The 72089-nt window shown below is 38.6% G+C and overlaps 1 pseudogene; it reads left to right on the top strand.

The window, feature by feature from the left end:
* The first annotated feature begins 10385 nt into the window (after positions 1-10385).
* On the top strand, positions 10386-50017 carry LOC144235310 (5'-nucleotidase domain-containing protein 2-like; annotated as a pseudogene).
* The last annotated feature ends 22072 nt before the right edge of the window (positions 50018-72089 follow it).

The raw sequence follows: 72089 nt of genomic DNA on the forward strand, positions 1-72089 counted from the left end.
GTTTCTACAAACATAAGGCACTCAAATGTAAACATTTTAACATTTCTAATGCCAGGAGGCCTTCTATAACAATAGCTATGTTTGTTTAATGTGGTATGGGTTCTTTATTTTTAAGTAGAATCTGGGTTTTTTAAAATGTATTTATTTATTTGAGAGAGGCAGACAGAATTACGAGCAGGGGAGGAGCAGAAGTAGTGGGAGAGAGAGATTCCCAGCAGGCTCCATGCTGTCAGCACAAAGCCCGACATGGGGCTGCAACCAAAAATCTGCAAGATCATGACATCAGCTGAATCCAAGAGTCTGACACTCAATGGACTGAGCCACCCAGGTGCCTTGTTCTTAAATTTGGTGTTACATCTTAAAATCAAGAACGTGTGTTACTCTTTATTTACTGCACAAAGCACACTGAGTACCCGAGCATTTTAATTTTTGGAAAACTTTGCAGTACTTTTCTTCCCTTCTGCTTCTTCCTGTCAGCGTACTTGACAATTTTTGAGGTTCAGTAGATCCAGTAGGATAGACAGTTTTTCTTATTCTCTCTTGAGACTGACACCCATCTGGTTCTCCTCTTGCAGATACTGCCCTTGAGTCCTTGGAGATTGCTCTTTTCTGTTAGAAAAGTCTCTTCTTCCATGAGGAGGAGTGAGCTTATCTATAAACCCCAGGTCTGAAAGAGAAGCCGCAAGGGGTGGGGAATAATGGACAGCGCAGTTTGGTTTCTGATCTAAAGTGTGGGGCTGGACGGAGTGGGTTCTCTCACCTGGTCTAGCTCCACCTCTATATGTCTCTCCAGGTTGTTCATTTTCATTCTCAGCAAGTTTGTAGAGAAATATTAGGGAACCTGGGGTTCTTTCACTACCTCTTTCCTCATTATGAGGATCAAGGAGAAGCTGGACAGGACAGGAGGCTGACATTAAGGATAGATACTTGGAGACAAAGAGGCCCACTTAACCTGTTCCCTAAGGTGTTGGTTTCCCCCGGGAAAGCCCTTACAACAGGAGGTGGCAGGGGAGACTGGGTAGTTTTGATGACTTTTCATCTCCTCTAGGGAAATAAAGTATCATGAGAGATCATAGTCCTTGGAGGGTAACAATTCACTTCATGCCTTCATAAATGCTCTAATTTTATTCAGATCTCATGAGATCTTCTGTGAAGTATCTGCTTGGACTCACCTATGGAACCCTTATACACTATCCCATATTTTCATCTTCACTAATTTCTCTTACCTATACAGCCTAAAAAAGCAATAGCTTTGCAAGGATCTCCTGACTGAGGGACTCAAGGCTTCAGGTTTACCCTATTATTGGAATAATCCCATTGCACCCACGGAAAATATAAAATAACCTACCTAATCTGAGTCACAGGTGAGTTCACTTCAACACAGTTGACTTGGATTTTAAAAATAAAGGAGGCAGGGCATTTCAGCTCTGACATTTAAAGAGCTTGGGAGTACATACCCCTATCATTTTTTTTCGAGAGAGAGAGCGAGCATGGGAGCAGGGAAGAGGGGCAGAGGGAGAAAGAGAAAGAATCTTAAATAGGCTCCACGTTCAGTGTGGAGCCTGATTCGGGGCTCAACTCCACGACCCTGAGATCATGCCCTGAGCCTAAATCAAGAGTCAGATGCTCAACCCACTGACACACCCAGGTGCCCCACCCTATCTTAAAATAAAACAAGTGCTGTGCAAATTGAAAAGCAATGGCTCTCCTTAGATCCATCAGAAAACTGGGATCATAGGGAAAGCTGTCACTGTGAAATCTGGAGAGACAAGGTGAATACAGAAAATCACAGTCATGTTCAGGCCACCTGGAGCAGAAGCCCTTGGAGCCATAAACTAGCAAGAACACTTCTGTGGCAATTCATCTTGATCTAATTGATATTTATAGAATATATCATCCAACAACACCATAGTACACATTTTCCTCAAAATTACATGGAACATTTTGATAAATTGGTGGACAATGATTGTGAACTAGCTTGAGACAAACTTATGAGGACCCAGTCATCGGTGGGGGTGGGTGGGCTAACTTTGTGGTTTTTACATCCAGGAATCCCATCATGTTCTCAAGATGCAGATCCCCCATGGTACCCCCAAAATCCTGTCATGTTCCCAACAAGAGGAGAGAAAAACAGCCATTCTGAAATATGTGCATAGTGTGCCCTGTAGCAAAGGCCCACTGTCCATGGGAAAGAACTTTATCAGACCCTTACCTGACCTGGGGAAGGGCAATTAGGCAACCCAACTTCCCTTAGCCCTCCTGTCTTATCTCACAGGAGGAAAAACAAACAAACAAACAAACAAACAAACAAGAAACATTTCTGAGCATCTAGCCTAAGGACTTAGGTCTGTTCAAAGAACGTTAATCATAAGATTATAGGACACTTCCCTTTGGACATTTCCATTTCCTATCTTTTCCATTTTACCATCACATTAGCAGGGCAAAAATGGATAGTACTGCAAGGAAATAGAGACAAGTCCACATTACAGTTGGAGGTTTCTGCACTCCCTTCATTTCTAGCAACCAGGAAATCAGTAAGGATATGGTTGAACTGAAGAGCACCATCAAGTCACTGGATCTAACTGACAGTTATAGAATACATCACTCAACAATACCACAATATACACTTTTCTCAAACTTACATGGAACATTCACCCAAACAGACCATATTATGGACCATAAAATATACCTTAACAAATTTAAAGAATAGAAATCACTCCAAGTTTGTTCTCTGACTACAGTAGAATTAGAAATTAATAACAAAAAGTTAGTTGATAAATCTCAAAATGTTTGGAGATTAGGCATGTTTCTATATAACACGAGTTGAAGGACTTTCAAGAGAAATTGTAAGACTTTTAACTAAATAAAAAAACATAATTTATCAAAATTTGTGGAATACAGTAAAAGCAGTCCATAGAGAGAAATTCACAGCAGTGAATACACACAATAGGAACAAAGGATCATGTAAGATCAATAATTATGCTTCCACTTTAGGAAACTAGAGAAAAAAAGAGCAACTTAAACATAAAACAAGAAGAAGAAAAAAATGATAGATTAGAGAATAGAAATCAATGAAATAAAAAATAGAAAATCAATAGAGAAAAATCAATGAAACCAAAAGCTGGTTCTTTGAAAGATCAATAAAATTAATGAAACTCTACCTATGCTAACTGAGAAAAAAAGAGAGAAGACAAGCTTAGCAATATCATAAATGCTAGGGGTCAACTCATCTGATTCTATGGACAGTAGAAAGATAATGAAAGTATATCATGAATAATTCGATGCCACAAATTTGAAAACTTAGATAAAATAGACTAATTCCTTAAAAGACACTAACTACAAGAACTCATACAAGGAGATATAGATATTGTGCATAGGCTTACACCAATTAGAGAAATTGAATCAATAATTAATAACCTTCCAAAACAGAAAGAAAAGTCCAGATGGGTTCACTGGTGAGTTCGAACAAATCTGTAATAAATAAATGATACCAGTTGTGTACAATCTCTTCAAGAAAGTTGGAGCACAGATAATACTTCCAAATTCATTTTATGAGGTCATTATTACCTTAATATCAAAACCAAAAACATTGTAAGAAAGGAAAATCATAGACCAATATGTCCCATGAACATAGATGGAAAAATGTTCAAAAACACATTGCCAAATTGGATCAAACTATGTATAAAAATTATACATTATAACCAAGTGAGATTCATTCCAGGTGTGTTAAGGGTGGTTCAACATTTTTTTTAAAATAATATTATTTATTTCTACGAAGAGAGAGAGAGAGAGAGCGTGAGCAGGGGAGGGTCAGAGAGAGAGGGAGATACAGACTCTGAAACAGGCTCCAGGCTCTGAGCTGGCAGTCAGCACAGAGCCTGACGCGGGGCTCGAACCCACGAACTGCGAGATCACGACCTAAGCGAAAGTCGGACGCTTAACCGACTAAGCCACCCAGACGCCCCAAGGGTGGTTCAACATTTAAAAGTCAATTTACACAATCCATCATATTAACAGGCTAAAGAAGAAATATCATATGATCACATCAATTGATCAAGAAAGCCCATTTGACAAAATCCAATACTCACTCATCATAACAACTTCAGCAAACTAGGAGTGCAGGAAACACTTCTCAACTTGATAAAGAAGACCTAAAAAACAAACAAACAAAAAACCCTATAGTTAATATCATGATTAAATAGTGAGAAACTTGATGCTTTCCCCTTCTGAGTGAGAAGAAAACAGGATGTCCCCTCTCACCACTCCAGTTCAACAATGTACTGAAATAAGAAGATAAAACAAAAGCCATGCATATTATAAAGGAAGATTTAAAACTGTCTTTGTTCACAGATGACAGAATTATCTATCTGGAAAATTCCAAAGAATCAACAAAAATCCTAAAACTAATAAGCAATTATAGTAGGGTTGCAGAATGCAAGGTCAATATAAAAAAGTGATTGTTTTCTTACAGTAACAAAGAACAATTGGAGTTTGATATGAATTCCACAATATCATTTCATTACTACTAAGAAGGAGGTAAGGGAGGGAGGGAGGAAAGAAAGAAAGAAAGAAAGAAAGAAAGAAAGAAAGAAAGAAAGAAAGAAAGAAAGAAGAAATAAAATATCCAAGTATAAATCCATCTAAGAAATATGTACAGAAGTCTCTGTATTAACCTATAAAATTTTGATGGGGAAAAAAAAACAAAGGAAATGGAGAGATATGTGTTCATGGATTGGAAGACTATTGTCAAGATATTCATTTTTCCCAACGTCATCTATAGATTTAATAATATACTGTCAAAACACCAGCAAGTTATTTCATGAATACTGACGTAATGATTCTAAGATTTATATAGAAATGCAAAAGATCCAGAATATTTTACAGGATTCTAAAAGTGAATAAAGTTTGACGACTCTCACTAAACTTCAGGACCTACCACAAAATTACAGTAATCAAAACAGTGCAAGTAGTACTGGAGAAAGAAATGAAAAATATGTAAATAGAATAGAAAGCCCACTGATGGATTCATAGAAATGTATTCAACTGATCTTTGACAAAGGAGTTAAGACAGTCTTTAAACCATGGTGTAGAACACTTGACCATCCATATAAAAAATATCTACACATAGATCTTACACTTTTCACATATGTCAACTCAAAATGGATCACAGACTTACAGGTAAGCTTAAAAAGTAGAAGACAGTATAGAAGAAAATCTAGGTGACTTTGTGTTTGGTGATGAGTTTTGTAAAAAGCACAACCCAAGAAATAATGTGGGCTTCATTAAAGTGAAAACATTCTGCTCTGATGGAAAGAAACACTGTTAAGAGAATGAAAGCTATAGACTGAAAACACTTGCAAAATACATATTTAATAATCAAGCTTTAGCCAAAATATACAAGGAATTCTCAAAACTTAATAATAAAACATGTAGGCACCTCTTATCCAAAGGGAGATGACCTAAAGTTAAATGATGTGTGTTCCTCTCAATCAATTCTTACTATAGTTGTCATATTCTTGCAGACTAGGATTAAAAAGGACAAACATGGCTATTGTATAACACATGGGGGAAAATACAAAATAACTCCTATTTCCATAAGTGGAACATGAGAAACAGTATGCAGTGTTCCCTGGCCCATAGTTCATAGAGGGCAAGATGGGTTCAAATAATCACCTTTGCTTCAAGGTAGTACTCTGGTCCTGAACTCCTATCAACACAAAGTTATTTAACACATTTGTGTGACTTCCAAAAGGGAAATCTTAACACAAGATCTTACCACTTTATGTGGGACATGAGTTCTCCCATTGAAGACAGTCTGCTAAGACTATTTATCAATATGTCTCACTTTTGAAATACTACATGTCAAGCAATTCTAGCATGATACCATTTTATGCCACATTTGGTTTCTTTACGTATTTTCGCTTTTGAAGAAATAATCAACTCCTACATCCCTAAATTAAAATCAAACATTTAGAAATTCTTATAAATAAATTTAACATGAAATATAACTTCTATTAAGATATTTTATTGGGGCCCCTGAGTGATTGACTCGTTTGAGCATCCGACTCTTGATATCAGCTCAGTTCATGATCCCAGGGTCATGGGATCGAGCCCCATGTCAGGCACCACACTGAGTGTGGAGGCTGTTTGGGATTGTCTCTCTCCTTTTGCCCCTCTCCCCCACTCATGCTCTCTCACTCTCTAAAAAACAAAAAAAAGTAATAATAAAATAATATTTTCTTTATGAGAATACATAGAGTAGGAGTGCCTGTGTGGCTCAGTTGGTTAAGTGTCCGACTTTGACCCAGGTCCTGATCTCACGGTTCGTGAATTCGAGCCTTGCACCAGGCTCTGTACTGACAGCTCAGAGCCTCGATACTGCTTTGAATTCTGTGCCCCCTCTCTTTCTGCCCCTCCCCCACTTGCACTCTGTCTCTGTCTCTGTCTCTCTCTCAAAAATAAACATTAAAATATTTATAGTACATATAGTAAATAATAGAAGCTATATGATTAGTGCCACTTTAACATAGAGATGTACATTCTATAGATACAAGGGTAGAAGGAAATAGATTGGCTCTGTGCACAATTCCTTCCTTTCTTTTGGTTTTGTTCAATATTTTTTTAAGGAAATAAAAAGACTAAAACATTGAAATCCTTTTTTTCCACTTCATAATCTTATATTCTTGTCTTTTCACAGGTAATTTTTATCATGATTTGGTCTGTGGCCTTTCCATTCAAATTTTTAAACTTTTACCACGTATACACAGGTGCATGCATATGTATGATACCACTACTTTGTATCTTTAAACCTTACATAAATTACATTATTCATATATTTACTTTATTTTTAAACACTATGTTTCTAAGATTTATCCACATGGATATGTGCAAAGTACCAAGTACACTTGAACTGCAGTGGTTAATTCCAGGGGTTTATTACAGAACACTTTATCTATTGTCTTGGTGGTAGAATTTACAACACACTGGGTTTTTCTTTTGTTGTTGGAACTGTTCAAAGATAAACTGAGATGTATTAGCATTTTTAAGAGTTTATTTGAGCAAAAATCACTTCAAATTGGGCAGCATCCCAAATCAGACTTTTACAGGCAAAAGGCAACACGAACAAGGAAGATATATGAGGTCAAAAGCAGGGTGGTTATTCCATGCTTACTTTCCTTCAGAGGACCACAGAAGGCTATCATGCAGATTACCTAAGTAGTGCCGATCAGGTGATTCCTGACTGACTGGTTTAAGATTCCATTCCTGGAAGAGCCAAAGCGATAATTAAGTTAAAAGTCAGTTTGGTGACAGGGGACTTAGCACGAGTGACTTCATTTTGGGATTGTTGTTTTGTTTTTTAAGAATTCCATCTTTTGATCACACTGTCAACCTGAGAGACATGATTTTAAAAAAATTAAGAGAAAAGTCCTACTCTCAGCTACTGCTGTAGAGTTCTTGTGGTTTTTTGATGAATCTCTGTGCAGCATTCACAGGTCACAGCGTCAGGCTCACATTCTTTAAGTTCTTTCCTGCTTTTCTGAAATTCTATTCTTAGGGAGATCATTTGCTTCACAGTGCAGCTGCGAACATGCATTTAAAGCTTTTGAGAGAACAGTGCGCCAGGGAGACTGCTATGATTATGACAAGCAGGATACTTCCCTATGTGCAGGGTGCACTTTGGAGACATGGTCCCCCAAATGCAAACTAATCAGAATCAAATATGTCAAAGAAAGGGCCCATTGAAGGAGTCACTTTCTCAAGGCAAGTGGCTTGTTCAGTGATCCTATGTCGTCGAGTCTCAACTTCCCCAGATGTGTACATCCAAGTGCTGCACATGGTGTTGACCAAAGCACAAACACTTCCTTGCTCAGCTGAAATATAATCAAGGATGATCCTATTATCAAGAACAACTGAGGCCAGAGAGGTAAGGGACTTTCATCAGGCAGCTGTTGCTTTGGCAGCAGAGTCTGCAATATCTTCCAGAGTTAAGGAGATGTTCCTGATCATAGCCTCATTTGTGCTTACTTTTATCCAGGGGACTAGAGATCTGCCAAAGGAAGAAAATTTTGAATTATGAATGTCTCCTGGTAAGTCAGGTTTGAGTAAGTGGATTGGGACTGGAAATATGAAAGCTATGGAAGCCAGTAAAATATAAAGAAGGGTCTGCAAACCATACAGGAAGTTTTACTCTGGTTTCCGTTGCCTTGTGTCCTTTCTTTGCACAGAGCCTAGGTGCAAGTTCCTAAGGTTGAAGCTATTCCCAAGAAATGGAAACAGACCCGCAATGTTAGCGAGCCTGACACAAGAGCAAGCTGAGTTTGGTCCAGAGAAACTAAGGCATTGGAAATCCAGGAAAAGTGTGTGATGGGCAGAACTATAGGATCACCAGCACTGAGGCATGTACAATAGTCCCTCGGAGGGTTGACTGCCCCCACTGCCTGAGATGTATGTGAACAACAGCATTCCTTCCAGGCCAGAGCAAGGAAAAAAGTTCGACAAAAGAAATCTCAGTTAGTTTGTGGGGAAAAAAGCCATTTAGAATATAATTTTGAGAAAATGTCAAAGGGCTTGAATACTTGATTAAATAGGACCACAGATCATTATGGAATAATCCTTAATTACCTATTTAACCAATGTGACAATAGAAGATATTAAAGGCAAATAGAGAAGGTTATACAGGTGTAAACAAAACTTAGCTCTTTGAATATTGGAAGTCTATATTTTCTTCAGTAATAAAATACTTGGTAACAACAACATGAAGCATAGAAAATTATTTTGGTGAGACACAAAATATTTGCTGTCCTAGGCTAATAACTTAAAAGGTAAAAAAACAACAAAACAAAAACTGTAATTTCTTAAGAGCAGACTGATAACTAACAAAACTTGGTGCTTTTAACAGAATGAAAATCGAATGATAACTTTGCACCATACACTTTTGATGTTTAAACTCATCTTTTAGGAGCTCCTGGGTGGCTCAGTTGGTTAAGCATCCAACTCTTGATTTTTGCTCAAGTACCGATCTCACGGTTCCTGGGGTTGAGCCCCATGTTAGGCTCTGCACTGACAGTGCACAGAGCCTGCGTGGGATTCTCTCTCTCTCTGCCCCTCCCCCACGTGTGGGGTTTGTGGAAAACCTCTCTCAAAATAAACATTGAATAAAATCCTAATTTTTAAAAAAGTGTATATAAATCCATTCCAATCTTAGCCACACATAAAATTATTTGCCCAAGCTTACTGTTCCACAAACATGCAACATTTTTATATCCATTATATATATATATACACACACATACATACATATACACACATATACACATATTATTCTTTACATCAACATACAGAGAAGATCTTCGATTAAGATAGAAATAAAAAGATTTGTATGCTGTACATTTAGCATTTGTGTCTTTGGAATGTTTGAGTAAATCCTCCCACAAGGGCTTCCTAATATTTTTCCTTCCCTTTAGGTCCATAGTTTCATTTTGGCTTAGAAGAGAAGGCCTTTTAAAAAGTCCCTATCAGACAGTTGGGGCGCCTGTGTGACTCAGTCGGTTAGCCAAGCGACTTTCAGCACAGGCTCTGCTAGGGAAGAAGGACCTTGCTTTTGGTTGGGATCCTTTGTCTCCTTCTCCGTCTGCCCCTCCCCCACTCACACACACACAGTCACTTTCTCTCACACAAAAATAAACATTTAAAAATGAATTTTAAAAAGTCCCTATTAGACTCTGAACATCAGCTTCCAATTTGGCCAACTACTAACCTCAGATATATTTATTCATTTAAATTTTAAAGGGTTGTTTTTTTAAATGTTTATTTCTGAGAGAGAGAGAGAGACAGAGTGCGAGTGGGGGAAGGGCAGAGAGATAGCGAGACACAGAATCCGAAGCAGGCTTCAGGATCCGAGCTGTCAGCGCAGAGCCTGACAGGGGCCTCAAACGCGCGAACCATGACTTGAACCCAAGTCCTATGCTTAACCTGAGCCACCCGGGAATCCCTGACCTTAGAGCTACTTAAAAAAAATTTTTTTTTAAATTTTTTTAAAGTATTTTGTTAGGTTTCACCTAATACAAAAGTAAAAATTCATGGCTCTATTGAATAATCCCACGGACACAAGAGGCATCCCCAAAGAGGTGCAAAACATACTACCTTCCCCAGACCCGAGTCACTCCCAAAGAGAACCAAATAAAAACAGACAACTGCCCTGAGATCTGGCAACCGCTGGTAGGACCCTATTCACGAACGCAGCGCGACGCCCATTTCCGTCAGGCCACATCTAACTGCAAATAGGGAGCAAGGTCCATTTCCGTCCCTCTACGTTTGGCCGCGCCCGCCCCTCGCCCGCCCCGCGAAGCGCGAGAAGGTGAGCGCCTTCACACACAAAAACCTGCATGATCCAGGCAGGCGGAAGGCCAAGTCACGTTCTCGCGACAGGTGGTGAGACCGACAAGAAGGCCACAGCCGTCCCTGGGAGGCAGAGAATCAACCACCACCGGACGCTAAGGCATATCCACGCGTCACAGCTCAGAGACCCCATCCCTCCAGGTGGTGTTGCCTGCCACTCTGAGGAGAAGGGACCACGTGAGAGTCGGCCATCCTTCTGCACCAGGCCTCACAGCGGATAAGGCTCCTCATCCTGTGCCGGTGTCTGCTAGTCTTCCCAGGAGCCTGGCAAGCAGGCTTTGCGGTCAGCAGAGTGTCCCGGGGATCTCATCCTGGTGCTCAGAAACCGCAGAGGGACAATAAACCTTCCTCTGCCTCTTAGAGTTAGTGGCTGGCCGAGACCTGTTTTCCCAGGGCGTCTCGGAAGGGAAGCGGGCGAGCTCCTCTCTGGGAAGAGCTCTCCACGGTGGCAACAACCTACTTCTTCAGCCTGAAACTCAAATTGTATTCACCCCATGCGTCACACTGGTCCCGCTTAAGGAGGACCCAGCGCCTCCCCAGATTCCATCAGGCTTCCGGACGCGACCCAGGGCCGCCCCGGATCCAGGCCGGTATGTGCACCGGACCCAGTGCCTCCCAGATCTGGTCCATTTTCTGGACAGCACCCAGTGCCTCCCCGGATCCGGTCCGGCTTCCAAGATGAACCCAGCGCTCGCTTTCCCAGATTCGGTCAGTTTTTCAAGTCAGACCCAGTTGGACTCCTGTGAGTTTTCAGACCCAATACAGAAAAAAGAAATGTTCAAATAAACTCTGAAATCTCCTAAGGCGGAGTCTGCAAAGCCAGAATCTGAGAGGGACTCTCCCAGGGAGTCCAAAGGTACTGAGAAAACAGCTAGCTCCAAGGCACAGCAGGTACGTTCATCTGGTTGCTCTTTGCTGCCAGAGGTCATTGGGGGTGTCCTTCAGCTCCCCGTTCTGATGTGCGCGCTGTTAAAAGAAAGACTGAGATGCATTAAAATTTGTAAGGGTTTATTTGAGGAAAAATCAATTTGAATCTGGCGGCATCCAATCTAACAGGTGGAAAGGAGCTCTGAGGAGATGTTCAGGATCCAAAACTTAACAGGCAGAAAGGAAGGGGAACAAGGAGACTGTAGGAGGCAGAAAAACCAGGTTGGTTTTTGCATGGTTTCTTTCCTTTAGGAGATGGCTCGGGTCTCTCAGGCAGATGACCTAACTAGTGCTGATCAGGTGATTTCTGATTAACTGATTTAAGATGATCATTTCTGGAAGAACCAAAACTGTAATTAAGTCAGTGTGGTGACATGGAGTTTAGCATAAACTGTTCAGTTTTGGCCCTGGTGGCTTTTTTTTTTTTTTAACAGAATTACAGCTGCTATGATAATGACAATGGCTAAAATATGTGCCAGGCTTTATGCTAAGAGTTATGCAAATGGTTAACACATTTTTATCCTCACAACAATCCTGAAGACATGGGTATACTTATTGGTTCCATTTTTTGAGACAAGGAAACCCAGGCAAAGAGAGGTGAAGTAATTGTCCGTAACTGAAGGTAACAAAGCCAGGATTTGAGCCCAAAAGTCTTGCTACAACAGGTCTCAGGGCAAGGTTTTGTAGCATATATGCACAGAAATGAAATAGTTTGGTCACAAGGTGTGAGCATTTTGGTTTTTTTTTTTTTTTTAGTGTCATTGTTCTGGTTTATATTCTTAGCAGCACTAAACGAATGTTTTAGGCTCTGGTCTTTCTCCTCCCGCAGAGAGTTTACTAGTCACAATATTAGGCATGATCTAAACAAGGCATCTGTTCTTGCTAACCATCTGAAGCCTAGGAGACGTGTGCCTTCAGCGCCACTTAGCACATCGAGTTTTCTTTTGTGTTGTTCTGTTATCTTTTCTGAACCTGGCTATCTTTTCAATTTTTCTCTTTTGTACTTAACCTTAATAATGACATGTTTGGGTAGAGAGCATTCCGAAAACCTGAACTTTAGCACCACCTGGACTTTCCATTCTATTCATCTGCTATAACCACCAAATATTTCTTAAAACTCTTCTTCTTTGTTCCAGTACCAAAAATTCAACATGTTTGTGTTGATCATCTTCTTGATGAGCTAGATACAGGGCGTACAAAAACAAATAAGGCAGAATTCTCCTCTCTAAAGACCTTACAAAGGAATTAGCCATATAAACAACTAATTATAATGAAATGTGATAAGCACTAGAATGGAAGTATAATCAAACTCTATGAGAATATACATGACAGAGTATTTATTTTTACTTTAGGTGGGGCTTAGGGATGGTGACATATATGCTGGGAATGGAAAATGAGTAGGATTTTCTTAAACTCTGAGGAAAAAAGTGAAGGTATTTTGCAAAAGGGAGGAATGTAAACAATAGCTTGAAGGCCTGAAAGTTCATAGCATTTTTAAGAATCAAAAAGTTGGGCAATTCATATGGTGAATGGTGGAAATTGGGAAAAGAAATTCCAGCATATAGAGCTGAGAAGCTGAACTGGCTGAAATGTTGGAAGTGGTAATCTTGGGTGGTAACTGAGAGGAGGGAAACCAGGTCACATCTTACCACCACCTCCCTGGTTTGACTCTTACTGATTTTGTATACAGTCTAATCTTACTTGTCACTTTTCCCTTAAAGATTTTTTTTCTTTTACCACAGCGACTCTTAATGATTTATACCACTTTTTAGACAATGACTCCTTTTTTCCCCTTAAAGTCCACTAAATAAGCATGCTAAACAAAGTTGTATTTTTAACATTCCTGTTTCAGGCAAAGGCACACTTACAAATTTATTTTATACAATAGTTTCTAGTCAAAGAATATTCCACGGAACAAATTTGAAATGCATGCTGAGTTTGGATGAACCCAGATGTGTCGCTTTGCCTGTGCGTGCCAAACAAGAGGAATAAAACTGTATTCTCTTTACTCCCCTTCCCTCTTGTACACGTCTACTATTTTCTAATGTTTTAAAACACATAGTTTTCTGGGCAAAGACTCCAGTCTTTTCTATTTATGTCAAAGCTTTCCCTATCAGGTAGTTATTTCAGAGTTTAAGTCTCAAGGGAAAGAGCATTGTCAAGCCCATATGATTTTGATATTGAATGCCTGCCTAGTATTCAAACACCTGACTTTCTACCACCCTTCAAAGACTAATACTTCACTCCTCCTGCAGCCATCATAAATCTTTCTCCTTTGAGGATATAATAAAACTTCGTTATATTACTGTATATATCCAAACAGTGTTCACTTTCAAATTGATTATTTGTTATTAACATGTTTTTCTTATTGACCTGATGTATTATCTAAGAAAACTATTGGGTTATTAAATTAGTATGGATATATCCATATTTAACGACTTTTCACTTAGGAGCATTATTTTTTAGAAATGCATTAAGGTCATTACAGAAGGAATAAATATATTTGGGTTCCATAAAAGGCCTTATTTGTAAGAGCACAATTGGAAAATTTCCAATCTACTTTTGTAGATTGACAAGATTATGTCTGTTGAATCTAATTCCAAGAAAATAATTCAATTCTGACCACTAAGCAAAAGCAGATAATTTATTGGGAAAAAATTATTGTATTAGTCATTTCACCAAAGAATGTGCCAGACATCTAATCAGGAAGGGTGAGAGTGAGGGCTGCTGGGGGTTGCAGTAGCCAGAGATCCAGGGCTATCTTTTGAAACATAATTTTTTTATTTTATTTTAGAAGGAGAGAGAGTGAGTAGGGAAGAGAGGTAGATGGAAAGAGGGAGGGAATCTTAAGCAGGCTTCATGCTCAGCAAAGAGCTCATTACAGTACTTGATTCCACGACCCTAGGATTATGACCTGAGCTGAAGTCAAGAGTTGGATATGTAAGCAACTGAGCCACCCACATGCCCCAGGACTATCTTTTATTGTGCTGCCACCCTTGTGTGCCTCATTCTTATCTATCTCTGCCTCACATTCCAATTCCAGGCAGAGACATCTGATTGGCATGGACTGGGTTATTCCTATGTTTTAGTGACTATTTTGGAAAACAGTTTCTCGAAGTGTTTTGTTTTTTTTTAACTGTAAAAGTTAGGAAAGTATTCTTGGTATAGGAGAAACAACAGAAACCTACCAGATTTTATCAATAGTCTATCTCACTCTCACACACACATACACACACACACACACACACACACACACACACCTATTTTTCTCCATATATGAAAAATTTCAAATACCCTCAGGTGACATAATGAATCTACCTCAAATAGAATGTCCTGTCAGCCCTGTGGAGTAGATTAACCAAATGACAATCATTTAGGGCATTCAGCTTCAAGCCTGGAATCTTTGGATTATATATCATCCTTATTTCTGCAGCTACTTTCCAGCTGTTTTTATCTTCCCTTCACAACTCTTTATATGTGTTGCTGTTGTTGTTTTTCTAAACATATGTTAACTGGTGGTGCCCTTCCGGTAACTTTCACATGGAACATAACTGTCATTAGCCTTGGGCATTACTGAGAGCTTCATTTGGGCAAACCATTGCCAGCGCCTATGAGCCAGTATGGAAACTCTTCTCAGGTTATCTTTTTTAAAGAGGACATAAGGAAAGGTGTAACTCAAAATACCATCCACTGGAGAGACAGTCTTTTTCCACTATTTTTAGGGCCACAAATAAGTAGGACTGAATTATAGTTGGAGAAGAGCATGGAGCACCTTCTGAAAGCCAAACCAGTTTTTCATTATCAATCATCTAGTCAAAAGGAATTGCTTGTGATTCTATAGATAGGGATAGAGTGTATCTTTGAAGTATTAGATATGATGTAAATTTCTCAGATTCTTCCATGTGGCAAACTGGCTATTCACCAAACTCGTCATTCTTTTATTCTTTCTAGAATTATTTCTAGCTATACGTAGCACATTCATTCCTAGTGAAGTGTGAGCATATGACTGTGTTCTACCTCATGGAATTGTAAGCTACCATTTCAGGCTAAGACATTTAAAAAGTTTTGAACTTCTTTTGTAGTTTTTTGAAACTTCTCTGCTCCCCTGTAGATGCAGAGGATAGCAGTGCTCTAAGGGGTGGCAGTAATTTAAGAAGCAAAGATTCTGGATCTCCGAACCACCGTGTGGATGAGTGCTGCCAACAAGGAACACCCATATTGGGACTGTCACATGAATGAGAAATCTGTCTGTGTTGGGTTAAATACTTGAAGTTCTGTACATATTTTATACATTAGTATTAATCCCTGGGTTGAGAAACACAAATATCTTGCATTTGGTTCTTCCTACTATAATGGCCTTTATATCAGCGGTCAGTGAACTAGCATAGGGATTCTGCCATTGGCCAAAGATGCCCACCCAACTATACACCAATAAGCTGGAAAATAGTCACTGGATAGGTTTGTTGTTCCATAGGCCTTGGCAAGTACTCCATTTTGGCACTTGATCCCACAGGCCTCATTCTGACTATTAGACCACAGTGACTTAATGGCTTCCTCAAACTATGGCTAACTAGAACTCTTTATCCAATTCTACCTAAAATGTTTAGGTAATTCTCTGTCTTGTTTTTCACCATGCACATTACCTTGTGTTGGTTTGGAAGGCTGCAAGAAATGACTGGAGAACATAATATGGTGTTGCAGTATATCCTTCCTTAACATGTATGATTTTGACTTTATTCCAGGGTCCTAAGTATGGGAAATGGACTTAGAAGCCATAACTGTAGTATGGGTAGCTCAGTTTGGCCTTTAGAATATTTTTGGTCATACAGGGGCGCCTGGGTGGCTTAGTTGGTCAAGCGTCCGACTTTTGCTTAGGTCATGATCTCACTGTTCGTGGGTTCGAGCCCTGCGTCGGGCTCTGTGCTGACTGCCAGCTCAGAGCTTGGAGCCTGTTTCAGAGTCTGTGTCTCCCTCTCTCTCTGACCCTCCCCTGCTCACGCTGTCTCTCTCTCTCCTAGAAATAAATAAAAATTAAAAAAAAAAAAGAATATTTTTGGTCATACAGATCTAGTGAAATTATACTACCTATTACTCATATTTCTGTGGTTCCATGATTAATAAGTCTCAGCTGGAGGTCTGTGTGTGTCTGGCATTCTTGGGACTTGCATGATCATGCTGACTCTCTTGTTTGGTAGGAAAACCAGTGATAATATTCTGCTTGTACACTTTGGTGCCTTTTAGTGGCCAGCATCCCTTTTGAGTCTTGGTGCCTGCATCCTATTGGTCATTAATTATTTTGAATGTATCCCCTGATAATAAAGATGAATGCTGTACTTCTGCCACTATCCAGACTTGGCAGGTCAGAGTTTTTCCCAATCGTGCTGATATAAGCAAGATTAGGGTTGAAGCTAGATGGGATGATATTCACTTCAGAGGATATGGGTATATCTCAGAAGATATATATCTTAGAGAAAAATAAACTTATACCTCATTCATATGGTTTTTTAAATATGAGAAATTTATATCTTCTATAATAATTTAAAATTAAAGTCTGATATAAAATACTTTAAACCAAAATTTTCAATTAAATACAACTAATGAAAACTTTTGACTCCTGAGGCTACCAGAAATAGAAGACTGGCCATCATGGAAAAGCCATGTGTTGCTGGTATTACTTGCACAAATTTTTGCAACTTTTAAAAGTTCAGTAATTCAAATCTTTCCAGATATTTGAGTAAAAACTAATATTCCAGGAAGATGTGAACCCATTACTCTGCTGCTTACCTCTGTGTACACATGTACTCTATTATAAGATGCATGGGGAAGTTATAGATGCAATCGGAGGTTCAGTAAAAAGGGTTTTTATTTTTTAATTTCTTTTTTTTTAATGTTTTATTTATTTCTAGGAGAGAGAGAGAGAGACAGCATGAGCAGGGGAGGGTCAGAGAGAGAGGGAGTCACAGACTGAAACAGGCTCCAGGCTCTGAGCTGGCAGTCAGCACAGAGCCCGACGCGGGGCCCAAACCCACGAACCGTGAGATCATGACCTAAGCAAAAGTCGGACGCTTAACCGACTAAGCCACCCAGGCGCCCCTGTTTTTTAATTTCTTAAATGTTTATTCATTTTTGAGAGTGAGATTGTTTGTGTGTGTGTGTGCGTGCGTGTGCATGTGCGCGCTCATGCACACCCCAGGGAGGGGCAGAGAGAGAGGGCCAGGGGATCTGAAGAGGGCTCTGGGCTGACAGCAGCAAGCCTGATGCAGGGCTCAAACTCATGAGCCATGAGATCATGATCTGAGCCTAAGCTGGAAGTTTAACCAAGTAAGCCACCCAGGTACCCCCAGTGAAAAGATTTTAAAGTCATTCTTCCTCAGTTAAGTAAGGGCTTTGTCATGTGTTGAGGGTCAGAGTGGGAAAAGAATGATGTGCTCAAGGATAGCGGTGAATAGTAAACTTTACAATTAGCTTTGGGGAATTAGGCATGGGATAGATGGGTAAAATGACTACCAACTAGTGATAACCCTTTCTTCTGACATGGCTGAGAGATAATGGTCTATGTTCCTTCTGCTGTACCATTTTGCCTGCAATGGATTCCTTGGGTAGCTCTTTACACATCACTCTCAAGCTATTTAGTCAATAAAATAATGTGTGCTCCAGGTGTTAAGAAGGATCTATAATGGTGGAATCGGAATGGATATTCCATTTAATTGATATTCCAATTCTGAGTAATTAGGAAAAATGTTGAAGGGGTTGGTAGTTAATGCCTCACGGTTGCAGTACTAAAAGTATAGTAGAAGCCTTCCTTAGATCTGAGAGTGAATAGCATGTACCAATAGAACATAAAAAATCATAGGCTCTCTGTTTTTCTCTAGTGCTACATTAAAAGTAGAAGACACGGGGCACCTGGATGGCTCAGTCAGTTAAACGTCCAACTTCGGCTCAGGTCATCATCTCATGGCTTGATCTCATGCTGACAGCTCAGAGCCTTGAGCCTGCTTTGGATTCTGTGTCTCCCTCTCTTTTTTCCACTTACACTTTGGATCTCTCTCTTTCAAAAATAAACATTAAAACATTTTTTTAGAAAAGGAGTATAAGACACTGGAGTGCCTGGGTGGCTCAGTTGGTGAATGTCTGACTCTTGATTTTGGCTCAGGTCATGATCTCAGGCTCCTGAAATGAGCCCCACATTGGGTTCTACACTACCGTGGAATCTGCTTAAGATTCTCTCTCTCTCTCTCTCTCTCTCTCTCTCTCTCTCTCTCTCTCTCCTTCTCTGTGTGTGTCTCCCCTGCTTGTGTGCACTCTCTCTCTAAAAAACAAAAACAAAAACACAAAGCCAAAAACCAAAAAAGAAAGTGGAAGGTATGACATAACTTTGTCACATACTCAAAGGATTGATTTTCTTGATATTGAACATTTTCTATGATTAAAACACCAGATTTTTAATGTATGACAGACACTCAAAGACTTCGTATCTTATCATTGGCATGACATTTTTGTCACTCAGTGTGGTAATTTGAAACCATCGAACAATATTACTTTACACAAGATTAACAACCCTCATTCTTTCGTTGAGACAATACCTGAGATAGAGGATCAATTTTTTTTTCCAGTTAAGCTTGACAGAACAATGAAATCTGAATGATTATCATTGTCTTTCCTTTTAAAAATGGTTTGTTTAAAGAGCCAAATATGGTAGTAGCCTTTGAAAATTCTCTTTAGGTTCAAATCCAAGAAGCTCAGATCTTTTAGAAAAACTCTAGTCCTCACTGGGTCCCTTAAGAGTGATCAACTGAAGATCTGTAATATGAAACTTCTGTGTGAATTGTTAACTTCTCCCAGATGGGGCAAACCACAGTGTCTCTTAATGCACTAATGGTATCAAAATGCATGAACATCAGATGCAACTGCATGCTCACATTTGATACCAATCTGGTATTATAATAAAGGAATTATAATGTCAGGCACTAGGGAAATTGCAGTACCTCCTCACATCCTGCTTAACTACTGCTTAATAAACTCATTAAGGCTTCTTTCAATCAAACTCCCCTCCTAGGCTTGAATAATTGGATCATAACAAAGAGGTAAAACAGAAATTAGAATTTAGGACTTCCCAGTATTAATGACCAATGGATTCCCCATTACCATTAAACACTTTAACCATTGCTCATTGGCTTATTGGGGAATGACCCTTCTAGTCTTAAACGAAATATAGATAATAAAAATAATTTAGGAAACTTCTTTTTGAGACCTGCTCTTAACTCATATTAACACTCTTGGAAAGTCATGTAACTACTGGACTTTGAAAGAGAAATGGAACTTTTAAATACCTTTTTTTCTTATAATGAAAAATTCCAACCATGAGATTTGACTGTGAAAAAGCGTTTATAATGTTGTGTTCAAATGCTTTCATTAATAATTTTCTAACTTTCATCAATATTATGTTTTAAAGGAAAAAATTTACACCCTATACTTTTCCTAAGAACACATCTTTCTTAATTGTTAAAAAGTTTACAAAATTAAAACATATGACTTAGAAGGGGCATATGGATACACAATCTTGCAGATACTCAAATTTTTCACTTTTTTATTCATAGTTTAAAAATGTAGAGGAGAGAAAATTGTTTTAAAAATATGCATAGTTGTAGAATTTCTGTTGTTATGGTATTTCTATAAGAATTGTAAAAGAGAACTCTAAACTTTTTATCCCATCTCCTAATAAATGAAATGAATCCAGAATTCCAACCATCTTATTGCATCTTGTAACTTCTACCACATCTATTATAAGAATGAATTAACTCTACAGGTTTAATAGCCTTTCTCTTCCACATTTTTTAAGCTAAAGCACACTGAAGAATTGACAACTCTAAAAAATATTTTCCCAAATTAGATACGTTGATGAATATACTTGATCCTAAGAAATGTTATTAGTGTTGTCAATGAACGTAGCTATCTTGTGAAATGAAATTTGGTGATATATTCACAAGGGTTTTGTGTTGCACAATAATTTTCCTACTCATACCTCAGCTAAAACTACCGAACAGCCACCACACCGTTTCATTTCTACTTGAATTACTGAAGAATTTTCAGAGAAGGCAGATTTGATTTCAGGCCTCAATTGTAAACTAAAAAATATAGCATTAGAACACCAAGTTGAAATGTATGGGGAAGCAGGGGCTGACAAATGTGAACTTCAGGTTTCCAGAAAACCAAGAAAAAAACAAGGAATTTTCCTGCAAAAAGTTACATTAAATGGTTGCACAGAAAGTTTGTTACATATATCCTGTGTTATATGTCATGAAACTTATGATATCTGTGTCATATATAGGACATATGCAGGATGTCATAACTGCCACTGGGTCAGACAAGCTCCATTCTTTTAAAAGGTGGTAGATTCTTCTTTCTTTCCTTCTTTCCTTCTCTCTTTCTTTCTTTCTTTCTTTCCTTCTTTCTTTCATGTTTATTTACTTTTGAGAGAGAGAGAGAAAGAGAGAGAGAGGAGAGAGAGAGAGACAGAAAGAGAGAGAGAGAGAATGAATGGAAGCAAGGCCAAGAGAGAGGGAGACACAGAATCTGAAGCAGACTCCAGGCTCTGCACTGTCAGCACAGAGCCTGACATGGGGTTGAAACTCTCAAGCCACAAGATCATCACCTGAGCGGAAGTCAGACGCTTAACCAACAGAGGCACCCAGGCAGGTACCCCAATTATTATTTCTTTAGTATCACTGACAAAGTGCAATTTCAAAATGTGGTAGTTGTATCTTCTATATTCAATAATATTTTTTTTCTTCATCATTCTGTTGAACTACTTCTGGCTTCTGGGTTGTTGTGTTGTGTTGTTGTTGTTGTTGTTTGTATAGAAATAAAGCTTGAAGGCTCTGGGTCCAGGAATGAGACTCTAAAAAGAAAAATAGAAGGCTAGCTTATTGCCTATAGACTGTGTCAACTTATGGAGGGGGAAATAGCAATAGAAAAGCACACACATATTCACTCATTCAGAATCTATTTCTTGCTTATGGGGTATAGAGAGCCTGACATCAAAAAGCACGCAGTCAACTGCCTTGGAGGTACTGATAGGAGTTATGACTTGGTGATGGCCTTTATAGAGCTGCATGCATATGCTAAGGTTCTGCCAACCAGAAAGGCTTCTGGCAGAGGCAGTGTCTGAACTGTGGCTAAAAGGAGGAGCAGATTTAGGTATGTTAGTGTATGGAGAGGAAGATATTCAAAGACTAGTCTCCTCCCCTCGTCCAGGCAAAGCTTCAGACACAAGAAATTGCAAGGCAAGAAATATCAAAAATTAGCAGTCAGTTGGCTGTAGAGAACTAAGTTCTGTACAGCCTTGCAGATATGCTAGGATGTTTGGGCTTCTTCCTAAGTTAGTGGGTAGTCACTGACTAATTTTAAACAGGAAAATGATTTGTTTTAGAAAAGTGTACTGTGTAGTCACTGGTATACTGTTGGGGGTGGGGTAGAGTGAGTCAAGCTTCCAAAGGGCTTGAGAGGCTACCGTTTGTGATCCATGTGTGATATGATAAGGGTCTGCCCAAGGAGATGGACAGAAGCGGACAGCTTTGAGAGACTTGGCAATGAGGGGAGAGGTGGGAATCTCGGTCTTTTCCATACGTTTACTTGGGGGGACCAGGCTGATGGTACCGCATCTTACTGAGAGAGCGAGAGCAGGAGAAGGCTGAAGTCAGGGAGGGGCTCACCAGTGATGCTGAAATAGACATTGCATTTGGGTACCATGCTGCCTTGCTCCACCTTCAAATGAATTCAGCTGAATCTGGCTGAGAGAGGAGAGCTGGCCAGGACCAAAGCTTTATTTCCGGTGCTAGATTTAGATTAGCAGAGGAAACTTGAATTATTGGCCTCTATGGAAGCCACTGACTCCAGAGGAGAAATTCTCCCTTCAGCGATGCTGGGCACTAGTCCATTTGGAATAAAAAATGCTGGAAGAGGAAAAGACAAAAACTTCATTTGGATATAGTAAAAGGAAAGAGGATATTTTAAAATTGACTAAGTAAAGAGGAGTTAACGCAAGTATTACATTCTGCAGCAAAACTCCATTTTATGTATAGTTGTTAAATTGTAAAGAAAAGATATTTATGTGGAAAGATTTTGAATTTGCGCCTTGACTCACAAAAGTTCACTTTGTAGCTTTGTTTCTCCATTGGGTTGCTAAATGTAACATTCAGTTCTCTGCTGTCTTCAAAAATTAATCCATAGTTTAACTAGTCATAATCTAATTTGGGGGTTCTGTTAGTGACAGCATCTCTGTATTTAATAACTTTTTATCTCTTGAATGACTCTATTTGTTTTGGGGCATCTAAGGCAGGGCAGGTCTTCTGGGATCCACAAACTCCTGAAATTACACACAAAGCCTGTGCATAGGTGTTTGGAACCTTTGTTAAAAAAGAAAGTGCACTAGAGTTGGTGCCTGGGCACACATGGAGTCTGGATTTTCCAGGTCTCAGTCATAAATCCTGCAAAGCTCCCCCTCTCTCCTTTCTCTCACTTATGTTAGCTTGGGGCAGAGATTTTGGCTCAATATTATCTGACTTTCTGACGTATTTGGTTCCTGGCTGCAGGCAGAAAGAGCCTCTTTTAACAAAGCCATATATTCTTCCCTTCCTGCTTTCCGATGGGCCAGCCTTAACAAAGTGGCTGTCTCCTCTAAAGCATGAAACAGTTTTGTCTCTCTTGGCTCTTGGTTGCAAGCAATGGAAAACAACTTTGTCTAATTTAAGGGGAAGGAATTTAGTGGAAGGATATAAGGTAGGACATAAGGGGAGGGCAGGAAGTAGGAGCACAGGAGTCTCACCTCTAAAATGTTCCAGTTAGGACATTGCCACTGGCTGAGAGTGTCCTGACATTATACCTATTATCATTGCACACCCCTGCCAGTGAACACTGCACCGTAAACTTCATCTCTGTGTCATTCATTGAAGGTACAAAAGCTGTGGGAAAAGAGCCTGGTAGCTGAGTCTAGGCACATATCTCCATCAGAGTTGCTGGTGTAGGAGGGGGTGTACTCGGCTTCCTTTGGCCTTTGTATCAGAAGATGGCTAGTGCCCCTCATCGAGGCTCACACAGTGAAAATTCCTTCCACCAGGAAGGGGTGTGTATAGACAACAAATGACAAATAATGCACTACAGTTTGTCTCTTTGGCTACCTCTAATTTTCTTTCTGCTTATAATTACATTTAAAAATGTCTTCACCCAACATCATGTCACTGTTTCATAGACAGTTGAAGACGCACTTCTTCCTTCCCCCTTGGGAGAAAACCCACAGTGAGTCAGGCTCCAATCCAGAATCTCAGGGCGATGCCTACTTTCTCTAGTTTTGCACAGCCCCACTTCAGAATCCTGCCACCGATGGTGTGCATTACATCATTCATTACTACCAACAACCCTCCCCCAAGAAAAAGGAACTTCATTAAATTGTGTAAAAAATAGCCCTAACTCAACAGGGAAGGAAAAAAAAAAACTAGGTAGAGGCATTGGTCTTTGTTTCTGCAACTGGCCATGAGGCAGTAGCTGGTATTTATGACTTTCTTCCTCCACCACCCATTTCTGTTTGCTTTGCCCTCTGCTAGCACCTCAGCTGGCTGGGATTCTTTACCCATTGGGGTCACTCAGACCTTCATTCCTGAGGGATCTAAGCTTTTGGTGGTTCTGCCTGAATAGATTGCCAGAGTCCTTGATTAACTTTTAGCACTGGACTTGGTAATATGAGAAGGTGTTTTGTTTATTCTCCTCCCTGCTCCTATTGTACAACAGCAATCCTGTTTTTTTCTTGAGAACTAGAATCCATCAAACCAGGCTCAAATCCTTTTTTTTTTTTTTTCCTGTCTTCACAGTGGCATAAGGAGTATGAAATGACCCATGGAACTTTCAACTCCATTAGATGTTGAAAGCATCCCTCTCTTTTGTCCATAGCAGCAGAGTCTGGGAAAGATGGGATGGAAAACACAATTTTGCAAGGTGTAATTACTAATTAAATAACTGTGAATACCATCATCTTTCTAGCCCCTGGTTCCTGGATTAATACAATTTGGCTTTGGGAAAAACAGAATCGCTTACTACTACTTGCTGGTTCAGAACTGTTAATGCTTCTGCAGAACTACACTATGAATTTTCAGTGTAATTCTCCTACATGATGACTTACTTATATCAGACTTCACCAGTCGATTTCACCTTTTTTTTGGCTCTAGATGATTGGCACATGACAAAACCAGTATATCCGCTGGTCATGGTTAACATAAAGTAAACACCTCGGTTGGAAGCAGTGCTGTGTGGACTGCCCAGGTCTGGCTTCCCTTGAGGCGAACAGATGCCAATTAGCTTTACTTCTGTGAATAGTAGTGGATCACACTAGAGCCCTGGCTTCTGAGGAACTAGTGTCTGCTCTCAGACAGTGTTTTATATTTCTCTAAATATTTGGTTATTTTTCTTTTCTTATAACATAGTTAACCTGTTAAATGCCAAAGGTTATACAGCTAGTAACCGGTGGAGGCAGAATTTGAATTCAAATAGACTGACTCTTATATAACAAGCTCTTATGTTTACATAATGCACTTCCTCTCTGAATTTGTTACTTATGATATTATAATCCCTCGGGATCACTAGGCTCTTCTTTATTAATGGAGGCTTTGCGTCTCTGAAATGACCTTGTTCTAGGAATTGGGTGAGAGGTCAAGAACTTAATTTCTATTTTGATGGTATTTTTTACCAGACCTAGAAATTTTTTTCAATTATGTAAATAAAGTAAGACTTTACTGGGTTGTCTTACAATTTCAACCCCAGAAACCATTGACAAAAATATCTACTTTGGAACATTCTGATTGCTATAGTAACCCTGCCTCCTTCCCCTTTAGGAATTAAAAACCTCCTTCTCCTCCTCCTCTTCCTTCTTCTCCTCCTCCTCCCCTCCTCCTCCTCTTTCTTCCTCTGCTTTAAAGATAACTGTTGCTTTGAAACAAGCCATCATAAAACACAATGGCTTAAGACGATAATAATTCATTATTTCTCGTAAATCTGTAGAATGAGTGGAAGTTTTACCCAATATAGTGTTGTCAGGGGCACTGGGATGGTTAGAAAGTCCAAAATGGTGTCATTCACATGAACAGCAACTAGTCTTGGCCCCTTACTGGGAATTTAGCTGAGTTCTTTTATTCTCCACCTGCGATCCCTGCATAGATCCTTGGTCATCCCCAGAATTGGGTTCCAACAAGGAGCATCCCAAGAGGGCAAGTCCTAATATGCAAGCACTTAAGGAACCTTTTGCTCACTTAGTGCGTGCTAGTGTCTCATTGGCCAAGGCTTAGTCACATGGCAAGCCCATAGTCACACAGGGGAGAGACTACTGGAAGGTGTGCTTTATTGAAGGCCATTGAAGTTTACCACATCTTTCCTTAAGTATTTCTCGCTCTCATTTTCTGCTAACATAGCCATTATTTTGTCTTGATGGTTCTGTCTGCAATTCCTCCCATAATGCTATTTTCATAGTCTTCCAAAGTTTCCTTCCTTATTTTTTGGTCTTGATCCAATGTTTAGTTAACATTTTTTTTAAAAGGTAAAGAAATTCCAATATGTTTATTTCTTTTCTTTCTTTCTTTCTTTTTTTTTACTTTGTACCTTGTCTAACTGGCAAGTTTTATTTGTCTGTTTGTTTTTTTTTTATTATTTTTTAAAAATATAATTTATTGTCAAGGTAGCTAACATACAGTGTATACAGTGTCCTCTTGGTTTGGGGAGTAGATTCCCATGATTCATCAATTACATACAACACCCAGTACTCATCCCAACAAGTGCCCTCCTCAATGCCCATCACCCATTTCCCCCTCCCCCCTGCTCTCCCCATCAATGCTCAGTTTGTTTTCTATATTTAAGAGTCTCTTGTGGTTTGCCTCCCTCTTTGTTTAACTATTTTTTCCCCTTTTCTTCCCCCATGGTCTTCTGTTAAGTTTCTCAAGTTCCACATATGAGTGAAAACATATGATATCTGTCTTTCTCTGTCTGATTTATTTCACTTAGCATAACACCCTCCAGTTCCATCCATGTTGTTGCAAATGACAGGATTTCATTCTTTCTCATTGCAAAGTAATATTCCATTGTATAGATAAACCACATCTTCTTTATCCATTTGTCAGCTGATAGACATTTGGTCTCTTTCCATAATTTGGCTATTGTTAAAAATGCTGCCATAAACATTGGGGTACACATGCCCCTATGCATCAGCACTCCTGTATCCTTTGGATAAATTCCTAGTAGTGCTATTCCTGGGTCATAGGGTAATTCTATTTTTAATTTTTTGAGGAACCTCCACATTATTTTCAGAGCAGCTGCACCAGTTTGCATTCTCACCAACAGTGCAAGAGAGTTCCCGTTTCTCCATATCCTCACCAGCATCTGTTGTTTCCTGAGTTGTTAATTTTAGCCTGCACTGAAAAGGAAACAGTCAGCAAAACTCAAAGGCAGCTGACAGAATGGGATAATATACTTGAAATTAACATATTGGATAAAGGGTTAGTATCCAAAATCTATAAAGAACTTACCAGGGGCTCCTGGGTGGCTCCATCGGTTAAGCATCTGACTTCGGCTCAGGTCATGATCTCATGGTTCGTGGGTTCAAGCCCCGCGTCGGGTTCTGTGCTGACAGCTCAGAGTCTGAAACCTGCTTCAGATTCTGTATCTCCCTCTCTCTCTGACCCTCCCCTGCTCATGCTCTCTCTCTCTCTCTCTCTCTCACACTTAAAACAAACAAAAACAAAAAGACCTTACCAAACTCAACACCCAAAAACCAAATAATCCAGTGAAGAAATGAGCAGAAGGCATGAATAGAAACATTTCCAAAGAAGAAAGTCAAATACATTAAAAAAAAACTAAAAGCAAAAAAAGTATGTGAATATGAGATAAGGAAGTCTTACTTTTTCCTTATTGCTTACATTAAAACCTGAAATTATCTCAATATTAAAATTATATGTATCTTTCAGAAAACAACACCTTGATTTTTTGTCTTCATTTGTCACCTTTACAACATTCAAGATTCTTGGGAAAAGTTTTTATTGTGGAGTGAGGATAATTTACTCTTCTCTGTATTTAAATTAATTTTTCCTAAGTTTGAAATTATAGAGTAGGGGCAACCAAAGTTTTTTTCCTGAAAGTTTTTTATACTAATAAAAGTACATACTCATTTACACTATACAATGATAAGCAACTTTAATGACAATGAGTATCATTCCTTAAGCACATTCTGTTTTGAGGTATGGTGGAAATCAGTGAAGATAGTAGATACTCAGTACACATACTTTAGCAATAGAGTTTAAATGATTCATATTTGAAATGTATAGCATATATATTTTAAATATAACTTAATTATATAAGTAAGGTATATTTAGGTATATTTAGATAATTTATCCTCCTCCTTTACCATTAAGTAAAATTTAACTGAAGTTAACAGTAAATGAAACTAAAATTAACAGTAAATTATCATTAAAAAACCAAAGGAAGGGGTGCCCGGGTGACTCAATTGGTTGATTTCAGCTCAGGTCATGATCCCATGGTTGGGATTAGTATGGTGCCTGCTTGGGATTCTCTCTCTCTCTCTCTCTCTTCCTCCCTCACTCTCTCTGCCCTTGTCCCCTGCCCGTGTTCTCTCTTTCTGTCTCTCTCTAAATTAAAAAAAAAAATTAATTAAAAATAAATAAATAAAAAACAAGGGTAGATGCAATTGATTACTCTGACCAATTCAAGTCAACATCAAGGGTGCACTGATAACAAGTCACCCTTCCTAAAACTATGTGAGAATCCTGGGGCACGTGGGTGGCTTAGTTGGTTAAGTGGCTGACTCTTGATTTGGGCTCAGGNGTTCTCTCTTTCTGTCTCTCTCTAAATTAAAAAAAAAATTAATTAAAAATAAATAATTAAAAAACAAGGGTAGATGCAATTGATTACTCTGACCAATTCAAGTCAACATCAAGGGTGCACTGATAACAAGTCACCCTTCCTAAAACTATGTGAGAATCCTGGGGCACGTGGGTGGCTTAGTTGGTTAAGTGGCTGACTCTTGATTTGGGCTCAGGTCATGATCTCACAGGTTCACGAGTTTGAGCCTTGCACTGTTAGTGTGGAGCCTGCTTGGGATTCTCTCTCTCTTGGCCCCTCCCCCACATTTATTTCCCCCCTCCCTCCCTCCCTCTCTCTGTCTCTCTCTCTCTCTTTCTCTCTCAGGATAAATAAATAAACTTAAAAATGTGAGTCTTCTAATTAGTGCTTCACTGCCAAGCCATGTATGAAAGGCAGCTGATTCAATACTTTTCTTAGGAAAGCAACATAATTCCTAAGAATCTTATTTTTCTATTTTTCCAGGAGAACCGTTAGAATATGGAAAATTCCAGCACTTACCATTATGATTTTTTACTCCCCAACTTCTGGAAAAACTATTTATGCTCAAAAAGTATATTAGAAATATCATTACTTCTGGGGTGGTCTGTTTTCTTTTTCTGTAAAAATACACACACATACACATACACTCAAAACTGTCTAACCTTTAGTGTCAGGAGGGATAATCCACTTTAGGAAATTGGTTATAAAATCCAAAAAGCACTGGAGTTGAATAGCTGTGAGATAAATTTTAATCTTGTTCGTCAAACGGTGGCTTGTCACTGATGCCATTGGAAGTGATATAGCGTGTACTATGTCCACCACAATAAAATGTTCATTGTTTTTGAATTCCAGTAATTTTTTTGAATTATGAAAAAAAGCTTTCCTCTAATACACTGATTGAAGTGAGGCAGGACAAAGTGAAGTGATTTTGAATCCATTTTTCGGTGTGAATGGGGACCCAGTTTTACCACTTTTCAGTAAGTGGGTGGCCATTCCCTCCTTTTTCCCCCCACAAAGTGAACAGTATTTTTAGCTTTTATTTTCCTCCCTAAAGATGGTTTTAATGTTGAAAGAAAACCCAGTGTATGCAGTCACTTTACCCACTGAAATCATTTAGCATATACAGCATAGACATCTATTTGTTTAATTTTTGAATTACAGTCTTCTTGGCATTCTTAAATGAGGGGAAGAAATTAACTTTTGAATTAGTTAACAGAAAACCCCACATGAATACTTTTAAATGAAAAATCGATATTTGAAAAGATTCATGAATATACATTCATTGTAGAAAACTTGAAAAATATCATTAAAAGAAACAAAAAGTAGTTTAAAGTTTCTGAGACCATGGCACACTCTACTAATATTTTGGGGTATATCTGTTTGGGCTATTGTTAAGTAAATATGTTAAGGAGTAGGATAGTTTACTGAAATAATAATTTGTCTTTTGTTCTTTGGCTGTGGGTAATTTTCCCTTCCATATTCCAAGAGAGTGGCCAAGTCGTTTTTCCTGACCGCAGGAAGTTACTAATGGCTTTTGTGTGGCAGGGCCAGAAGTAAGTGTTGCCAGACAAAGCAAAATCAGTACCCACTGAGAGCTTTTGTTAAAGGTAGATTCATGGAGCAGTGGGATTGAATTGTCTAAGGAGAGGGGAGCCTTCAGGAACTAGTCAAAGCTGGGGAGGAGAAGATGGAGAGCTTTTCCTGGGACCCAGTGTGGGGAAAAGCATATGAGACCTTTTGTATCCTGCTGTTTCTGGGGACCCCAGGGCTATCTAGGCTTCTGGGAGACCACATGGGTAGTGTCCCTGTGAACCTGGGTACCAAGTCCTGCAATTCTTCATGCTAGTGCTGATTCCTGGGCTCAAGCTTGGCATCTAACCAGCAAAGCCTCTGACTTCAAGATCATGAACACACCTTCAGTGACCAGTTTGGAACAGAGAGTAAGAGAAACTAGAGAACGGTGGAGCTTTCCCAAATGTCCCAGACTACCTGTACCTGTGGGATTCTTGCATAGCCCATAAAGAGGAGGAGGGCCCTGCAAACTTGACTGAAATAAAACTTTTCACTATTCCAGTAGGTGGGCATTTGGGGGGATATACTGTTTTAGAGATGCATAGTAACGTGACATGTTAGAGGAAAGTTCTGAGCCACTGCAGAGGAGAGTCCACCTGGATTGCACCCATGGTGATTCACAGGCTATGCAACTGCAGACATTTGATGTGGCGCCTGGACAGTGACTGAGATGAAATTCCCTTCCATCTGAGGACTCAGGGAGTAATTTAAGTTTATTTAAAGAAAACAAAGAAACTGTGCTACATCTTGAAACCTAGCACAGTGGTTCACAGTATGAAGTCTAAATTGCTGCAAAGCTTTAAGTCCTGTCTCTGCCAGTTACTATCAGTGTAACCTTAGCCAGGTGACTTAGCTTGGCTTTATCACCAAGTTCCTGAGTTGCTTTATCTATAAGATGAGATCAATACTAGGACCCATGTCATAGGCTTGACGTGAGGAATAAATGAGTTAGAAGAGTCATAACAATTTCAGGTACATAGTAAGTGGTCAATAAACATTAGCTGTTGGTGTTAATGTTTGTGGTTGCCTGGACTTGTGAGTGCACATTTAAGATTGCTGAGCGTGTTCTGCAGCCCACATCTGCTCCAAAGACTCGTTATCACACTCCTAACCTCCAGCAAAGGAGGTTTATCTGAATCACTATTTTTCTCCTTGTTTGAGGACTTTTGGGCTGAGATGAAGCCGACTCTCAGAAGGCATTGTGGCTTCTGGGTTCCTTAGTAGAGTAACGAGAGTGAATTACAGAGGATCTTATGAAATGTTTAGAACCCCCTCAGGGACTACAGGGTGGTCAGCAGAGGGAGCAGAAAGAAGGGAAAGCACAAGTAACCTTGTCAGTAGTTACTCATGAGGTGACTTTCTCTGGGATTAGAGAGGACATGTAGAAGGTGAACTCCAAGATCTCCATCTGCACTTAGAATCCCAAGAAAAACAACTGTTGCTGGAGAGCGAGGGGACCCAATGATTGCTGTTCCTCTGAGTTCTGGAGGTCAAGTCACATCTGACGTGTGAGGGGCTTGGGCTAACATACAGGGCTGGGAAATGAAGGAGACTGTTCTGCGTGTGAAGGTGATGATAAATTATTGAAAACTGAGAGTGGCTTCTCAAGAAGCGCCATTGTACCACCCCAGCACACCACACATACCCATTGGAAATTCACCTTGGGCATTTGGCTGAGCTATGGTAGCAAGGGTGGTTTCTGGTCCAAGGGACAGTGACTGATGGAACAGTTCCTTCGCTGATTCCCTCTTAGCTATGTCAGCTATGTTGTTCATTGTAGATTTGTCGTATATCAGCATTGACAAGTTAAGGAATTCTTTTATTTCTACTTTGTTAAGAGCTTTGGTTTTGAATGGTATTGTATTTTATCAGTTGCTGTTCCCATATTTTCTGGGATAAGCATATGATTTTGTTTCTTCTTTATGATAGTGATGAGCTATAGCACTAAGATTTTATAGCATTAAATCCAGCTTGTATTATAGTGATCAAACTTACTTGGTTAAAGTCTCTTACATGGTGTACATTATTGGAATCAGTTGGGTGATATTTTTTAGAATTTAGTATGATTGGTCTATAATTTTCTGGTCTTTGTGAGAGGACAAGCTGTCCTTGTGAGATCTGGTATTTGAGGTTCTAGTAATCTCATGCAGTGATTCTAGGATCTCTCCAGTGTTTTAGTTCTCTGCAGCAGTAAGTGTGAGAGAAAGATTACCTTTTTCTTGAATATAAATTAGAATAGGCCTCTCTGTCTGATCCTAGTAGGACTTCCTTTTATTATTACTGAAAGATTTTTAACCCATTACCATTTCTTTGGTTAAAGGCCAATTCCAGGTTTTAAAATATTTTTAGTCAGTTTCCTTATGCAAGGATTTTTGGGAAGAACTGATCATTTCATTCAGGTTTTAAAATCTATTGGTTTAGAGTGGTTCATGGTGTTTTCTTATGGCTTATTTTATTAATGTCTCTTTTCTTTGCACTTATCCTTCTCCATGTATTGTTTTAGAGCTTTGCCCTATTTTTCTTGATCAGTCTTGTGAGAGGTTGATTTATTTTATGAATTATTACAGAAGGATTCCTTTTGATATGTTGTTTTCTACTATTTTTTAAAAAACTCATTAATTTTCTTATAGCTAGTGAACATACTTTTGAATTTTCTTTTAGCGAGGGTGATGACTCTCAAACTTTCTCAGTATTGATTTTCATGAAACTATCTTTAATTTCCTTCTTAAGAAATATTGGCTACTTTTATAATTCTAGGTTGATACCTATGTTCTGTGTTTCAGCTGTTCATACACCATTTGTTCATTTAGAAATAATATGGTATGGCTTTTGTTTTTTGTTTTTCTTTCTGGTGGTTCTTAAGAGTTTCTCTTTTTCTTTAGTGTTTGAAGTTTCATTATGGGAAGTCTGGATATTGATTTAATTTATCCTGCTTGGCATTTGTTAAGTGTTTTTAAAACTTATTTATTTATTTATTTTTGAGAGAGAGTGAGGGCAGGGACAGAAAGAGAGAGAAAGAGAGAGAGAGAGAATCCAAAGAGGCTCATAGCTGTCAGCACAGAGCCAGTGTGGGGCTCGAACTCAAGAACTGTGAGATCATGACCTGAGCCGAAGTCGGACACTTAACTGACTGAGACACCTAGGTGCCCCTCTTAGGTATTTTGAATGAGAGGTTGATGTCTTTCATCATTGCTGGTACATCTCTAATATTATTATCTTTAACTAACTATTGTTGCCCCGTTTTCCTTTTTTTCCATCTGAAACTGTGTCTTAATATATATCAGACTTCTTACTCTATGTTCATTGTCTCTTATTTTATCCTTTTATACTTTCTCTTGGTCTCTTTATGATACATTCTGGATAACTAATTATCTTTTGACATGGGTGTAAACTGACAGTATACACTTACATTTATAATTTTAATCATTAAAGTTTTCATTTCTAGGAGTCTTACTCTGAAAAATCTGCTTGGTCATTTTTTTATCATTTCTTGATACCTGCATACATTTTCATCAATGTCTTTTATTGCTTCAAGCATGATTTATATAATGCTTTCAGAATCTGTGTTGATATTTTTGGTTTCTGAAATTCCTATATTTCTGACCCTTCTGTTAGTTGTTTTTACTTATTCTTTCTCAGGGAGCTTTATTTCTTTGTGTAATTAGTTATTTTGCCTATGGTTTGCTCATTTTTGTTGTCAGTGTATTTTGAGGGCTTGATCCAAGTGAATCCTCCAAATAGGACTGTTTTTGCTTCTGCTAAGCAAGTATGGACATAACACTTCCTGGATCACTCTGAGTCTTGGTTATGAATTGGGTAATTTTCATCTGCCTCAGTAGAATGGGTGCAGATTAAAGAATGCTACCTTCTAGCCCCCTGTTTTCGTGGATAACTCCCTCACCCCCATTTCTCAAGTCTCAGTAGAAGAGAGTTTGTTTCTATTCACTTCTGAGTGGTTTACAACTTGAAAGAACAAGTATTTATAAGCAGTGGAACTCTCCTCTTAGATTCCCCTTTTTTCCTAGGCTTTGAAGCTTATCTCTTCTTTTGCCTATCATAAGTCTGTAAAAACCAGGTTTGGGCAGCATCTGGGAATTGTTCACTTTTCTGCCAGCTTGTCTGTGTTTTTATGAAGATTTAAAAATCTTTTTTTTCTAAGACTTTCAGTTGATTTCAGTGAATGGGTGATCCCTGTACTTAAGCTACTACGTCAGCAGAATCTGAACAGTGTTGTATATTTATCTTAATGTGTATAAGAAATCATACAACTAGCATATCACATCTGTGATTTTACTGATATTTTACCTCTTGTAGTATTTTTAAAAGTAAGAAGTGGATTTGAAATCGATTGAGAAGTGGTATGTAGATCAGGCATAAATCGTGAATACCGTTAATCACACAAGTCCTGTATTGACACATCTCAAGAGTAGGGTTGCAGTGAAAGTGAGAGAAGACCCAGAGACCACTGAAGTATGCTAGACAAAGTTTACTAATCAAAGGATACAGATAATGAAGCTAGAACAGTCATAATTAAGAACAGAAAGATAAGCAACATTTCTTAGGTCTCACAATTATACAAGCTTCTTTCTAGACCTCAAAATCTTCCTCCATGGTCATACAATTTTGGGTGATAACACGAGTCATTGAGGGTAACACCAGAGCGCCTAGAAGCTCAGCAGCCCCCTCCAGGTCTGCCTTAAATATGGATGACTGGAGCCACTTATAGGTAGGCTAGTGTGGCTCTGGGCTGGACGCCCCCGCCCCCATCCTGAGATGCCAGGTGTACCTCATCACTTTCAGTGCTATACAATATACAGTATGACTACAGAGCACATGTTAGTACAGAACACTCAGGCCAAGAACACAGCCACCATTTATCACCTTCTCCCCACCCCAGACTGGCCAAATCTGGTTCAAAGATGTTTCTGAACTCAGTGCTGTGGCACGAAAACAAAGATCAGTTGCTCAGACTTCTCTGGCCACAGAGTCCTTATGTGAATAACTGAAGTTTGGAAACATGGATCTAGTGCAAATAGAAATTGTCAGGAATTATGGATATCAGGCAGGATCTCAAAGGGAAAAGATATCACATGAAATTAGCATAACTTGAAGAGAGTTTATTTATACAAGGGACTAATTACAAAGGTGTGTATGTGGTGGTGGGTGGAGGGAAATACAAGACATAGCATAGAAACCTGGAGTTAGCTGAAGCAAGGTTTCATCATCCGTAGAGCCGAATAGATGATGGGAAGAAGATATTAGTAGAACTCTAAAGGAGAGAATGTCTCATAGAGCAGCCACCTGAAGTGGCAAAGTGACCTTCTGTCAAGAGACACAAGCTGCCCAGGGCAAATTAACAGCATGGGAACCAGGAAAACAAATATTCTGTCTTGAATTCCCTCTCATTCTCAGCTTCTTGCAGACCAAACCAAACTGGAAGCCAGAGGACTTGGGAACCCATTGACATAACCTAATCTAGATAGTGAATAAGGTGGAGAAGGATAGAGTCAGTTTGGAGGAGGAATTAAGTGAAAGAGTTCTGGAATATCAGAAGAAATGATCCATAATCCATGGATAACTGCATCAGTTTGTAAACCAACTGAAATCTCTAATACTTCACATGTGTAATCCTGAGGAAAATTGCTACACTCTTCTTTCAACAAGAATTTACATAGTGTGCCAATTACACTGATTTTCTTCACAATTTGTAGTTCATTCTTTCTAATTTCACCTTCTTTATTCTCTTTGGACATTATTCTGATTATAGGTCTTTCAAAACTTTTCCAAAATATTCTAGTTTTCCAGGATCTCTGCCACTGGCCTATTTTTTCCTCCTCAAAAATTTTTGAACTGCCTTGGATAAAACCCATGTGGATGGAGTATTTATTGATATTGGGTCATGCTAACTCATTTATCACTTGTGTCTTACTGAGTCTGAACTCAGTGCAGTGGAGTTTGTAGCCAGCTCAGAGGAATGCTCTAGAGGGCTTTTGCCCTTTTTAAGAATCATGTTGGTAATGATTGTATGGTCTCTTTTATTGACGTAAATAATTCACTCAGGTGTGCAGATGAATAAGATAACTTTGGTGGACTTATGAAATTTTACTTGATAATGGTATTTTTAAAACTTAGAACATTTGAATATAGAGTATGTTGGCGTCTGATGAGGAAATAGTAGTTTAAATGAAGTGGCACCAATATATCATGTTGTGGGGAGGATCACATAAAGAAGAGGCACAAGGAAGTTAGTATTTTTTGATTACTTACCATAGGCCAGTTGATGATTTAGATATTTTTCACATGGAATTTAATTGAGCCCCATAAATATTACTAGTCGATCTTTTATACTGACTGAGACCTATTTTAAGAAAAATATTATTGCATAGCATTTTTAACGTCTTTACAACCAACGTAAAGTAAATGTTTGAGGTGTGAGTCTCTCTACTCACGGAAGCCCGGGAGTCCACTAGTATTTGATCTAAAGGTCCGTATGTCGTGGAAACTTGAAGATGGCAAGTCCCTGGGTGGTTGTTTTGGCCCCTCCATTGCTCTCCCTTCTTTGCTGGGTGGTTCTTCCAACTCATCACCACACTACTGCTCATGTTCCCTTGAACACTCAGTCTGGCCATCTCACGTTTTTAAAGTTTTCATTTCAGTAACTACAGTAGCACTTAAATGAAAATCTAAATCCTCAACTCATCCCTTTGAGGCTCTGAATGTCCTGACTTTCTACTTCTCTAGCTTGATTTCACATCACCTCCCCTACTTACAGTACCATTGCCTGGATCATTCATAGCAGTGTTCATTCCTGAAAAGTTCCTGTTCTTTCAGTTTCAGGTTAAAAGTCACTTTGTCAAGGAAGTTCCACTTGCCTTTCCCCTTCAGTAAGGTTACTTGGTGTTTTTCTGATAGCATCTTTCATTTTTCTTTTTCTTTTTAAATTTTTAATGTTTTATTTATTTCTGAGAGAGAGAAAGAGAGAGAGAGAGACACACACACACAATGTGCTCAGGGGAGGGTCAGAGAGAGGGAGACACAGAATCCGAAGCAGGCTCCAGGCTCTGAGCTGTCAGCACAGAGCTCGACACAGGGCTCAAACCCACAAACCATGAGATCATGACCTGAGCCAAAGTCAGACGCTCAACTGACTGAGCCACCCAGGCACCCCAGCATCCTTCATTTTTCAGTCAGATTCCTTCCCGAAGCTTGTTGTCTGTGATTGTTTCCCTAATGTCTGCCTTTCCCATCAGACTGTATGTTCCATGAGGTCTCTTTTGTTCACAGTGGTATCCCTGTCCATGGCACAAGGCCTAACCACTAACAATAACCTGTGCCAAATGAGAAAATAAATGACTGAAGCCAACTCCGAATCCTTGAGGTATTTCCTGTTAGAGGCAGTGATGTGAGGAAATACTACCACTATAGTTTGGAGAGTGCTGTGCTGGCAAAGAAGGCACATGGTAGTATCCACAGAGCAGGTCAGGAGTGTTCTACCTACCAATTCCAGCCTTTGGTCCCTTTGAGAAAAGAATGAAATCTTTGTTTTGAGAAAATACCACGTTGAATCTGTGATAATTCAGCTGGTAATAAGGAACTGAATGGTAGAGATACCCAAAGGTGAGGAGGACACCTTCACAGCCTTCCAGGCATTTGCTTCAATACGTTATCAAGGACTAAGTATAACAGTAAACAAAATGAAATTCAAAATGTAATTAGAGTAAAAAAAGAAGTATATATTAAATGGTGTGGATAGTAACTGGGACCTGATCACTCTAGGGGAAACTCTTGATGGAAGAGCCCTTTGAAATTGAACTTGAAGCTTCAACAGGACCTAGGTAGGTGGCATTGGGCAGTGGAATGTAAAGGGAGAGATGCGCCCTAGGCAGAAGAAACTGGGTAAGATCAGGTGTGCAGTCAGGACACTATGGGTGTGGTTTGAGGAAATGAGTTGTACTGATTTGGCTGGTATCGTTGGTTAGGGTCTTTGGTAAGCAAAATTCTCAAAACATCCCCTTTCCCCTCTCTCAAGCTTCCATTTTCTAATACTTGGAACCTGTGAATATGAAGAGGTAGAGCAATTATGAAGAAGTTACTTTACACGGAAAAAAAGGACTTTGCTGATGTCATTAAAATGAGTCCTTGACTGATCTTAAAGAGATGGTCCTGATTGTCCAGGTGGGTCTAGTGTGAGCATCTGAGCCCTTAAAAGCAGAGCTTCTTCTCCGGTTGGTTAAGGCAGGAGAAGACAGAGAGCTTCAAAACGCAAGAAGGATTCAGCGCATCATTGATGGCTTTGAAGGAGGGAGGCTACCAGCCTGGGAATGTGGGCAGCCTCTAGAAACTCTGGTCAATGTCAGCAAGGAAACAGGACCTTAGTCATACAACTGCATGAGACTGAATGCTGCCAACAATCTGAAAGTTCCTGGGGGGGGGGGGGTTCCCACAAAGCCTCCAGATAAGTGATGGGGAGGCTGATACCTTCACTTTGATCATGTGAGACCCAGAGCAAGATCCCCATCCGAACATGCCAAATTTCTAGCTTACAGGACTGTGAGATAATAAATAGGTGTTGTTTTAATCTGCTGAATTTGTGGTAACTAATGGTGATACATTAATAGAAAATGAATACAGGGGCAACTGTGGATGGCTTTAAATACCAGACTGAGAAGTGTATATATTGATCTGGGAGCAGTTAGGAAACATCAGGCGCCTGTAGCTTTAGGTCTCCAACTCTGGCCAAGATAGGAGTAAGTACAATCAACCATCTGAAAGAACCAAGTTACTTCTTCCTCCTCTCTTGCTTAGTTGTGAGAATGGACAAAAGCAGTAATCAAGGTACCTAGGAAAATCTCTTTGACTCTACCATAAAATAATCGTGTAGTCTTTCCTCATCCTTGAGGTGAAGTTACCTTATCTATGAAGGTGTGTTGAGGCCCATATCTCAGTTTCACATTTCTCTCCAAAAAGAATGTCCAAGGGCAGTGAAAGAAAATAAAATATAAGGGCTAAGAGGGTATTGCCTGACTCATTTCATTCCAGGTTTAGGGAATACTGTCTTCCCCCTTCAAGAAAAAAGACAAAGCATGACTTTGGGATGAATACCAGGGTAAGGGGCCTTTCGGACTTTACTTCCCAGGGGACTTCAGTGTTGGCTACCTCCAGCAAGCTGGATTTCCAGGAGTTTGTCCCTTTCCACCCTTCTGTTCAATTATGGACCAAGTCTCTTTCTCTTGGTTCCATTAACATAGTTTAGATGGACTAGATCTTCAAAATGACCAGGGAAAAAATGAAAAATACGTAGGGGTGTAAGCAGTAGAGCCATGCTGTTATGCAAAGCCTATGGCTTTGAGTAGTTCACTAGAGTGCTCACTTTGCATCCTATCTGGAGACTAGCGTGAGCACCAGTAGTTTTTAGGATATCCTGGCCCAGATCCTTGTGGTTTCCCACTATCCTGATGCCCACCACCTTGGCATGGGCCTATCAACATGTCGTATAAACATTTTCTTCTAAACAAATTAATCTTAATGAACAAAGATTTCATTGTTTCCTTTTCTGATTAAAAGAGTACTATCTTTTAATTGTGTAACACTTGAAAATAGATTAAATAATAAGGAAAATTTTATGTTCCAGAATCTTATCTTCTCTTTACAAATGAACATATTTTTTTAAACATGGGATATTGCTCTTCAGACATTAGCTTTCTTCTCTTAACTATAGATTGGATAGCTTGACCTTTCTTCCATCATCAGGACTATGTGATGGAGTACCTTCCGTCTCCCATGTGATTTTAATTTTTATTAGTGATGTATAGAGTCCAGAACATCACTTAATCCATCTGTTAAACTCCTTTCTCTTAACACAGAGGTGTGGTTTTGTTGTTATGAATCTGAAAGCAGAGGATGCAAGCAAGTTTAATTAAGCCAGCATAACAACTATGACAGTTTAACTTAAATACTCCTAGATAAGGGGTGCCCGGGTGGCTCAGTCAGTTAGGTATCCGACTTTGGCTCAGGTCATGATTTTACGGTTTGTGGGTTCAAGCCCCACATCAGGCTCTGTGCTGACACTTCAGAGCTTGGAGCCTGCTTCAGATTCTGTGTCTCTCTCTCTACCCTTCCCCCACTCATATTCTCTCTGAAAAATGAATAAACATTATAAAATAATTTTTAAAAGATGATAATTGTCATCTAAAGTAACAAAATAGTCTTCTTATAGCATGAATTACATGAATATCTACTAAGAGATTGCTCCTTTCATACACACCCATTATCCCATTGCACATTAGGAAAGTAATAAAAATAATGCCCCATTGTCAAGGGAGAAGGTCATAACTGTAGTATAGATACAGATCATATCTGAAGGCTGGGGACTGGTCTTCTTATATGCATCTTCAGAATTCTCTAGCAGCCTCTAAAAGAGAAATTGAAATGTTCATGTCTGTAGGTCTGTGTTAAAATAGTAATGATTGTGGATAGAGTAACACTGTGACACTGATGTGAGCTCACGTATTACCAAAGATTAATCAATTATGCCAGTAAATGTCATCTAGGATATTGAGGAGGTCTGGGTGAAATGATACCCAAGATAAAAGAACAAAGAAAAGGTCCAGATTGTAATGCACTGTCTGAAGTTACATCCAAGCTGAACCTCACAGTGAGAAACTTAAAGAAGGGAAATTAGTGAAAGGAAAGTGATCAAAAATGCTGAAAATAAATCTCACCTACTACACTGTTTTGCTTGAACTCAGTTCTGCTTCCCAGGCCTCTCCAATTTTTTCTTTGGCCTTTCTGGTCAAATGAATTATTATTCCATCAGTGATCATAACTGTTCCAAAGAACAAACTATCAGGCACCACCCATCCAACCCTCTAGTTCTAAAGCATGCCAGAATATTCTTGGCCTAGGCTAGGATGAATAAATGGATGAGGAGAATTAAGTGCTGCTGACTGGAAAATGGTATTTTAAAGGCAGCCAAGGAGGTCATTCAAAGAAGACAGACAAGTAGATTATCTTTCTCCTGAAGGATCTGTAGCAGGAACATTCCATAAAGAAAGTCCATTAAAGCTATTTGATCTATAATGTCTTATCATGGATATTAGCTAAAATATTAGAAATATACAGTGAAACTATTTTCTTTCATAGTTTAAAGTTTTTCTGGATTGTAGTTTAAAACATAGTGTTCCCTTGGGACATTTAAAGAATTTTTGGTGAAACATCTTAAGTTAATCATTTTGAATATTTCATCTAAATTGGATTTGATTATTTCATTTCTAAATTGTACTTTAAAAAAGAATGTTTTTAGAGCTCTAATTTATGTAATTCTAGCTTGGTTTTCCTTGGGATAAACCTCTGTGAAGTATATTCTCCAGATTTTAAATTATTACTCTATTATTTTCATATCACATTTGATTTTCATATAGTCTTTCAGAATCTAAAATGAATATAGATTGTGTTTCCATAGTCTATAATTATCTTTGTGTAAAGAAACCTTTTTATTTCTCATTAATTTAAAAAATCAAAGAATTCTATTAACCAACTACATTTCTTCAAATGAAAATCAGTAAGGACAATGAACTTTGAGATTAAAATTAGCTTTAGGGGTACCTGGGGGACTCAGTCTGTTAAGCATCAGACTTCAGCTCAGGTCATGATCTCATGGCTCATGAGTTCGAGCCCCGCTTCGGGCTCTGTGCTGACAGCTCAGAGCCTGGAACCTGCTTCGTATTCTGTGTCTCTCTCTCTCCCTCTGCCCCTCTCCCACTAATGCTCTGTCTCTCTCTCTCAAAAATAAATAAAATAAATAAAATAAAAATTAGCTTTACTCAGGGATTATTTCTCTGAAAGCTCATGTTAGTGTTTCTTTTAATTCCTATAGAAATAATACCTATGTTCCATAACTATTAATGTAACACTATAGAAGGCAAGTTTCAATGCACATTATAGCAGTGAAATAACTTGGTCGTTGATATCAATAATTCGGAATATATTATAACACATTACATGTAAGATTTGCCTTAATTTTTTACATTAAAAAGGGCAATAAAACTTAGAAAGGAGAACATATTTCTCTTACCTCCTTAGTGCCATTTTAGGTCATAGAATAAGTTTGTTATTATGTATTGAAAACATATGCAGGGCAGGGCTTTTGTTGCAGAGGCTGCTATATGCTCATTCAGCCTTGCTTCTTCATCCAGGACAAACAGCTGGATGATATATGTCAGTGTTCCTTCCATTTTGATGTCACCAGACAACTGAATTCTGTCTAATACAACATGGATAGAATTACCATTTGACTTTTAGGCCTGGTCCATTAAAAACTCTTCCACCACTTCCCATGCATATTCAGTGCACTGCTTTCCTGAGTACATGCAGAAAATCCAGGAGAGGATTCCCATGCCCTAAGGAACGATGTGAAAAGCCTGATTCCTGAATGATGCTGACCAGGAACTCAGAATTGGACCCTGTACATAAGAGATGAACTTCTACTGTGCACAGGACTGAGATTTGAGGGTTTGTTTCCTACCAGCTAATTTATTACCCCAGCTAATACAACTGAGACTAAAGCTTAGAATCTCTGATATGAAGATTCGAGACCTTGAATTTTATATTCTCAGCAAATTCACATCAAAATAAAAGAAATTAGATTTATATATAACTATGAACAATTTATTCTTCTATTTCCAAATAAGATTGTGAAAGCTGGTGAACTTAGACAAGTAAAAACATTCTTATCTCTTAAAAGTTAATGAAAATTTGAAAACATAGAAAACATATACTAGATCAAAACTGATATCAAGAGTTGCTTAAGAAAAGGAGAAACTTGGCAAAAGAAGTTAAATTTATAGTGGTAACAAATACTATTTTGTGATAAATTGTGTGCGTAAGAATATTAGCCTAAATCCATCCTCTGCCTGTGATTCACAACAGGAGACAAAACAGCTTAGAGAATCTTGTTTTATTTTCAGGGGCGTCCAGAGCAGAGCATGAAAGGTGAAGGTTGTTTGGGTTTTCTTTTTTTTTTTCTTTTTTATTATTTTTTAAAATATTTATTTATTTTTGAGGGACAGAGAGAGAGAGTGAGAGCGAGGCAGGAACAGAGAGAGAGAGAGGGAGGTGCAGAATCTGAAGCAGTCTCTAGACTCTGAGCTGTCAGCACAGAGCCTGATAAGAGGCTTCAGCTCACAAACCATGAGATCATGACCTGAGCCAAAGTCAGACGCTTAACTGTTTGTTTCCTACCAGCTAAGGAGTGCCACCCAGGCACTCCTTTTGTGGGTTTTTCTTTAAAGGTGTCAGTACATTTCCCACGTCTCCCAGAATATTAAATATTAAATATTTAAAAACCAGGTTTGGTTTTAAATATTAAATATTAAATATTTAAAAACCAGGTTTGGCATTTTATATTAAATATTAAATATTTAAAAACCAGGTTTGGTTTTTAAAAGAAGGGCAAGAACTTAATGAGAATTATGAAGGAATCTGAGTTCATAATCTTTCTGCATTTTTTTCAGTCTTGTACAATTCTATCATTTAAGACTAAATTGACAGTATCTTTTTATAGCGACTTGCGTTTATTGAAAAACAAATAGTATTTAACTAGTTTTCTGAGAAACAATGACTTTTGCATTCATTTCTCTTTGGTCTACGTAATATTCATCAAAAACTTGCTTTGGCAAGCCATAGATAACAATTGATTTTGTAGCATAATGGTTGACTCTTGGTCACCATCCATGTGGTAGTAGCAGAGATTGGCTTTGTAGCTGTGAATGTTCAGCATGCCATGGGCATTATGCACATTGTTTTGCAGAGGGAATACAGAAAGGTAGTGAATCCAGAGAGCTGGCTGAGAGGAGCTGGGTTAAGAGAACGCAGACTCACATTGTAATGGTGCTCACTTTACCCATAGGGTCCTGGCTCCCTGACACTTCTTCCTCCAGGGCTCAGAGTATGCCTGGCAAGTTATTCTACTTGCTTTCTTCTGATGATCACGTAGGTCAGCTGTTTTATTAGTGACCACTTCTGCCAGATTCTACCAAGCCACACACCATTCAGGTAGTGGGCACTACCACGGCTCTGTTGAGTTCTGCCCTGCCTGGCAGTATCACTGCTTCTCTTGAAGACAGTGATTCTCTGCTAGGTACCATTCCCCTGGTGTGCTGAGGCTTTCAGGGTATCATAGCTGTGCTGTTTGCATAGTATATGCATGAAATGCTTGCATTCACTATCTCATGGAAATTTAAGTGAAATAACTCCTTCTGGCTTTCAGTATAGTATAGTACTCACCCTTTCCTCACCTTGTCCCCAGCCCATGGCAAACCCATCTCTACATACACAAGGATTAGGGCAGTAATTCAGATGAGGCCTGGTAAAAAGATAGATACCAAGCAATTTTTACAGAAGTCTGTGTGGTCTAATCACTAATATGGGTCAGGATTAACTGCAAGACTCTAGTTTCTCTTTAGGATTATATATTTTCCAGGATCCTTCTCATTTTTTCAAGCAAATGTACTCTCTGTTCCCAGAAATACATCTTAAGTTCATGATGACACTTGATAACCTAAATATAAGCTTAATTGTAACATGACTATCTCTTAAATAAAGCCTAGTCTAAATAAAGATAGCATTCAGTTACCTGCATAAAGAACTACTCCAAAATTTAGCAGCTTAAAACAACAACCTTTTAATTCCATTATGATTTTGTGGGTCAGAAATTCAGACAGGACTCAGTTGGGCAATTCTGTGTCTCCACATGATGTTGACTGGGTTCACTAAGTGGTATTCAACTGATGGCCAGGTTGGATTGGGGAATCTGAATTGCCTTCACTCATGTGCCTGGGGGCATTAGCAAGGATATCTGGAAAACTACTCTCCACTCTTCTCCTATTCATTTCCATGTAGTCTCAGGGCATAATTTGTTCTCTGTAGCATGTAGCTGGACTTTGCAGCAAAATATTTCCAAGCACATAGTGAAGTAAATTAAATGCCTGTCAATGTATAAAACTAACATTCGTATGTTTATGTACACACATATATGTGTATATGTATATTATTAGGTGCATATATGATAGATATCTTAGGCATGCAGTGTTTGGTTGCAAGAAGTTTTCACGGGATTCCTCTAGTCCATAATATCTCTAGTATCAACTGAATATATTGATTGTTGATTTAGTGTTGCTATGAACAAGGCTCACTTAATCCTCAGAAGAACCCTATGAGATAAGTAATATTATTATTTAGAGATGAAGAAACTAAAGTTTAAAGGCTAAAGTGAACTGCCAAGGTCACGCAGAGAGTGGTAGCAGGTACTGTCTATGGTTAGTCCTGTGCCCCACCTCTGAAGTATCTTGTTTGAGGAGGGTTCGTGGTAGAGCCTGCAGTGAATAAAGTAGGGATTAGGGCTGGTGGGAAATGGAGTCTCTCTCCAATGGGACTGGAGTCAACCCTTTTAAGGGACCTAAGGGCCAGGTCAGGGGGCAGCAGGAACTTAAATCTTGGTAAGAGCCAGTGAAAGCTCCACTTACCCCTCCCCCTCAGTCACACCCATCTTTAAGCATCCACAGCCAGGAGACAGAACTTTTTCAGGTCTATAAAGAGATAGAGGAAAGATAAATACATGGCCAGTATCTGAACCAGCTCTTCAACAATGACCATTCCTGAGAGACTGATGGTCTGAACATACGAACTACTTTTGGCGCACTGTCCAAGTCATTTACACTGGCTGGACCAGACACATGAACCAACATGGGTGTAATGATGGCTTACACCATAGATATAATGGGCTTGAAACACTGGTAAGTATAATAATTGTATTACCCCTTAGTCTTACATGTAGACAGGAGGTTTTTCCTAAGACCAGTCTAAGAGTGAGGTCTTACTGTCACATAAAATCTCAGGATGACAGATACCAGGCAACACCCTGGCAATTAGTGAGAAAAGAGTGGCCCATTTGAGGTCTGCACGTTCAGATTTTATTGGGGTTAGGGAATGTATACATGTTACAGGTGTGATGATGAAAGTCAACACAAGGAAAATCTGGTCTAAGAGGGCTGCCGCCACTAAAGGATAAACAGATCTTTGCATAGACAAGATAATGTCATGTTGCTGTGAGCTCAGGAAGGATGACAGGAAGGGTAAGAGATGGATTAATTTTAAAATAAATTCAGAGTTTTAGCTGTTACATGGTTCTGGATATTTTAACGTCTTTATCAAAATTTGATTGTTACTTCCAAGAACAGGAAAACTCTTTACCAATCAAATAAAAATAAAAGACATCAGAAGACAAAATAATATTTTAATATTACGTTTCAAGAATGAGTGGTGCTTGTCCAATACAACTCTACATAATGGAGCATTAAATGATGCTTTTCAGTGATCAAATACATTAACCTGTTTAGAAGAGTGATAAATACTTTGAAGTCTGTCACAGGAACAAATATATAGTGTCTACATTTTCAAAAAAGTTTTTTTTTTTTCATTTTATAGAGAGAGAGTAAGAGCACATGATTAGGGGAGAGAGACAGAGGGAGAAAGAGAGAGAATCCTATCCAGGCTCCATGCTGAGCATGGAGCCCAACACTGGGCTCGATCCCACGACCATGGGATCATGATCTGAGGTGAAATCAAGAGTCAAACTGAGCCACCCAGGCACCCCACATTTTCAAAAATTAATTGTCATGCTACTTTCTCCAGAGTCCAAATCTTGAGTTAATGTTTTGTTCTGTAAGAGATGTTATATAAGAAAAGGATAGTCTAAATAAGTAGTTGAAATAAACTAAATGAATAAAACTAAATTAAATACATCAACCACTAATATCTAAGATAACTGGTTTATTTTCCATTTCTAATCCAAGTTTCTTTTTTTTTAATTTTTAACATTTATTTATTATTGAGAAACAGAGAAAGAGCATGAGCAGAAGAGGGGCAGAGAGAAGGGGAGACCCAGAATCCAGAGGAGGCTCCAGGCTCTGAGCTGTCACCACAGACCCCGATGAGGGGCTTGAAGCCACAGACTGTGAGATCATGACCTGAGCCAAAGTCAGATGCTTAACCAACTGAGCCACCCAGGCGCCCCTCCAAGTTTTTCATATCTTCATAAAACCCTTCTTCCTCTCTTCTAGTAGCATCATACTTTTTCTTAGGTTTGAGTCTCATTTTTAGTATGATTGTAGTATGAATATATCTGCTGAGCATATATCATGTCTGACATTTCAATTAGACACTGAGGCAGAACCTAGCTATTATAAATATCTCATAATGATAACCTCTTTTCCGTTGGTGCCTTAGGGTAATCTGTCATTGTGTAGGCTTATTATATTTAAGTACAGTCAAAGCAACATTAAGACAGTGTCTTATTTTCATGAAACATCTGTATCTTCTCATTCACAGTTTCTTACTGACTTCTTGTTTATTTATTATTTTTTAATTTCCCAGTGGATAACTGTGGCAGTTGCTTCTATATTTTCCTAGAGATAAGTCCCAATACTTTACAACCTTCTATTTGGGCACATTAGTTGCTTAAATTGATTTCATATCACAGTACATTTCTGATGTCAGTTCATATACTATTTTCTTAAATTCAGGAAGTCAAGAAGTAAACTGTTCTTGCCCTTTTTGCTGATATAGTATGTTATTATTTTATAACAGGGTCGAAAGTAACCTTTTCTTTTTAACTGCTAGGGAAGAACATGATGTGCACTGTTATCTCTATATAAAGTAGAATCTCAGATTTGCACAAAATGAAGTCTAGAAGTCTAAATAGGAATGGCAACATAAAAGATAAATGTTGAAGTGACCATTAGACTATTAGTCTTCATGAACTTAAAGAAGAGTCTGCTAGGGAGGAAAGGACGCAAAAGCACAAGGAAAGCTTAGAATGGCAACCAGGGGTCCCTCAAAGGAAGGGTAGGGAAGGTTTACAGTATTTAAGAAAAGGGGATGGGAGCACGTGGGTGGTTCAGTCGGTTAAGCCTTTGACTTTGGCTCAGGTCATGATCCCACTGTTGATGGGTTAGAGCCCCGTGTCAGGCTCTGTGCTTACAGCTCAGAGTCTGGAGCCTGCTTTGGATCCTGTCTCTCCCTCTCTCTCTGCCCTCCTCTGCTCATTCTCTCCCCCAGGCTCTCAAATAACTAAACATTAAAAAAAAAAAAAAACAAAAAACAAGAAAAGGGGATAACAGAAAAAGAGGTATGGGGACACCTTGAACAATTCAGATACCCACATTACAGCTTTTGAAATTTATTTGAGGAAAACTAATCTAAAATTTGTGAAAATATTCCTTGAAGAGTCATGATTTTAGATTATCTTCACTGTTATCCATTTTCATTGTTGTAAGTAGATTGCCCATTTCAAACAGAAATAGGGCTCTTATGGAACAGAATAGGAAACTAGGTAAGTTGTAATTGCTCAGGCAAGAAAGGCAGGTAGAATTTGTAAGGATACTATTGACAGTTAACTTCAAGGGGCACAGTGGTCTAACGGAAAAGATGTGAAGTAGTTCTTGAGCTGCCCAACTTCAAATGATCCCAAACAGAGTTGGGTAAGTTAAACTTTCTGGGCCTCAGATGCCTCTGGTGGAAAAATGAGAGATTTGTTCTAAAAAAAACCTTTAAAGATCTTTTTTGCATTTACAATTCAAGAAAAATGCTTTTCAAAGTCTTATCAGAAAAGGTCGCAGATCTCTATCAAGATGATTCCATGCATTTACAAGATGTTCTGTTAGAACCCTAAAATTATAAGGAGCTCATTTACAGAATACATGCACTGGAGCACCTGCGTAGCTCAGTCTGTTAAGTGTCTGACTTGGGCTGGGGTCATGATCTTGTGGTTTATGAGTTCAAGCCCCACATCAGGTTCTGTGCTGACAGTACAGAACCTACTTGGAATTCTCTCTTTCTCCCTGCCCCTTTCTGCTTGTGTTCTCTCTCTCAAAATAAATAAATAAACTTAAAAAAAAAATAAAATAAAGAGCATATGCACAGTGGCCCTACAATGTGAATTTACTCAGACCACGTAAATCATTTGTGCCTTAGTGCTTCTATAAGATACAGTGCTGTTGGGAGGACTGTGTGGACAGCAGTGTGGTGTGTGGTGGGCATGGGGGTATGGGGCTGTGGGAGGCCACTTAGTGCTGGCTGCTGTGCAGGGGCTGCTGGGTGTAGGCCATGAGCCACCTTCACCTCCTCCTCCTGCCTTGGCCACGACTCCTGGGTCCCAGCGTCCACTGCCCCTGGGCCCCGCGCTCCACCTGACTCATTACCAGGACATGTGGAGACTGATGCATGGCCCCCTGCCACCCCTGAGATCTGCTGTCTCCTGAACTCAGCAGCCAGCCAACAACGAGATCAGCCTGCCTGATGTCGAAGTCCACGGCTTGAAATACCACTGAATACTGGCCCACTACCCAGATGCTTTGCACTCCAAGATCTTCAATGCCACCCGAAACATCCTGATTAACACTACAAGTACCCAGAGGGGATCTGGAAGTATGACTATGACCCCAGCTTCACCACCGGAGGCCTCCACTACCAGATTCAGAAGAGCCTTCTGATGAAGATTGATGCCTTCCAGTACATGATGCTGGAGCCTCCAGCCTGTGCCTGAGGAGGAGGTGACCCACCTATATGGGGACAGCCAGTATATCTCACTCTACCCAGTGAGCAGCTTCTATGGCAAGGGTCCTTCCATCGAGAAGTTCATGGACATCTCCATGCCACAGATGGCACTCTGTCCTGCCTGGTGGACCACTTCCTAGGTCATTGACCATGCACACCTCTACAAGGATGTGATGGGTGCAATTCAAGATGTGGATGTGAAAGGGCTTGTGTACCAGTGGATTGAGCAGGACATGGAAAAGTGCACCCTGCAAGGGGACGAGATATTTGCTGTACTGAGCCATCTGGTGGCCCATGGGAAGCAGCTGTTCCTCACCGCTAATAGTCCTTTCAGCTTCATGGACAAGGGGATGTGGCACAGTGTGGGTCCTGACTGGCGCCAACTCTTCAGCATGGTCATCATGCAGGTGGACAGGCCCAGCTTCTTCACTGACCAGTGCATGGCTTCTAGAAAACCTGATGAGAAGGGTTCCCTGCACTGGGACCACATCACCTGTGTGACTTTCTGCACCTGACAGAATGGGGTGGACCCTGCATGCTCTACTTCAGAGACCACCGGTACAGTGGTGACCTGGATGGACCAGCTCTGCACTGGCTGCAGGAAGATGCCCTTCCTTAGTCTTCCTTGGTCTTGGTCTTGGGATGCCTCCACATCCACTGAGTGTACCTTTACTGCCCAGAATATAGTCTAACCCCTCCTGCCCCTCTCCCCACCCTGGGCATCAGTCCAGGGCAAACAATAAAAGTGGTTTCCCTCAGGGAGGTGGGGGGAAGATAGTACTGTTGGTCAAACCTGAAACTCTGGCATAATCTATCATTTAAAATTGTGAACAGGGAATGTCTTGCAGTGCTCCCATCTTATGAAATGTGATGGGATTCATGTTTAGCACAAATTCATCTATGGAGAAGTTTCATGTTGAGTCCAAAGTGGATGACTTGATTCTTCATTCTTGACTTTTAATCTTGTATGTGTGTGTTTGTTCATAGAAGATAAAAATGTAACTTCTATTATACAACTATTAAAATGATTTAAAAAAAAACACACACACCACCAAATGCTGGCAAAAATGTGGAGCAACAGAAAATCTCATTCATTGCTGAGAGGGAATGCAAAATGGTACAGACACTTTGGAAGACAGTTTGGCAGTTTCCTACAAAATTAAATATACTTTTACGATAGGATCCTGTAATCATGCTCTTTGGTATTTACTCAAATGAGTTGAAAACTCATATCTGCACAATACTTACATGTGGGTCTTTATTGCAACTTTATTTATAATTATCCAAAGTTGTAAGCAACCAAGATATCCTTCAGTAGGTGATTTGATTAAATAAACTGGTATAAACAATGGACTATTAGTACTGAAAAGACATGAGTTATCAAGACACTAAGACATGGAGGAGTCTTAATCTGAAAGCCAACATACTGTATTAGTCCAAATAAATGACATTGTGGAAAAGGCAAAATTATGGAGACAGTAAAAAGATGAGTGGTTGCCAGGGTTTAGGGAAGTGGGATGGGTGACTAGGTAGAATACAGAGGATTTGGGGGGCAGTGAACGTATTCTGTCTGATTCTATAATGGTGGATAAATGTCACTTTATTTGGCAAAATCTATAGAACTACAATACTGAGAGTCCATCCGAACTCAAACCACAGAGTTTGGTTAACTTTGGTACCAGCACTGGTTCATCAATTGTAACCAACGTCCCCATTCTAGTGAGGTAATGTTGATAACGGGGAAGGCTGTGCATGTTTTGTGGGAGGGCACATAGGAGAATTCTCTGTTCTTTCCTGTCACCTTTGCTGTGAATCTAAAACTGCTCTAAAATATACAGCATATTAAAAGGAAAGTGTCTACATTTTAGTGAATGGAAATGCCATCCTCCTTCTTGCTCAAAAATAGAAGAAAAACAACAAAAACAAACTCCAGAGTCTACCTTGAATTCTGTTCTGATCATATACTATATTGTATCTCTTAGCAAGTCCCATTAGCTCTGTATTTGAAATTTACTCAAAATTCACCTACTTTGAAATTTGAAATTTACCTCAAAATCTTATGACCTCCACTGCTATCCCCACAGTCTAGACCATTACAGTCTGTTGCATGGACTATTAAAATTGCTCTCTAAAAGATCTGAAGATCTGTCTGTTCTACCATTGATCTACTCTTCCTCCAAAGCCATCAAAATGTTCCTTTCAAAATAGATTACAGTGGACAAAGAATTTGATAAATGTAGAGAAAACATTTGACAAAAGCCAACCACTACTCATGATAAACATTCTCAGAAAGCAAGAAATAGAAGAAAACTTCCTCAACCTGAAAAAAAGAATGTACTAAAAACCTACACATAATGAAATGCTTTCCAACTCTGGGAACAATACAAGAATGTCCACTCTCACTACTTCTTTTCAACATTATATAGGAGGTCATGCAATTAGGCAAGACAAAGAACTAAAGGTCATTAATGTTGAAAAGGAAGAAATAAAACTCTCTTTATTCACAAATGACATGGTCTTATACATTCCAAATCCTAAGGAAACCACTGAAAATCTGCTGGATGTAATGAACAGATTCAGTGACTTCACAGGATATAAGAAAAATACACACAAAAGATCAATCATATTTCTATATACTGACCTGGTGAACAATCCTAAAAATAAATTAAGAAAACAATTCCATTTACAATAGAATAAAAATGTACCCTACTATATTTCAGTTCAGAAATCCCAACAGTTTCTCTTCATACTTAGAATAAAATTCCAATGTGCTCATCATGCCATACAAGGCTCAACAGTGATTTCACTCCCTGTTACCTCTCTGACTTCCTGTCTTTACATCATCTCTCTCATTCACTCTGCTTCAGTCTTATTAGAATCTTCTCTTTTTCTCAAGTGTAGCAGGTGTGCTGCTTGGAACTCTTGCTTCTAAGGTAGCTATGTGGTCTGCCTCTTCAGTTCTTCTTGCTGCTACATCTTTGCTCGAATATCAACATATTAGAGAGGGGCTCTCTGATCACCAGATTAAAATGATACTCCCACGTCTGTGCATCCTCATTGCTCTATTATTCCTTATATTGCCCCCCCCCACATGTTCTGTTTGTTATTCGTAACATTTCATTTTGAGGATTTTCAGGTTTTTACAAAAGCTGCTAGAATAGTCAGTCAGTGCCTTCTATTGTTCCTAGTTTTACCTATACCAGTGTACATCTCCCAAGAGTAAAGTCATTCTTTTAAATAATCACAACAAAATTATCATGGTCAAGAGCAATTGCTCTGATCCAATGCTATTATCTAATCTTCATTCCCTATTTAAATGACTCACCTGTTCCAATAATGTTGTTTATAGCTGTTCTTTCTTCAGTCCAGGGTCCTAGAAGAATCATACATTACATTTTTACATTTCTTTAGTCATCATCAATCTAGAATAGACAAAAAGTTCAGCTTCTTTTTGTCTTTCATGCTATGAAAAATTTTAGAGTACCTTTTCATTTCATCGTGTTTAAGTATTTTCTCATGGTTCAAGTCTGGTTCAACATTTTAGGCAGGGGTATCACACAGGTAATGCTTCCATCTCACCTCAGGAGGATGTAATACTGCCTTTTTCTTGGTTTTCCTCATTTTCTTGCTTTTTAAATCTTCTTTCTCCTCATTAGAATATAAATTCTATTAAAACGGGAACTATGTCTCCTCTCCTGTCTTCAGTTTTTATCCCTAGATCCCATAGGTGCTTGATCAGTATTTATTGAGGGAGTGAATGAGTCCACAGCCCAGCAGATCCATTTCCAACAGTACAGAATAGCTCACCACCCCAGCTTGCCATCAGGCAGTACTAGGCAGCCCAGACCCAGTACTGACTGACCCTAGTGCCCAGGCTGTGAGATTCTGAGAGGTTCAGAATGGAGGAGTGCCTCAGAATTTGGGATATCTGTTTAGAAACACATTGTTGATCATGTGTCCAAACATATGTATAGTTATTATGCATTATATTCATATGCTACTATTCTAATCTGTTTGGTGCATTATAAATGTATACGTACAAGGTTTCTTAATAAGTTAAAAAATAAATATAGATAGAAGTTGTATTTTCTTTCTAGGCCCAAGGTCTTGTTTTCCCCATTCCTGGGTAGAGCATAAAATTTCCTTTTGGCGGTCACTGAATTTACCTGTTCTCGAGCTAAGATGTTTTAGTGATTTCAGTATCCACAGAGTCCATTCACTGATCAGAATTTTGGGAGAGGCTCCAGAATTCTTAGCTGGCTTCTGGGCAAACAATCATATGTTATCTTGTCTTAGCAACTGCCAGCCATATCTTTTGGAGCTTTCATATGAGACTCCTAAAGTGCTCAAAATGGATAATATTTAATATAAAGATGCTCTAAATACCAAATTTTGACTTCTAAATGTTCAGCCAGGAAATTTAGTTTTTGGAAAATGGTAAATTCTCAGAGCATAGTTCTTCCAGACCAGGCTTTAAATGATGCAGTTCAGAATGTTACCAGGAATCTGAATCATGTAGCATGCCTTTGAAAATCAGTCCCATAATTATCAGAAGGGCTCCTTTAATTAAATCCATGTTTCAGGATGCTTAATCCAAACTGAAACATTCCAGAAGTGTACTTACCGAAAATAATATATTGTGAGTGTTTAAACCCTGGGTGCTTTACATCAGCTACACTATAGCAGGCCCTCCAGTATCAGGGTCTTTGTTCCTATTTTAAAGTTTCGTTTAAGGAGGATAGCTTATCTAAATGTAATATCAATTTATGTCCTTGTTTCTTTACGAATTGCTTTTTGCATAGGTATGTCCATATAGATCCTCCTTTTCTCATGAAATTACATGAAATATGTTTGTCTTCAAGGCTTCAGCAATTTACATTTTCAATACATTTTAAAGTTACTCTTTAGTATAGTTCTGTAACTTAGGGCACATTTGCTTAATGAATAATCAAATCACTTTTGAAGGCACAAAGAACAAGCCTTTCAGAAAGGTTGTTTCTTTCCTTGTGAAATACAAATTTTCTGGGAAAGTAGGATTTTGCTTTATCTCCTCAGTCATGTGCCTTTCAGTATTCTCAATGTTATTTATGGTGGTTGGGTGTTCAATGAATTCATTGTGCTGTTTATTTAAATTAAGGAAATATTTCCTTAATATTTTCTACATAATCTTAGAATTTTAAAAAGGCAGCTTCACATTTTGAGAGTTCAAAAGGTGTTGATACACTGTTTACTTTAAATGAGTGTACATCTCCTTTTTTTTTTTTTTAAGTTTATTTTGAGAGAGAGAGAGTGCACACAAGCAGGGGAGGGGCAGAAAGAGAAAGGGAAAGAGAGAATCTCAAGCAGCCTCCATGCTGTCAGTGCAGAGCCAGATATGGAGCTTGATCTCAGAAACTGCAAGATCATGACCTGAGCTGAAATCAAGTCAGATGTGTATCTGACTGAGCCACCCAGGTGCCCTGAGTGTACACCTCCTAAAAGGAAGACAGTTTCAGTCAGTATTATAAATTATGTTTGGCAAATGTTATTAGAGAACATTTAAGATATTTAAGCGATAATTACTGCTCAATCTTTTATTTGGGACATATTGTCATTTTCCTTGTGAGTCTGTGAGTGATTAAAGTTCTTTCGGCCCATCTTATTAAACAGAAATGGTTGACCCTGTAAACAAGACATTTTAAAAGACATATATGTAGAGATTCATAAGCAAGGAATTAAAAAGAGGCCATGAATTTCAAAGTGCGCACACACACACATTCTTCATGTATAACCAGCAGCTGTAGTAGTTGGCATGTACTCTGGGTGTGCAGCATTAAACTTTACAGTTTTCTAAGCATCTCAGGTACCTTTTTATACCATTCAGTTGTATCCAGCTTTCCATTATTGTTGGCAGGACATCCTTTGGAATGTCTGCTCTACTCAGGGGATGATCTAGTGCCAGCCTCTCATGGAGAAAGAGACAAAAAAGAATCTGTAATTTAAATAAAAAATAGTGGAATAATAAAATTGGCAAGGAGGCAGATGTCCTTAAAAACTTCATGTCCTGAACAAAATTCAACTTCAGAAGGGCAGAACTTTCCCAAAACATTTAAAAGCTCTTGCTCTATGATAAGGATTCTGAGAGAGAGATACCTTCCCTTAGCCTCTGTCAGAAGTTACTTGGATTACTAAGTCAGTAAAACATCTCAGAGACATCTAAGCAAGTACTTTTTAAATTAAAAAAAAAAACTGGCTTTGCTCAAAGTAAACTGAGACAGAACGGTCTTGGATGTATTTTCCATAGAAGCACCTGCTTTGGGTGCAACCACACATAGAAGGATTTTGGCACAATAAGTTGTCTAACCTATTCAAGGGATGATATTTTGGATACTGTTCATGGCACCTTTCAAAGGCAGTTTTTAGTGTTCTGTCTAGACTTATGTACTGAGGTCAGCATGCTGCCTTAGGATACTGTTCGTTGGTTGAAATCAGAGGAGAGACAAGGAAATTCGAATTAAAGCCTCACCCTCTTTAGTGAGGCTGTGCCTCAGACTACAGGGGATTTTGGGAGAGCGCCAGTGTAACAGGCCAGATATGTCAAAAAGAACCAAAACTAAGTGTCTTTGCAACCAGGATTATCCTTGTAGTCTTGTAAGACATTTTAAAAATCTAGAAAATGTATTATATGTCAAGAAGACTATCTTTGGTCATTGAAACATAGGAGGGTGACTCAGGTCATTTGATAAAATTATATCACAAGTTTTCTATCTTGTTTGTGAAACATACATGTCTGTATTCTTTTCCTGGCACTATTAAACATCTTTTCTGCCTCGCTACCTTAAGAATTACTGATATTGGGGACAACCTTGGAGAACACATACCAGTCTGTACGATCCATGAAACACTAATGATAATTAATTGTACCTCCTGACATGTGTCTTGTCACTTGGTGGTCATGGTTGGTGACTAGAATGCCCCTCCTGTAAGAGCTGGTCTCCACCTGAACAATAACCATCCAGTGGTGATACTCCCTCTATTCAGCTCTGCAATTAGAAAGTTTTAGCTTGACATGAACTTTCTGTGAGATTCTTTTTTTAAAAAAAAAATTTAATGTTTATTTATTTTTTAGAAAGAGAGCTCAAGTGAGGGAGGAAGAGAGAATCCAAAACAGACTCCAGTCTCTGAGCAGTCAGCACAAAGCCTGATGCGGGGCTCAAACCCATGAGCTGTGAGATCATGACCTGAGCCAAGGTCAGACTGTTAACCTGCTGAGCCACCCAGGCACCCCATCTGTAAGATTTGTTTTAAAAAAAATTTTAATGTTTTATTTATTTCTGAGAGAGAGAGAGAGACAGAGAGATGCAGCATGAGCAGGGGAGGGTCAAAGAAAGAGGGAGACACAGAATGTGAAGCAGACTCCAGGCTCTGAGCTAGCTGTCAGCACAGAGCTTGACGTGGGGCTCGAACCCACGAACCATGAGATCATGACCTGAGCCAAAGTCGGACGCTTAGCCAACTGAGCCACCCAGGTGCCCCTGTAAGATTCCTAATCTAAGTCAGATTTGAACATGAAAAGCAAAATGGAAATGGAAATGGAAATTTTTCATGCCTTTAACAATCATTCCATTGAAGTTGTTTCCCTGATATTTAAAAGAAACATTAATTATCCATATTATATGCACTGGTCATATACTTTATATTTTTTATCTGATTTAATCCTTTCTCTAACCCCATTTTACATATGAGTATACTTAAGTTAAGAAATAGCTAATTACTAAGTAACTTGGCCAACATCATCTAACCAAGTGCTGGATCAAGACTAGAATTCAAACCTGATTCCAGAAGTCATGATTTTGAATCCTGGTGCTATGCTTTGTATTTTCCCTTTGACATTACCATCAATATCCAAAAAGTTATCGTCCTCTAAAGCAGATTCTTTTTTTTTTTTTTTTTTTTTTTTTAACTCTAAAAGGGTGTGCAATGTTATATGTGAATATAGATATATGTCTTTCTTCTAGGAACATAGAGCATAACTTTTGTCATCTTCTCAAGCTTAAATTGTGACTTAAAAGTGATTAAAAACCCTGAGAGAGAAGCCTTTTAATAACTAGCAAAGAGTGTCTCTGTAATTCTAAATGAAGAATTAGATACCTCATTAAGACCTTTTTAAGAATATACAATGTATACGCAAATTACACATTGACATGTGAAAAAGAAAAATGCATTATTTGTTACTATTATCCAATAACTACTGATAAATTGTTCCAATTATGGTATTATTCACATTTTAGATGTGGGTTGTATGATGTTACCAGAAGGAAAACCAGAAAGAAACTGTTGCATTCCAAATTAGAAGTGATGGAAAAAATGTAATTTATGTACAGAATGTTACTTGGAAAACATATTTTGTACATATTAGCATAAAGGGAAATTTTCCTACACAAAGAGAAAACTGATGAAACCAAAGGAAAGTCATTGGTACATTATGAGTGTTTCTGCAATAAACCAGATATGTTAAAGATAGGAGTTAGCATTTCTTCTACAAAAAAAATTAGGGGGAAAAGTTAAATACTGCCTTAAGATATGTAGAAATGATCCTCACTGAAGTTTATGAAGAGTGATAAAATGATGTTTTTATGAATTATGCCAATTAATATTAAACTGGCATTTTATTACATTTCTTATCCCAGTCAACTTAAAACTCTAAGAAATGCCCCTTTCTCACTGAGATGATGAGCCCCTCTCTCTTTAGCACCTTCAAATTTTCCTTCTTAATAATTCTTGAAGATATTGACCTCTTTTTCCTTTCTTTCATATCTACTATGAGTCTATCTCATTATTGCAATATTCGTGCTAGGGTTATTGATAACCTCCTCAGTGCTACCTTGTATTGTTAATATTCAGATCCCATCTTAAATAGTGTCTCAGAAGCATTTGACATCATATTAAACATGTTCTTCTTAAAATTCTCTTTTGTTTCTGGAGCACCATGTTTTCAAGTTTGGTCTTGGTTTCGTTTTAGTCTCTTGTCATGGGCTCTGTTTCTTTCACCAAGTTTTTACAATTTTTAAAAATTTTAAATTGTTTATTTATTTTTTAAGAGAGAGACAGAGTGCAAGCAGGGGAGGAGCAGAGAGAAGGAGACAGAATCTGAAACAGGCACCAGGCTCTGAGCTCTCAGCACAGAGCCTGATGTGGGACTCGAACCCAGGAACCATGAGACAATGATCTGAGCTGAAGTTGGACGCTTAACCAACTGAGCCACCCAGGTGCCCATGAAATGACAAACTTATAGAGGTAGGAAATTTCAACACATTTTTTCTCAGCAATTGATAGAAGTAGACAGAACATTAGTAAGAATGTAGAAGACTTCTTCAACCAGCTTGACCCTGACACCAACATTTATAAAACAACTCACCCAGTAACAGCAGACCATACATTCTTTTCAAGTACACACTGAGCATTCACCAAGCTAGTCAATGTGCTGCATTGGAAAACAAATCTCCATAAATTTAGAAGGATTGAAATTATAAAGAGAATGTCCCCTGACCAAATCAGAATTAAGTTAGAAATCAGTAACAAGGAAATTCTTGGAAAATCGTCACATATTTGGAAAATAAACAACATACTTTTAAATGAGCCATTGAGCAGAGAAGAAATCACAAGGGAAATTAAAAAGTATTTTGAACTCAATGAAAGTAAAAATACAACATGTCAAAATTTATGGATTACAGTTAAAGCAGTAGTTAAGGAAAGTGTAGCTTTAAATGCTTAACTTAGCAAAGAAGAAAGATCTGAAGTCAGTGATCTAAACTTCTACCATGCAAAACACAAAATAAGGAAGAAAATTTATATCTAAAATCAGTAAAAGAGAAGAAATAATGATTAAAAAATCAATGGAGAAACAAAGAAAAATGGAGAAAATAAATGAAACCCAAACTGGTCCTTCAATAAAATCAATAAAATTGATAAATGGTTAGGTAGACTGAACACGAAAGAGAGAGAATACATCAATTACCAATATTAGACATGAAAAAGTCAGTATGTATCTTACATTAATAAGAATAATATAGCAATATCATGAACAACTCTATACAATCAATTTGACAACTTCAATGAAATGGAAAAAATTCTTAAAAGATGCCAGTTCCAAAAACTAATGTAAGAAGGAATAGGAAATCTAAACATCTCTATATTTATCTAAAAAATTGAATTCATCATGCACAACTTTCCAACACACACAAACGCACACACTCCAGGCAAGATGGCTTCAGTGGTCAATTCTGCCAAATGTTCAAAAAGAAATTGTACCAATCTTAGTAACACTATTTGAGGAAACAGAAAAGTGGGGAACACTTTCCAACTCGTTTTATGAGTTTAGTGTTACATTGTGTCCAAAACCAGATATCAAAAGAACAGAAAACTGCAGATAAATATTTCTCCTGAATTTAGATATAGACTTAACAAAAGCAAAGTATATTTAGTAACATATAAAAAGGACCATACATCACCGTCATGTGGAGTGCATTCCAGGAATCCAAGATTTGTTTAGCTTTTGAAAATCAATATAATTCACCATATTAAGAGGATTAAGGATAAAGTCATTTGACCATATCAGTAAGTTCTACTTGGAAACGTATTTGACAAAATTCAATACCAATTAATTAAAAAAAGTCTTAGCAAACTGAGAATAGAAAAGAATTTTTGTATGTGAGGAGATAATAATGATAATTAGCTTGACAGTAGTAATCATTTCACTATGTGCGTGTATACCCAATCATAATGTTGTATACCTTAAGTCTATGCAGTTTATTGTATATATGATATATAGCCTATAAATGTATACCAACCTAATAACAAGAAAATGCACCTCATTTTAATTTTTAAGATTTGTGATGGTAAACATGGTTTTTGGGGTGCCTGGGTGGCTCAGTCTGTTAAGTGTCTGACTTTGGCTCAGGTCATGATCTCACGGTTTGTGGGTTCGAGCTGCCCATCAGGCTCTGTGCTGACAGCTAGCTCAGAGCCTGGAGCCTGCTTAAGATTCTGTGTCTCTCTCTTTCTCTGACCCTCCCCTGCTCACGATGTCTGTCTGTCTGTCTGTCTCTCTTTCAGAAATAAATAAAACATTAAAAAAATTTAAAAACAAAACAAAACAAAACATGGTTTTCTAATATTTACTGGCCAATTCCCTTTCTTTTTGTTAAATATCTTCTTGTATACTTTGTCTTGTTTCTATTGAGTTATTAATCTTTGCCTTTCTGACTGATGAAAGCTCTTCTTATTAAAAAGCTTAAAACATTTTCTATTAAAAAAGAAAAGAAAGAAAAAACTTTCTCTACCTGAAAAAGGCACTGATGAAAAAATTAAAACCAATAGCATACTTATTAGTAAAAATTAAATGTATTCCCATAAGATCAGGAAATGGCAGGCAGGTTTGTTCTCAGGACTGCTAATCAATATTGTACTATAGCACTAGTCAATGTAATAAAGCAGGATAAAGAAATAAAAGGCATACAGATTGGAAAGTAAGATTACATAAGTAACCCAAATGAATCTACACCCCACAAAAAAAGGGGAATAAAAAGCTACTATAAGTATTCAGTGCCTTTAGCAGTTGTAGAATGTAAGATCAAATTGCAAAAAACCTCACATTCCCATGTAATGTCAGTAAACAAATGCAAAATGAAATTTTAAAAATGTAATTTAAGAAACATTCAAAATATAACATATTTAGGAAAAACATAGCATATGTGCAAACATGTACATTAGAAAATATGCCAAAAACCTTAAAGAAATTAAAGAATGCCTAAATAAATATAGCAATTTACAATGTTAATGAATTGGAAGACTTAAAATTGTTAAAATGTCACTTTAAAAAATTGATCGATAGATTTTGTGTAAATCTGACCAAAATACCAGTAGAATTTTTTTGGGTAGAAAACTGGCAATCTGCTTCTCATATTTATGTGGAAATGTAAAAGCACTAAAATAGGTAAAAACAAGTTTGAACATGAAGAACAAAGTTGGAGGAATTTTATTAACTGATTTCAAGACTTACTATAAAATTGCAGTTACCAAGAAAGAGTGGTATTGATGTCTGGATAGTCATATAGATCAATGGAACAGATGAGTAATTCTAGAAAGAGATCTACCTAACTGTGGTTATTTTATTTTTGTAAGATTCCAATGTAATTCAAAGGGGAGGAGACAATGTCCTTTCAAGTAATGATGCTGGAACTGAATATCCATTTTGGAAAAATAATTAACTGTAAGCCTTACCTCCGACTATACTCAAAAATAATTCCAAATTAATCTATACCTGAAAGTTTATAGTGGTTTTAAACACATTTGCAAAGTCAACTTCCCTTCAAAATGCTGAGTCTTCTTGAATACAGGTCACCATTTAATATGAACAGCCTTACCATCTCACTCCAAGAAGAGAAGATAGAAGACCGCATGACTTATGGTGCCTGGGTGACTGAGTCAGTTGAGTGTCCAACTCCAGCTCAGGTCATGATCTCGCACTCCGTGAGTTTGAGCCCCAAATCGGGCTCTGTGCCTGGAGCCTGCTTCAGATTCTGTCTCCCTCTCTCTCTGCCCCTTGCCAACTCACACTCTCTCTGTCTGTGTCTCTCACGCTCACATGCTCTTTCTCTCTCTCAAAAGGAGATAAGTATTTAAAAAAGAAAAAAGAGGACTGCATGACTTCTGAGTCTAGGTCATAATATGTGTGACATCTTGTTCCTGGCTTTTTCGCTGAAGGTATCTGAACCCAGCCACCATATTGTAAGGAATCCCAGGCCACATGTAAGTAGGTATTCTGGCCAATAACCCCCACAATGATCCCAGCCAAGAGAGAGTATCAACCTCCAGACTGAGTGAATGAACCTTCCCATGCTGTCATCCTCAGCCTTCCCGCTGCCCCACTGACGTTGAGTGAAGCAGACCCAAGTAGTCCTCATAGACTTGGCTCAAATTGCAGATTCATGAGCCAAATGAATATTGTTGTTTTCAGCCACTAAATCGTTGTATGTTTTGTCATGCTGCAATAGATAACTAGAACAGTGTAAAAGCTAAACTATAAAACTTTTAAAAAGTAAACACTGGGAAAGTATTCATGGCTAGGGTTAGGCAGGCATTGCCTAAAAGGACACCAAAGCATGAACTAAAAGAGCCTCAGTGATAAACTGGTCATCAAAAAATGAAAAGATGTCTGCTCTTCCAGAGATACTGTTATGAAAGTGAAAAGGCAAAATGTGTAATGCAAAGGTCTGGCCAAGTATTGATCCTTTCTGGATATGCAAGGTAGTAAATTTTTATGTAGAAGGCCTTCCACGAACCTGCAATTTATGTCACATATGTAATTTCTCATATTATGAGGATATTCCTGGATATATGTAAATTAATAGTTTGCCAGCATAGAATACAGAAAAATGTTCCAATGAAATCAACTCTTTTAAACTCAGCTTTCTCAAATGTAGATAAAGCATTCTCTTTACTGTCTACAGGGAATTGTTAAGCATGAATGAAAGAAGTATTTTGTTTTCTCCAGAGAACATCTACATACTTATAAAAATTTTTATATGCTTTTTCAATAAATAGCCTAGAATAGGGTTTCTATCCGTGATGACAATCCAATCTCTGGAGTATATCGCTCTACTTTAAGCCTCACTTAAAGGACTAATTTACATAGTTCATGGACCAGGATTTCTGGAGAGAATTGTGAGACCCTCTTATAAAAGCCGGGCAAAAAATTCAAATCAATTCCAAATGTTTTATGCTTCACTTAGTGTTTATCTTGAATTTTTATTCATTACTGAGGAGAACTGCCTGTATATGTATAAGGAGTAATATCTTAAGTGTCTAAATTTTAAAGCATATGTGCCTTTTGACTGCTGACAGGCTAGTCTAATGGTATTTTGAATTGTATTTTTATTACATGCTGTTATTAAGAACTGCTTAAGTTTACTTTTCATCATTATGCAGCTAGACATTTCATCTTGTCCATTGGTAATATTTGTAACGATGTCTACTTTTCTGGAGATAAAAATTCTATCAAGTTGAAAACTATAAATGGCTATGTGAAAGTGGAAATTAAGAGAAAGTTGAACATTTTAGTTGATTCTAGATATTCTGGAGAAAAGAGGCATCTGTATTCAGTTAAGAAGTCTTTTAGGTAGAATAATTTGATGAACTTCTACAAAACCAGAATCTTAAAAAAAAAAAAAGAAGTCATTCTAGAAGAAATGATGCTTACTGTTTCTAGTTTGATGGCACATGAAAACCTTATGTTCTAAGTATCTGAAATATCTTTTTTTCTAAATCAGTTCTCGTTTTGGTGTTCTAGACTCACAATATACACTGGTATGTATGCCATAGATCTGGAATTTATAATAATTCTCTCCTTTTAGTCATCTGCCAAATTTAATTGGTTACTATCTTGAAAATTTTACCTCTAAAATCATTCTTGAATTCATCTCTTCCTCTTCATCAAGCTCCCCTTTTTTTCTTCCAAATTATAATAAAAATTTTCTGAATAAATTTCCTAACCCTAAATCTACAAGGGCAGGTTGCTAATGTAAATAATGGCAATGAGAAGTCTGTGGCAAGCAAGAAAGTTTAAGCTTACTCAAACACAGCGGTTGCTCATCAACCTCATTAATTGTTACAATGAATGGCTATGGGCCAATTTCAAAGTTCACTATTTCTCCTACCCTCCTTTACACACACACAAACACACACACACACACACGTGTGCGCGCGCATCTACACACACTAAAAGAAAGCTCATGAGTTGTTAATTGGCAGCTGTGCATCTGCAGAAACAATGTTCACCCTCTATCATGTTCTAGTCCTCAAAATGTTGATCTTATATACTCTATCTCTGAGATCCTGGGGGTTTCGCTAATGGGGGATACAAATAGGTAATTAGAGGAAGGGAAAGAGAGTGAGGTTGAGGTATTTATTCCTCTGGACCCTCCCTGCATAGGTATTGGCTCTGTCCCTATAGCTCACAGATCCTGTCAGATGTCTCTTTCCACATTTCTCTGGGCTCCAATGACAGCTTCCTCTGGCTGTTCTGAAGTCCTTTGCCAGTGCCAGTCTTGGTCGCTGAGAGGGCAGAGTGTACAATCAGCGCTGCCATGCTCACTCAGTAGGGCCCTCTCTATACTTGGAGTTCAATGCTCTATAGTTGCCTTCTTAAGGTTCTTAACAATTTTATCTTGGGATTTGTGGTTTATAAGTGAAGGTCAGTGGGACAATGGAGCAAATGGTGGGGGCCCAGAATCTCAAATCAAACACGGTCCTGACTCCTGCCACTTCCCTGAATTCCCTGGTCATGTTCTCAGCTACCCAGTCTCTGCTCTCCCCCAAGACCCTAACCTCACATGGCTTTTCTCTGAACGCCCAAGTAGTGACAGTTGTTGCAACCCATTGCAAGGTACTCTAAACCCCACAAGGCCGCCCTTCCCCAGCTACTTCAGTAACCACTGCTGCTCCCTATCAGTGATGGGATCTGAGTGCAGACATGAGAGAGTGTTGGGGCTGGGGGGAGGGGAGGACATAATGGCAGGCGTCACCACTCTGGACTGCAGTACTGTAGGGTGTTCAACAGGTGATTCAGCAGGGGTGAGCCACCCACCTGTCTCTAATCTAGGTACTGGGTATGTCCCACCACAGAGATTGTATTCCCTTGAGTGTTGCTCATCTATTTCGAATGGAGAGGTAGATACATGGGAAGAAGAGATTGACTTTTCCAACCCCAGACAGGCGTGGCACATTGGTCTGGTGGCAGAAGGACAAACCTAGCAACAGGTGGGCTGAAAATGTCAAGTCATAGCATGGGCCCCTGGATGATTGTGAGAGTTTGCATTCACCTAGTGAACAGTCCCATGCCTGGAGGAATATGATATTAAATAGCAAACAAAAAGCTCAATAATAGGTCAAGAGAGAGATGATGGAAGAAAGGGAAAAGTCTGGTATTTAATAACTTCAGTGGTAACTTTTTTCCTGCTTTTTGAATAAGGGATGCATATTTTTATTTTGCAATGGGCTCCATAAATTATGCAGCTGATCCTGCCAAGAATCCTGGTTCTACTAATGACACAAGGCATAGGAAGTAGAACCTTGAGCCACTTAAAGCAGGAAGTTTGCATTGATATTTCTGTGTAAGTCAGCGCCATTACAAGTCCACACTCAGTGTGAAAGGAAGACTGGAGAAAGAGATCCATTGCAGCAAAGAGAGCCAGTAGGAAAAATCTCTGATCTCAGCCTAGCCTCTGGGTAGAAAACAATAATATTTGTCTTGAAAGAAAAGACAGACGGGGCGCCTGGGTGGCTTAGTCGGTTAAGCGTCCGACTTTCGCTTAGGTCATGATCTCGTGGTTCGTGGGTTCGAGTACCGCGTCGGGCTCTGTGCTGACTGCCAGCTCAGAGCCTGGAGCCTGTTTCAGTCTGTGACTCCCTCTCTCTCTGACCCTCCCCTGCTCATGCTGTCTCTCCCTCTCTCCTAGAAATAAATAAAACATTAAAAAAATTAAAAAGAAAGAAAGAAAAGACAGGCATGTTCTTATTTAGATTTTGGGTTTGAAATAATTTCACTTTGAAGTTAAGGTGAACCCCAAATCAAGAAACTTACTTAGTAAATCCAGAGTGATAAGGCAGTGCTAAAGGTCTTTGACAGAAGCAGACAAAAGTCCTTAACACAGACCTAGCAGTATTTCCATAAGGGACGTCCAAACTTTCAAACATGAGTTCATAAGCCAAAATTATAAAACATAATAAAGAAGAGTAAATAAAAATAGAACAGAGTAAAACAAAACAAAACAAGAGCAAACAGGAGAATTAGTACACAAGAATTTCAAACACTGAAATTGTTTCATATACAGTCTTGAATAGTAGTTACATTTAAGTTGTTCAAACATATGAAAGAAACTGGCATCATAAAGGCCACTTTTTGACCAGAGCAAACTTTTGGGATCCCATTAAAAGTACCCAAAAGATATTTGATTAATCCAAAATATAGTTATTAATAACTCATGAGTTAAGGAAACCAAGATAGTAAATACTTAGAACTAAGTGATAATGGAAATACTGCTTATCAGAATCAGTGGGATTTTTCCAAAGCTCTTGTAATTTATAAACTTCATGTATATAATTAAAGAAGTACTGAAAAATATTAATAAACTGTGTTTAAACTTAAAAAGTTAGAAACACGACTGAATAGATAAAAAGAATAAGAAAAAAATAATGAAGAAAGCAGGAAATGACATAGCAAACAAAAGTTCCTTTGGATTTATATGGAATTAACATACTTGTTGGTAAAAAAACAGTTGAGCACTAGCAATTATGGTTTAACCTAAATACAGTTGAGGCAATTATCGAAGCCTAAAGTTGATCCTTTGGAAATGCATGTAAAATGGAAAGAGAATGGCCATCAGTAAGAATGAAGCAAAGCTGGAAAAGTCTTTTCTTGTCACTCATAATCTGTGAGACATTGAACTCCTTAAGTTTTCTGACCCTTAATTTTCTTAATACACAAGTGTGAACAACAATATTTACATTATAAATATCATGTAAGATTTAATGAGATGTATAATATACTTTTGACATACGACTTATAATTTGTTATCTATAATTAGTGCCCTTCCCTTTTTCTTAAAATCCAAGATAGTATTTATTCATTCACCCATCTATTCTTTTAAAAAGCAGAAATACTTGCTAGATTTTACTTCTTGTGTTAATTTAAAAAAAAATAGTATCTTTAAGCCCATTTTCTATAGAGGAACCTCCAGGAAAATAAAATGTGAGTTCAGATGATTTGCCCAGTGTAGATCACATTATAATTAACATCATTATGTTCATCCAAAGTATGTTTATAAGAAACTATAGTTCTCATTTCAGCAATGAGATACCACTCCTTGCAGGATTTTACTATGGATTAGGAAGAAAGAGAGCAGAAAGAGAGACCCTCAAATGTGAACTGAAATCAGGAGTTAGATTCTAATTCTGTGCCAATTGGACAGGCTTCCTCCTGTCTTCACTGTGCAGCTCTCCATATGTCTCCAATTTTAAACAAAGCCACTCCCAACAGGAGCTCTACCTCAAAGAAGCCTGAGAAATGGCTGAATGTCAGTCTTCAGGGTACTTAAAATGCATTTGCTCTGACAGGATCTTGAACACCTGCAGTTATTTCAAAGGAATTTTGATCCAACAATAATTCACATAATTTATCATCTGGAGATGCCAAAAATTCTTTGAAAAACTGTGCTGTAGTTAGTAAACGGAAAAAAAGGGGGAAAGTGATGGCGGGTGGCAGTATTTTCACAGAGGATGTTTTTATAGGAATCATTAATTCATACGTTTTTTTCCCCTCAAGCCTTTGTTTCCTCACAGTTGAAACATTGTTGACTTACTTTTGGAATTTTGTTGTGTGTTTGCAATTAACACATACAAAAGGACTCTGCATTTACCTAAAGGGGTTTGGGTTTTCAGTTTTGTTTTTAATCTCGAGGATATCTGGGAGTGTCTTCTTAATAACATTGATAATTTTTTAGAAATTCCTTGATTTTCCTTCTAACAAAATCACATGGAGATTTGAAAATATATAGTGAATAGAGGAAGAAACATGTTCAATCAGAAAGAAGAAGAATTTGGATTCTTTACAATCAAATCACAAAGTAAACATCTTTCAATCCGATCTAGGGCTTCCGGAACAAGGTGGAGCAGAAAAGATACTGTATTGTGCTTCCCTTTGTGGAAACAATCAGAAGTGGTCAGGAAAAAAAATCTGTGGGAAAGGAAGGGCAGTCTAGACAGTGTGAGCACTAACTTCAACTGAGAGAAATTAGGGAAGTAGTGGAGCCATTCAGCGTTCAGAATGATTAAGAGCATTAATGGTTTCATAAGCAGATGAATGCATAGTGGACTTGATTGGCACAAATCTATGAAAAGGCTCAACGTCATCTTTATGGAAAAGTTAATTAGAAAATGTACTTCTTGGGGGGCTGGGGCTGGGTGGCTCAGTCGATTAAGCATCTGACTCTTGGCTTCAGCTGAGGTCATGATCTCATGGTTCATGAGTTCAAGCCCTGCATAGGTTTTCTCACACAGCGCACAGCCTGCTTGGGATTCTCTCTCTCTCCCTGTCGTTCTGCCCCTCCCCTACATGCATGCTCTCTCTCTGTCTCTCAAAACAAATAAACATTAAAAAATAGTAAAGGGAATGTGGTTATATAAATGTTAATTTCTTCTAATTTAATGAGTAACCTGTATTAAAGAGAAATACTAATATTAAATAAAAGACAGTACTCTCCTTTATTTATTTATTTAAAATGTGTGTTTATTTTGAGAGAGAGAAAGAGCATGAGCAGGGGAGGGGCAGAGAGAGAGGGACAGAGAATCTCTCTGTGTGGGAGTCAAACTCAATCGTTAGATCACAACCTGAGCCAAAACCAAGAGTCTGATGCTTAATTGACTGAGCCACCCAGGTACACCTCACTAACATTTTATTTTATTTTATTTTTTTAATGTTTTATTTATTTCTGAGAGAGAGAGAGGCATTGTGAGCAGGTGAGGGTCAGAGAGAGAGGGAGACACAGAATCGGAAGCAGGTTCCAGGCTCTGAGCTGGCAGTCAGTGCAGAGCCCAATGCGGGGCTGGAACCCACAAGCTGTGAGATCATGACCTGAGCTGAAGTCGGAGACTTAACCAACTGAGCCACCCAGGGGCCCCCATCTCACTAACATTTTAAACACAATAGCACATGAATAACAATTTGAACAACAAGCAAAAAGATGTATCAATTCTATTTTGAGACGTTTACTTGCTCCTCCCCTAGCAGCCCATGACTGACATAACTATCATTTCCCCGTTGGGCTGGTTCTCATTGGAAACCACTGGGCACAGTGCTGTAGGGTTCAGAGTGATGTGGTGGAGTTCCTTGGAGAAGTAGAAGAAACTCTCCAGTTTCCCATTCTCAAGTTTTCCCTGTTCAACAGAACTGATGTTTCATAAGAGCCAAACTACCAAAAATCAGTGTCCTTTTAATCAGGTTAAACACCTGAGTCGTATTTCTGATTCCTCATCCTGAAAAACGATCTTTCATTGATTTGCAAGAATCAATCAGGATTCAGAAAGGGTGGTTATATAGGATGTGGTGTATGCAAGAATAAAGTGCCCATTTTCAGATTGGACCAACTTGCCGTGGAAATTATTGCCAATGTCATTTTCATTGAGCTCTTCCAAACCTCAAGATTTGGCTTTCCTGCTTGGAAAAAATATAATTGCATGACCGTGCTCCTGGGAGACTTTGTTCTGCACCTCAGAAAACCAAGTTACACCCATAGATGTCAATGAAAGGGCACAGGTGGCCTAAATGGATCTCTCTTCCAAATGGGTAAAGGGAATTAGGCAGTGGGACACTGAAGCAACATACTGAAACAAGCGTTTCTTCTTCATCTCTCTCTGTCTTTTTAAGTCCAAGTTGATTGACCTACCAGAGAGCAGAATTGAAGAATGCTGTGGTTTTACTTGGGAGGTGGGTTCAAAAGCTTTTTGTTGCTAAATAGTATGGATGATTTTTATTATATTTTAACATAGTAAAATAGACTTCTGAGTTACCCTGTTAGCGAAAACCCAGTCCAACTTTTTAAATGGATACTATTGAATCAAATGCTCTAAGTTAATCTTTAGTTTTTTGGCTTCAGAAAAAAAAATACTATGTCCATTTTGAAATGGAACAAAATTTAAACACCGCTTTCTCTTCTGCTCCTGGGTGGTTTGACACAATTCTAAACTAAAGACTTGTGCACTCACAGCATGACCAAGATTACCTCCCCCATCGCCTGCTGTTTCTTTCTGGTGGCCCTTGATTGCAAACCTGCTATTACAGCCTTCTGGAATCCTTAACCCTTTCAAAGTTGTTTTCTCTTCTCTCTCTTTGTCTGCTTCATATTTTAGGTGAACGGTCTCAGAGCTAGTGATTTTTGTAGACTTGTCCCATGACCATAATGTTCATAGGCTTCCATGGTGCAACAGTGGAATTTATGAAATTTTAACTGTTAAATTGTATGCTTATTGTTACCAGGGGATGCCTGAGAGTCCATGAACAAGAGTTCAAGTTTAGAGCGTGGGGGTCAGGGCCAGATGACACTTTGGGTGTAAATCTGATTATTTCGTACTAGCTTTGTGACTTTTGTAATGTTTGACCTCTGGGATGAGTTGTCTCATCTGAAAAAGAGTTGAGAACGGAAGCTGCCTCTAAGAGTTGTGCCGATTAAACGAGTCAGTCTGTACAAAACACCTAGAACTGTTGTTGTCACACATGAGCTCAGGAAATTTTAGCTCTTAATGACTGAGGGTAGAATGAGACTCTTAAGATGTGGGAAAGAATAAAGCTTTCAAAGTTTAAATGATTCTCAGATCGTGTAAATGATTGATTTGAACCATCTAGCCATGTTGGTACATGGCTGTAAAGGCTGAGATGCACATTATTTAAGATTCTGTATAAATATGGTAGGAATAGAATTTTAAAATTTTATATAGATTTGAGAAGTAGGTAAAACATACATCTTCTAAAACAATTGGTCGTATGAAAGTATTTTTTGAGAATTATAGATAGATACTGAATGAGAGAGTGTTCAGTCCGAGGAGTTTGAAATCCAGTGATACTTTGCAAGAAGCAGGGAAATAGCTTCCTGCTGCCCCATAGTGGCAGTTGATGTCAGTGCAGTATACTCCCAGCAGGTGGCCAGTGGGACTCCATGAGGATACCTCTATTGGAGTGTAACAGAGATAAACACAACTTACTCTAGTCTCATCTGTAAAGACCACTGGGGAAAATGGAACAACAGAAAAAGAAAAAGGATCCCATCCATAGACAAAAAGAAACCAAAGTGTCAGAAAGAGCCATCCTGGGAATTTTGTTGCCTGGGAAGATGCCATTAATTTGAATGGTGTGAACAGAATGACCCTGAATTGCTTGTGTGTCTACATCCATGGCTGTGCACATTGGCCCTTGCAAATCTGCTCATTTGTTCTCTCTCTCTCTGGTTTATTTGTCAAATAGTACTACTTTTGTGGCAGTGTAGTAGTTTATTTTTCAGGTAGTACTACACTTAGCTGTTAATTTGTTGACACTTCAAGCTATTATGTTTGAAAAAAAATTACCCTTTATTCAGAAAGAAGGCTGAGGTTGTAGGGCAAATATATGCCACTAAAAAATATAGCTGCATTAACCTCTTCTCTGCCTTCCTTAGCAATTCAGCTCTGCCTCCAAACTTGCATTTCCTACTCAGCAAGCAAAAGCTATATGATTAACTAGACTATCCATTCATAAAGGCAATTTGTGGTTAACTACTATTTCGAGAGAGCGTTCCTTATCCATGCCGACCAATTTATGGAAGTATTTATTCCCCATATGCAAGAAGTCCCTCTGCCGAGAGTCCTGGTAAGTAGATATATACTCATCACAATGGAATGTCAATAAGATATTGGTAACCGCCAGAAACTGGTGTCCAAATATGGTCTGCCTTTCTTCTTTCTAAACCTGAATTTCACCATCATCATTGTTCCCACATCCATTCTATGGTCAGATTCGGTCTGTTTGGACCCTACAGTATCACTCCCTTCCCCATGCCAGGCTTTTCTCTCCTTTCCCTTAATGCTGTCAAACTCAAGCCCTAGCTGCATCTGTCTTTTGCCACAGC

Source organism: Crocuta crocuta, unplaced genomic scaffold, assembly GCF_008692635.1.
Source record: "Crocuta crocuta isolate KB4526 unplaced genomic scaffold, BGI_CrCroc_1.0 scaffold64, whole genome shotgun sequence".
Taxonomy (NCBI): domain Eukaryota; kingdom Metazoa; phylum Chordata; class Mammalia; order Carnivora; family Hyaenidae; genus Crocuta; species Crocuta crocuta.